The 72,089-nt window shown below is 39.0% G+C and overlaps 2 protein-coding genes across 2 annotated transcripts in view; both read left to right on the top strand.

Annotated features, from left to right (window-relative positions):
• The window catches only part of LOC146649618 (receptor-type tyrosine-protein phosphatase R-like), a 40,930-nt gene extending 19,072 nt beyond the window's left edge, over positions 1-21,858 (top strand). Inside the window, exons 3-16 of the mRNA XM_085387735.1 lie at positions 5,423-5,536; positions 5,611-5,760; positions 6,590-6,697; positions 8,319-8,441; positions 9,216-9,337; positions 9,553-9,693; positions 14,270-14,459; positions 14,785-14,869; positions 15,911-15,990; positions 17,399-17,536; positions 17,717-17,827; positions 17,911-18,068; positions 18,151-18,264; positions 19,153-21,858. Coding sequence (XP_085243861.1) covers positions 5,423-5,536; positions 5,611-5,760; positions 6,590-6,697; positions 8,319-8,441; positions 9,216-9,337; positions 9,553-9,693; positions 14,270-14,459; positions 14,785-14,869; positions 15,911-15,990; positions 17,399-17,536; positions 17,717-17,827; positions 17,911-18,068; positions 18,151-18,264; positions 19,153-19,246 — 1,728 coding nt within the window. The 3' untranslated portion in view covers positions 19,247-21,858. The remainder of the gene's footprint in view (positions 1-5,422; positions 5,537-5,610; positions 5,761-6,589; positions 6,698-8,318; positions 8,442-9,215; positions 9,338-9,552; positions 9,694-14,269; positions 14,460-14,784; positions 14,870-15,910; positions 15,991-17,398; positions 17,537-17,716; positions 17,828-17,910; positions 18,069-18,150; positions 18,265-19,152) is intronic.
• A 7,859-nt stretch (positions 21,859-29,717) lies between these two features.
• On the top strand, positions 29,718-68,812 carry ptprb (protein tyrosine phosphatase receptor type b). The gene is made up of 40 exons (XM_085387713.1): positions 29,718-30,165; positions 35,818-36,196; positions 39,370-39,507; positions 39,786-39,926; positions 40,302-40,562; positions 40,656-40,922; positions 41,105-41,221; positions 41,359-41,505; positions 42,061-42,178; positions 42,446-42,591; positions 44,661-44,930; positions 45,056-45,114; positions 46,029-46,233; positions 46,338-46,435; positions 46,783-46,948; positions 47,029-47,159; positions 48,875-49,022; positions 49,106-49,375; positions 49,648-49,823; positions 49,929-50,079; positions 50,331-50,431; positions 50,657-50,822; positions 50,906-51,187; positions 53,081-53,359; positions 55,371-55,520; positions 55,619-55,758; positions 56,111-56,247; positions 56,344-56,450; positions 56,755-56,860; positions 58,268-58,348; positions 59,569-59,586; positions 59,711-59,792; positions 60,610-60,700; positions 62,990-63,066; positions 63,150-63,284; positions 63,456-63,578; positions 64,088-64,251; positions 64,421-64,556; positions 66,441-66,561; positions 66,757-68,812. The coding sequence occupies exons 1-40, from the start codon at positions 30,091-30,093 to the stop codon at positions 66,777-66,779; spliced, it is 5,982 nt and encodes a 1,993-aa protein (XP_085243839.1). The 5' UTR covers positions 29,718-30,090; the 3' UTR covers positions 66,780-68,812.
• The last annotated feature ends 3,277 nt before the right edge of the window (positions 68,813-72,089 follow it).

Genomic DNA, 72,089 nt, shown 5'->3' with positions numbered 1-72,089 from the left:
CGTTGCACCACTAGTAAAGACCCTACCATAATGCAGAGGAAAGCCCCCAAAATCAACCCCCCATAAACAAGCACTTGGCAACAGTGAGAAGCAAAAACTCCCTGTGATGAACCTCCGGAAAGGCTCAGATAAACGTAGACACTGTGACCAAGACTACACCTTGTTACTGGAACCAGAAGTACCACATTTGGAGGAGTAGTTGGCTCATGCTAGGTTGGCTATACTGTGTCGATGGTCTGTTACTACGATTTGCTGCCCAGCAGCCATATTATTGATCAGATAATCGCAAATAAAAGGGCTCCAACAGTACAAATGCAATCCACAGGTCTAGTACAGGGATTCCAGTTAGCTGAGCTGAAGCCTAGCATACAGCTAGCAGCTACATCCACTCAGGTATGTATCAGCTCACTCCCGGTAGCTACTTGGCAGGGCCTGGCGCCTGTTGCTCGGTCAGGCCTCTTCCGGGGCGTAGGGGGCCCTCGGGCCTCCGGCCTCTGGGCCTGCAGCTCGGTTCACTCTGGCACAGCTGGCTGCCGGCAGAGCCGACGGGCACGCCAGTGCAGTCCCCTCTAGCTTCTGCTCCGTGGCTGCTGGGTGACCCCTCGTCTGGGGCTCTCCTCAGCTCTTCCCAGGAGGGTGGCACAGATGCCCCTCCGGTGGTCCTCCTTGGGCTCTCGCACTCTGGGGCCTCTGGATGTCTGGGGCCTGAATCTCCTCCATGCCTGCTTCATGCCCTGGGGGACGGGGCTATGGCTCCCTACACCCTCTAGCAGACCTTTACATGGGGAAACCTTTTGAATACAAGCGCGCTGATCCACACAGGTTTGCGCACGGGTGTTCACTGTCCATAGACATAAACTACACCTTTCTTGGCTGCTACCTCAAAGCACATTGTGCGCTGTCAGTCCTGCGTGCTGCACCACAGCATTCAATATTTAGTATTTACTGCTGTTTACACTTAGCTAGATTAATGCGATGATGTTGTGTTTATTATGTTGCTCTCTTTTTTTTTGCTAGTTTTCTCGTCTTTTTCTCTCAACAAGTGATCCAGGAGATTTTGTTTCTTTTTTTTTTCTCTCGCTTTCTCTTTTTAAGTGCCCTTTCTCACTGTCCCTCTTCCCCTCTGTTTTTCTTTTCCTTCATCTTTCTTTCTGCCTTTCCTATCCCCCAGTCATGTCTGTCCCATCTGTAAATAAAATAAAATAAATAATAACAACAAAGGTCAATCAAATGGACCAATACGGTAAGAAAACAAATGCTACAGCTAAGCTACCAGTATTACAGCCAGTCATGAATGCACAAGTTGCTGATTATTTTCAGCGTGGCTTCACAAATGATGAAATCCTTGTGTAGCTGAATCACATAGCAGCAAACGTACTCTCGAAAGCGCCAATTTTGTTGTGAACCGGTTTTGAGTGGACATTCCATGTAGGTTACTGATTGGCAGAGCTAACTCGAACTTTTGAGTTTATTGTTCTCAAAATTTCGAGTTAATAAAACAAAATTGTGAGTTAATCAATCGAAATTTCAAGAAGGATAACTCAAAATTTCAGTGTGTGTGTGTGTGTGTGTGTGTGTGTGTATTTATATGATTTTTTTTTTTTTTTTTTTTTTAAGTGGCGGAAACAGGCTTCCATATATTTCACTGCTCAAGCCTCTGGTGGACATTGGGGGAACTGCAGTTTTTCGATAATTTCGTAATTCTACGTGCATTGAGGTTGCCACTTAATGATAAACCATTTGTTTAATGAAATGGTAACCTACTTATTTATAGGGCAGCAACCAATCATTCTCTTTATTGATTCACATCATGATTATTTTATATAATTAATAATAATTGATTCTTTATGTATCACATCAGATCCACTAATAAGATGTACAGTATATGATTCTGCAAAGTGTGTAATTTTACTTTACTCCAACTCTTAAATATTTTTATGTTTTTATTATTTATCTGCACTACTTTAGCCTCCCCCTCTTTCCGATTTTTCTCATTGAACCAAATTGGATTCCCTTCCCACCTGACCGGAGGATATTAGCTGTTATTAACGTGTGTGTGTGTGTGTGTGTGTGTGTGTGTGTGTGTGTGTGTGTGTGTGTGGGTGGTGGGGGGACAGAAATAGCACCTGATCTCGACAGGAAGCACAGCGGGATAATGGCATTACTGGGACAACGGCCAATCAGGTAGCAGGTTGAGCTCTCTCTTCCTCTAAGCCAATGAGAGATCAGGGAATGACAAGATCAGGAATTGGAGCAAAAAGTCCCTGAGCCCTGACTGCTAGGCGCATCGCCTGCCTCTGTGTATGTGTCTGTTCATTCAGTGAAAAGCTTCCTGTGGCAGTCGGCGAGGATCAACAATGTTTGCATGTTTGCTCGGTAAGGTTGTGTAGGTGTTGTTGGTGGTTTGCTTGTTTGTTTGTTTGTTTTTTCCTCTTTCACTGACATCCATTTAAGACTGCAGCTGCTTCTGAGGATGAACTTCGGTGAGCTTCTTTCTGTATTTGACAGTTTCTCTGTTTAACTTTCACTCAGCTGATGAGTCATTCTTCACATTGAAACAGTTTGTTAATAATCTGAAGGTATTTAGTTCACTGGGTGACCATTCCAGGCATTTTAAAGCACTGAGGAAAATGAAGTGGTTCTTATTGAGAACTTTTTAATTTGTTAATATCAAAACTTACAATTTTGAAGATTCATCTTTATCTTCTTTTTCTTTTTCTGGTTATTTGAGCCAGTAAGAGTTTTGAGATTTTCAGCCTGTGAAGCTAAGTCTCAGCAAACTGTTCAGAGAAACATTTTATTTTGATTACTGAAGAAGTTTAAACATCTTAAATCTGAGACTTTTCATTTTGTGTAGCTGTTCACGTCAGAAAACTGAGTACTTTGGTTTGTCAGCAGGTGAAGCTGATTTCTGAGGCATAAACATGATGGTTTCTTTGACATTTTTTAAACAAAGAGGTTTGTTTTGTATCGTTGATTCTCTGTTTTGTGGTGACTCGAGCTTCGTAGGTTTCTCATTTTCTTTATCATCTATGACTAAACATCTGGTTTGGTTTGTCAGTTGGTGAAAGTTAAATGAGTTTCTCAACAAACTGCTTTAATTTGAGCATTTTTTTTGGTATTTTTCAGTTTGCTCACCTTTATAGAGCAGACATCGGTTGGTTAGTGGCGTCCAGTTCTGCAGTAGTGGGTTACGCGTTTGTGTTTTTGTGTCTCTCGAGATGTTTGTTTAACAGAACGAGCTGCAACCAGACGCAGTTGGATAATAATATCAGCTGTGTGCCTCTGCTTTTTGTTCCTCATATTGAATTAAGTGGCAGCAGAACAGGTTGTTTTAGCCATTAGTAAACAACCTCCCACATGCGCGCACACACAAGCATGCACACGGGCGCACACACACAAGCATGCACACGGGCGCACACACACAAGCATGCACACGGGCGCGCACACACAAGCATGCGCACACACACGCGCACACACACACGCACGCACACACACGTGCACACATACACACGCACGCACACACACGTGCACACATACGCACGCACACACACGCGCACACATACACACGCACACACACACGCGCACGCACACACACGTACACGCACACACACACGCGCACGCACACACACGTGCACACATACACACAAGCATGCACACACACGCATGCACATACAAGCAAGCACATGCACACACATACACAAGCACGCACAGTGTGATGTTAGGGCAGCGGCAGCACTTATGAGTGTGTTCAGCTTGTCACTCTCTGTAGTGTCTCAGCACAGGTGTGAGATGACAAGGACAGCAGTATTTCTTTTGCCCGCATAGTCAAATTGATCCACAGCACACAAAGCCCCCGCTGGCCCCACCGTCCCTACTGAAGTAGCTCAGGTCTATAAACTGCTGTTAACTGAGCCAACTGCATCTATCTGTAATGTTTGCAAATGATTACAACTGGAGATGATCATTGAGGGATCTGGGAGGATTTGGATTTGATAAGTGGATTTAAAGTCAATACATCTGAACCTTCACTTCCCTTAAATATAAAGTTTACTTTGAAATGAGAGACTTAAACCAAACAGCTCTTTGTCTGTGTACTCGTCAGTCTTCATCCAAAGAAGCACTTCCTGTTGGCTCTCTCTGCACACAGATTGCAGTAAACTTCAGTGACTCATTAGCGTCTGTCATATCACTTTTTCTGGAAGCTGAGCAGCTTTTGGGAAAACCAGAAGAGCCAAACCGGAGGAGGAGGGTGAGAGCACAGAGAGATAAAATAACAGGATGGGCGATGGAGGGATGATTTGATCTGTTTGGTGATGAAGCCAAAGAACAAAAGTCTCTCCTCCTAAGGAGAGGCAGGAGATCCAGCATGGTGATTATTTAGGTTTTCTTTTCCAGTTTTATTTGTCGGAGTCGGGACTGATCTTCAGTTCAGAGCTGTCATTCATTTTTTTGCTTTTTTTTTGCTTTTTATTATTATTTTTGTTATTTTGGCCAGACCAAGGATAAAAAGAGAGTACAGTAAAGCACGACTGGCTGAATACTCTGTTTCTCCCCTTTAAACACACATTCACGATGCAATAATTTCAAATCTGAAAACATCACGAAAACGGTGCGCTGTATAATCAGGTGATGTCTGCAGGTGTTTTTCAGCTCGTGTCGGTGACCGCCTTCAGCTAATAATGTCCTGTTCTCGCATTCATAGTCCCGTCCATCATACTGCATCAAAGTTCAGATCAGCATAACTTTCCCATCTGCTTCACGGTGTCCTCCCATCAGTGCAAAACTGTCATGACATGTTTTTGGTCTCTTTGTATTAGACGGCTGCACCAGTGTTCTCAGAACCTGGGGTTACAGTATGTAATCGACAGGCTTCAGGCCTTGGACTGGTCGTGGACTCGCTGTAAAGCTCCAGTGTTGGCATTTTTGTTTTTTGCATGACTTTTTTGATATTTGCTGTTTGATATTTTTGGCTAGATTTAATATCCTAGCACGGCTGCATCAGTAGAGTTTTTTTTTGGCTGCTATGACTTTTGGGGTTATCGGGCAAATGCGTCCATAAAATATAGTTTTACAGTTTCTAGAATTTTACTCACCAAAACTAGATTCTTCAGATGGTTTGTTGGTACAATAATTATGCATCTAAGCGCAGGGCAGCTATGTTTGTTGTTGTTGTTGTTGTTGTGTTTTTTGTTTTTTTGGGGGGTTTTATTTGTTTTTTTTTGGGTGAGATGATTGCATTAAACGACACAAATGGGTCCGGTTTAGGCGGTCTGTGATTGCTGAGGTCTCTCTCTCTCTCTCTCTCTCTCTCTCTCTCTCTCTCTCTCTCTCTCTCTCTCTCTCTCTCTCTCTCTCTCTCTCTCTCTCTCTCTCTCTCTCTCTCTCTCTCTCTCTCTCTCTCTCTCTCTCTCTCTCTCAGTACCTGGCTGTGGATGTGAGAAGGCTGAACGTCAGTCTTCTTCGGTGGTTTCGGGAGGGTGTAGCGGCAGCGCTGGGCGTTCCTGTGGGGCACGTCCACATCAACCAGCTGAATGTAAGATGCCAGTCGATCACCCGCTGCTCACCCGCTGTTCACTTGACTGCCTGACTGACAGACATCTCTTACAGGAGAAGAAGAATGGCATCGAGCTGTTTGTGTCCTCCGATAGGCTGGGGATCTCCGAGCCCCGCCCCGCCGAGGAGGTCATCCAATCACTGAACGTCAGGGTGCTTCATCGCCACCTGGGACACTTTGGCATCACCGAGGTCTCCACTGAGGTGTGTGTTTCTTGTTAAGCATCCCCATTAGTTGCCATGGAGACAGGCAGGGAGGATGGATTGAGATTATTAGAGGGCAGAGCGCCGCTCTTGAAAGTTTAATAGAACTATTAAAGCGCCATCGATCAGCCAGATGAGGAGCGGAGCAGCTTTATACGTTAAGTTAATATTATCACTCACAGTCGCAGCTGTGACTAACACAGTTCTTCTTCTGTGGCGATATTACAGCAACAAATCAGAAACTTCCCACAGGTGTCAGTGAGAAGCAGATGCCCACAATCAGGCTGCGTTAAAGGAGTAATCCACCAAAAATCTGTTTTTGAATATTGAATGCTCTCAGACTTCTGACTGCAGTGACAACATTCAGTCAGAGGTTATTAATCTCTGACTGAATGGCAGCTCCTATAATATCTTCTTTATGGTGATCTTTAAAGTACTGTGCAAAAAATTTGGAGCCACTGTTTTGGAAAACGTGCTACCAAAAATAAACAAAACAAAACCAGAGTCTGTAAATCTAATAAACTTTAAAGTAAAGGTCAAGTATAAATGCAGCTTAAGGCTGTAAAATCACTGTGAAGAACAAAAACTGTGTTCACATATTCTGGACGAATAGCTTCAATAATTTTGTGGAAATTTTTTGAAATCAGATATTCTCAGGAAGTACGAGCTGACAGATGCAGGCCTGTTGGGAAATATTAGATCATGATGGACTGAACGTCTTCAGATCTGCCTCCCACCTTCACAGCCTAACACAGACCGTGAGGAGGTCATAAAGCAAATCCTGAACAGATGATCACAAACTGGATTTTAAATTTCGTTTCCTCTGTAGAAAAACGTCCTTCAGGGCGAGCAGAGGGACCACGTGTGGAGCAGAGAAAGCTTTTATGCTGTCGTCCTCTTCTTCACTGTATTCGTCATCGTCATCACCTGCTTGATGGTAAATGTGTGTTTTTTGTTTTTGTTTTTTGTTTGTTTGTTTGTTTTTTGTAAATATGCAAGACTGGACACTCACTCACTAATGTGTATAAAGTTAGCATAAAAACCTGTCCTATATCCCACAGTGAAAGAAGATAGAAGATTTGCTAATCTAATTAGTCGATGTTGGGTTCAAATCTGGGTTCACAATCCTCAGCTGCCACATCAGTAAATCCAATCAACCAGTTAACAAGAACTCCTTCAAGCACTTTGACTTACATGTAATTAGGTCAGAGAGTTACTGAAGAACATATGAAGCCTTCAAAGTAAATAAATGAATTCTCCAAGAAGAAAGAAAGAAAACAAATTCATGAATAATTCATTCTTAGAAATAATAAAAATCTGAAAAAATTACAAACAAAAGAGACAAACAAACCTTAATAAAAACATTAAATAAGATTACAAAGTCACTCCCCAAAATACAAAAAGAAAATAAAAAGTTATAAAAAACAAATGTAAATAAATAAATCTTTTTAGAATGACAAAAAAATATTAATGAACCCCAAATAGAAAGAAGAAACAAATAAAATCACATAATCATATGCATATGAACAACAAATAATTTTTAAAGCAAACACAAAATAGTCACTAATATTTAAAAGTTGCACGTCACATCTTGTCCACATGAAGGAGCACCTGCACACACAAACCTCTGCATGCCTCGGCCTTATATTCCCTTTTTTCTCCTCTTCCTTTTCTACAATGTTCCAATATTCACAGGTTTAGCAGATTTATGTCAGATCCAACAAACAGACCAAAAACAGAACAAAAACGGAATGAAAACCTGTTAAAATATTATATTTAAAAACAAAAAAGAAAGAAGTAAATTGTTTTTCCTCTGGACAAATTTTGTTGCTCTTCAAGCAGAAACTCACCAGTGAACCCTCAAAAGAAACAAAGCAATAAATACATTAAAATAAGAATAACATAAAAGGATGATAAAATAGAATAAAACTGTAATATATTAAAAATCTAAGAATACAAATGTCACTTTCCAGTATTTGAAAAAGAAATAGAGTGGGGGAAATAAAACAGCATTTGAATACAATAAATAGAAAATAAAAAATAATGAGAAGGAAATACACAAGTCAACCCAAATATATATTTAAAAAAATAATATTAATATAATAAAGAATATAAAAAAAATATATAGATGTAAGAAACTATATAAAATAAATTAAACACAGTAAACAGAGAATATATAAGAAAATCAGTCAACCAGCACAAAGCAAGAAGTTATTAAATACAGCTGATAGAAGACATAGAAAAAAGTCAGTGGAAAACTTGATAAAATAATTATGGCCCACAGGAAGGTAAAACAAAAAAAATTACTCCTAAAAACAAAATAGAAGAGACTAAAAATGCAATGTTAAAAAAAAAACAATAAATGACATCATCATTTATCCTTAAGTGTATTTTTTTTTCTAGAAGGTTCCTGTTGTTTTTTTTTGTTTTTTTCCAGCATGCAAATCCTGGATGTTCACATCTGGGATCAGAACATTTTCAGGTTCCTGATCTGAACGAGCTCCATCCTTCACGCTCTGCAGCAACGACCTCGATCTTTCTTTCTTTTTTCCCTCCAGGTTTTGTACCGAATGAAAGAGAAGGTGCAGGTTTCTGACAGACAGCTGAAAGCTCCACCCCCTGACCTCCATCTAACCCCGACAGTACCTCCAGACCCCACCCAGAGGTCAAAGGGCACCAAGGTCACCACCACACTCCCACTGCTTGTCTAATGCTGGGCATACACTGTGCGATTTTTGGTCCATTTTGAGTGGATTTTTCAGTCGTGCGACCGTTTTGGGGATCGGCCCGAGTTTCGCCTTTATCGTGTGTCGTACATCGTGTAGTATACATGGGGTGATGAGAAGTGATTAACACCTCACGACCAACTCCCGATCAACAATTGCAGGGTCGCAAGAAAATCAAACCTGGTTGAAATCCTGTCGGCACTCGTGAGGATGTCAATGCAGCCTCTCACAATGCGCACTCGCAAACAGAAATGGAAGCAGGAAGACAGAGCAGCACGGCAGTGCAGCGTGTGATCTGGACACAAGCGATGAAAGCACAACTTGTAGATCTTTGGCAAGCTCATCCGAGCCTTTTCGGTCTGGCCTCACAAATTTATCACGACTGCACCAACCGTGAAAAGAGTTGGATGGACATTACTGCTGAGTTGCAGCTGCCTGATCAATGTTTTTCTTTAGCAATTTAGCAAAGTGTGTGTGTGTGTGTGTGTGTGTGTGTGTGAGACAGAGGGAGACCAAGAGACAGATTTTGTGTTATAAGCTTCATGTTATGGACGCATAGTGTGAGCACTCCGGTCGCATCAGAGCATTGTGCTGTATAGTGTGAGACCACGCATCGTGACTGACGAACCCGAGCTGAATAACATGACTGAAAAAATTGCAGTGTATGCCCAGCTTATAACAGCCAGGTTAGCTCAGGAATGCAACTTAACGAGTGTGTGTGTGTTTCAGGTGATCGTTTCAGGAAGCATGGTCCAAGCTGAGCTCCTGCCTGCTGTAGCCACACCCATTCCCCAGCGACAGCCAATCACAGCCTGCCATCGCCTCGGTCCACCTGTCGTCCCCCTGCCAAGGTTATTTTATTTAGCCACAGACTTTTTCCCATGATGCTTTGGTAGTTTCTGTTTGAGTTTTAATAAAGTGATAATCTGATTAAAAGTCGGGACTTCTCAGCTGCATAACATCTGCAGATGTTCATAATGGGAATGATCTTATGAAGCTCCACAGCTTGCTGCTTTGATAGTTTTTAATCAGTCTAGGCTTAATTTGCTCTATTTTTTCCTCATAGCCCCGCCCCCACACCTGTACCAATTATTGGTAGCAACAACCACACACCCCCACCCAGCGTGACCCCAGTTACATCCAATAACGAGCTGAAGCCCTGCCCCTCCCCCTTCAGGATGAAACCAGCTGCAGGACTTCAAGAAAGGTAAGAATTTCTTCTGGATTGTCATGTTGAAAAAACACCGGTACCAAACATGAACATCACACTTTAAGACCTGAACTCTTCTGTTGTGCTGAATGTGGTTTGGACTGAAAAAAGAGAGCCTGTCCCTGAAAAAGACATCACCTTAAATAAAACCAGACTAGTAACTGTAGGACCCGGTCACACTGACGTGCGCCCAGTAGAGGTTCAGTACAGTTTCAGCTGTGTGGTAGCACACATATCTACAGTCTTATGTAAAAGCATCAAGAATCTGGATGAATTAAAATGGGAATTTTTTAATTATAAAATATTGTAAGATCAAAAAGCTACTGAATTTCAAATGGCAATGAAGCCTGTATGTTATTTATTTATTTATTTTTAATATTCAGATGGAAATGTATCTAATGAGCACTCAGTGTTTGTGAGAGGAAGAACGCGCTCCGTGTGTGTGTGTGTGTGTGGGTGGGTGGGTGGGTGTGTGGAGTAGCGTAACCTCTAACCTGTGATTGTTGGAGCAGGCAGGTGTTGAGCTGTGTACGTGCGCAATGAGCCTTTGAACAGATGTGCTTACACAAGGTGGAAAGTGTGGTGGAAACATTAAATCCATGATTAGTTTATTTTTTTCAGTCTCATTTCATGGAGTCTTAACATTTACTCTCGCTGTTACTAAAGACTTGGAAGCACGAGAAATGTGTTTGGCAAGTTCGACACAAACAGTGCAAAAAGAAGAAAAACCTCTTTGAAGCTGGGTACCGTCTATTTCCTGATTATAAAATGCAAACACTTTTGTAAGCTGTTGCTTTTGATGGTGTTAGCTGCTCTATAGCTGTGATGTTAAATTTGGGATTGAATTGGATTAAGATCTGTTGACTTTAAAGGCCATAGTGTTTGATTCGCATCATGTCCAGCCTCCTCAAACCACTCAGTGAGCCCTTGTAGCCTTTGGAGAGAAGCGTTATCATTCTGGAAGAGACCGCTCCCATCAGGATAGAAATGTTGTCGTAGGATAAAAGTGATTTGCAGCAACCCTTCCTTCTAAGGGTACAAGTGGCTTTGCAGGGCACCGCAGAGCGGAGCCAGGAGATCCCCCTCACTATAGGGGTGAAGGGTTCAGCTTTCCCTTTTAATATATTGTCTGCCTGTTTATCAGTACCGAAGGCTTGCATTTAGACAGTCACGTAAGTTTCCTCTGTAATCAGTCTGCAGAGTGTGTGTTCATATCTATCAGAGAGGACTCAGCAGGTCCTTAGGCTGGTGTTTATATGAATAGAGGGGTCCCGTCGGACACACTTCCACACTTGTCTCAGGCTTGGAGCTGTGAGGTGTGTATTGTTAGTTCAGGTTTCCACAGTCATAAACTGATTCTTATGAACGCATTTTTATTCTTGGTCTCGAGTTGAAAGTTTAAAACGACCCCTCTTTGTCCCCTCAGTCCATCCTGTGTGTGCGCTGAGACCTCGCTCCAGGAGCTGTCTGCGTCTGATGGAGTTGATAAAGGGCTAGTTCCTGATTATACAGGGCGTCTTTAACCCAAACTCTGATGTTTTCTTTCCTTAGACCTAATAAAGTCATTTTCAGCTTGCAGTGGAGATTCTTCTGGCTGACAAAGCTGTGATTAATGACCTCCAGCTTCATAATGCAGACTTCTCTCCCGAGTGGAGTGCAATATATTTGGCAAGGCAGAAGTAGGCTCTGGAGTTTTACTGGTTTCTTCTCCACTAAATCAGATTCTTTGGCCTGTCTGATGGGAAGTATCTGAAACTCTGAGCCTTGTAAACAAACTAATTGCTGTGGAGGTGAAGTTGGTGGATCCCGAATTACAGAATTTATCAACTCTGAGTGGGATCAAAGAGTCCTGCTGATTACCTCCTCAGCAGGAGCGTGGCATCCCTGCTAGCGGATAACCAACAGCTCGAAGCGTTCTCCAACAACTAAATCACTTTCTGTGTGGACAGGCGTTTAACATGAATCGCCTCGAGTGGAAAGAATTTGCCACCTTACCTTTGAATTATCAGATTACTAATAAATTTAAAGTGGTAGGATTGTGAATCCGTAGTCCTGGTGAAGTTTTGGTCTTCTTGTGTTCCCAACCTGTGCCATATAACGTGTACACTTACTTAAACTGACTCACTCTTTTCAACAATTTGTCCCTTTGTTAGATATCATAAATATCTTAATACAAACCTTAAAAGAGTAAAAGCTTGGCAAACATTGGCAGGTGTGCCTAAAGTTTATCTCACATCTTTGTAGGTTTTTATCATCATATCGTTTCAGTAATATGATGATGTTTTTGGCTTAAAAAGTCACCCTTCGGCACATTAGTGACATAAGACGCATTTAGTTGTGAGATGCTTGGATTTGGTTGAGTAAATTAGTTTGACCTCATTTTTCTAAGTCAGACGTGTTGAGAGAACGCCGACTTACATTTTCATACAGTTGCTGTCGCCTTCAAACTTGGCTGAGGCTCATTTCCCCCCTTAAGTAGTTTCATAACTGAAAAGAAAACATCTTTGTGCGCCTCGGCTTGACGTTGAGCACTTAGGGCTTTATCTGCTGCTCCTAAGTCTTCCGCTAAATCACACTCAGACCTCGGAGGCCATTTTGTTCTGGTTACATCAGAGCGAGGTAATTAAACGTACAGTGTTCCTTAAGGTAAGAAAAGGAAGGAAGATTTCGGGCTCTGAGTGAGAACAGGATGTTTTTCTCGGTGTCTGTGTCTCACTTGTGTGTCTGTGTGTGCGTTGTCCACTCTGGATGGCAGCCAATCGCCAATCAGACAAACTGGAAGTAGCAGCATCCTGGAGAGGAAACTGGCTGACACGTAGTCAGACGAAGAGAGTCCACCCACATGAACCCCATCAAAGCACACCTTGTCTTCTGTACCTCTCGGCCTTTTGTTCCGACACTTTTGTGACACAGAAAATGTCCGAGTTCAGCTCAGCAGTTCTGGTCTTTCAACATGAAGTTTGTGTTGGTTATTAATCTGCTGTCAATAAAGAATTTCCTTTGTTTATTTAGGGATTATCACGAGATTCTTGAATAATGTAAAATGCATTGGTTATTTAGCCAGATATGTCTGCACTGGACGGGATGGCAGCACCCCATGTTTTAGACAGAAGAATGCATGCAGCATGTAATTAATATCAAGGAGGCAACAACCAGAGATGTGCAAGTAAAACCAAAGTACACAAAGTATGAAAAGTTCCAGTTTGAATTGAAAATATTCATAAAATTATCATGAATTATTGAAAAATCATGTTTTAATGAGTCTTATAAAACCAGACTTTCATGTCAATAGGTGGATGTTTGTCTGTTCATCTGGATGCTGCATATTCATCCAGGAAGAAATATTTCATCACTCATCAAAGTAACTTTTTCAGTCAGCTGACTGCAGGTTTCCCTACATTATAAACCATAAAGCCGCATAACAACTGAAACCAGCTCCAGTGCCTAACCATGAGCCACAAGTGCCATTTCATAAGCAATTACCATGCAAACTGTGAGGGAGATGGCTGCACCCCAGCTTTTTTGGCTGCTGTGACCATTAGGTCCCCTCATTGGTTCAGAGATGTCCCCTTTTCATAAAAATGGGCGTCCTTGTCAGCCCAGTCAACCCAGTGCTCCTTCCAGTCCACCATGTGCACATCCTCATCTTGTAATAATTGACTTCTGAATCCTGTTGTGCCATCTGCTTAAGCAGAAGTTGTTTGGTTTCCCCAATGTATAATTCAGAGCTCTCTTGGCACTTGACTTGAATGTTAGCGAATAAGATAACATTTGTTAGCTAGCTGTTGATTAGCAAGACTGCAGGAATCTGTCATTGCATTACTTTGTAATTGGCAAATGGTCAGTCACCAGACAGATCAGATTCCCTGAACGTAAAATAATTGACTATATTTTTGTTATAATTTGAAGGTAACAATTCATCAAACAGACTGTCTGTGACCGGGTTTGAGCCCCAGAAGGGAATGAATCCTTCTTTGAACCATATACCCTGCTGAGGTTGGCGGTGGTTTCCCCTACATACGTAAAACCAGATTGTGTGGAGTCATGATGACGGTGAACAGCAGTTAATTATTTTAAAACAGAATTTTTGGTTTGAAGATGTACAGGAGGAATGAGACTGAGCTTTTAAAGTGAGTGATTTGTCAGATGGAGCAAACCATTTTGAACACGACAACTTCTTTGATGTTGGGTTCGGTGGTTTGTTATCAGCTGGAAGAGCGTTGTCTCCTTATGAAAGCAAGAGTTTGTCAGACCAAACAGAGTTTTTAGTAAGAGCCGAGGTTAAATCACTGCTGTTGTAAAATAAAGTAAACAAAAATTATTTTCAACCAGTTTTGGTTTTTCTTTGTGTTAAATTATTGTCTGAAGCATTAAGGGGGATTTTTGTTTATCAAATTGCAAACTCTGAGTCAGGAAAAACCTTAAAATTGACCAAGCCAAACTGAAACTCAACCAGCAAACCAGAGAAGTGCAATAAAAATGTAGGAAGGAAGGGAACTCGTTCGCGTGATCAGCCCTTCCATTTTTTAACAAAAGCTGTCTTTGCCTCTTCCCTCCCATCCTTCCTCTGCAGACGTGGCTCTAATGTCTCCCTGGTTTTGGACATGTCTGCTCTCGGCACTGTGGAGCCCCTTAACGTCGCCGTGGTAACCCCCAGGGAGGCAGTGGCCAGGGAGTACCTGCTGTCGGCTGGCCGGCCGCTCACCCGACAGCAGCTGCGCGACATCATTAACAACATCCACAGGCTGCACGCAGAGTTCGCTGTGAGCCCGAATTTCATGCTTTGGTTGGGTTTTTGATGGGACACACTGAAATGTTGAAGGGCTGATTTACATGCAGTGATGCAGTCTTTCATAATGCCCTCAAGTTCATAGCTGGAACAGCTTTATAATGGATTTTAGAGCTCTATGTGAGAAAATCAGCAGCAGTTTCTTGCAATGAGAAGAGAAAGGCATTGCATTTTCTTCATTTACAAAGATCATTAACTAACCAAGTCAAGTTGAAATAATACTCATGTAAAGTGCATTGTGTTTTAATCTGGGTAAGAAATGTGCCATAAAATTGAAACTTGTCTTCCTAAAATCTCAGGAAATCCCAATGAACTTCATAGATCCCAAGGAGCTGGATATTCCGAATCATGGGACCAAGAACAGATATAAGACCATATTGCCCAGTGAGTATTCTCAGTGTTGCTATGGAGTTAGAAATACTTCCAAAACAATCCCAGTCTCTGATTTCCTGATGAACCAGGAAGTTGTTTTATTATGTAGGCGGGACTTAGTGTCAAAGGCCAACAACCGCAAGGACAGCTATTATCGCACCTCCCTCTTCCCCATGAGCAGACGGAACAATACATTTTCCTCTGAGCACAGTTTGTTCTCACACTGTCGGCCAGGAACTTATCCTGATTAAGACATTATGTAACACACACACACACACACACACTTACTTTTTGGTTTGTGTAGCCGTGCTTTGGGAGGAGGGTGGGGTTATCAATACAGCACTGTTCCTTCCTTCCGACCAATCAAGAGAAAGGAATGCTCACCTAGAGCTGCTGTCAATCAGACTTTCCTCTGTTCCACATTCTGTGTTGTTCTTAAATGTGCTCCAAACGTTAAAACATAACCTGCAATAGGACTCTACCAACCCTAGATGTTATAGGTAGATATCCACTGTCATCATATATTGGCTTGTTTAGGACTACATTGAAGCCTCAGCTTTTACCTAAAAATAAGTTTTCAGCAGACATTTCAAACAAATAACAGAGTCAGATGACCTTATAGTCTGAAGAAGGCGGTTCCACAGTTTGGGAGCTACAGTTTAAAAGCACGGTCACCTCTGGTTTTAATATGATAGCGAGGGACTGTTAGATGACCCTGGTTAGGTGATTGGAGAGGTCAGCTGCATTGATAAGGTGTTAGAAGTGACACATATGAAAAGTGAATTGCAATAATCAAGATTAGAGAAAATTAAAGTGTGTACTAAAAGTTTAAGATGATTGACTGACAGTAAAAGTTTGATTTACACAATATTTCTCAGATAAAGAAAACAAGACTGGGTAAACTTTGAGACATGAGTTTCAAAATTCAGGTGCTGATTAAAAGTGATACTTTTCCTCAGAATGTTTTTGAGCTTAATTTAAACTATTCTCGTTAGTTTTCTCCTTTGTACCTTTCCTTGTGTCCTCATCTCCTGTCCTTGGTATGTTTCCTAGACCCTCATTCCAGAGTGATCCTAAAGTCAAAGAGCTCCAACGACCTGCTGAGCACCTACATCAATGCTAACTACATACGGGTGGGTAACGGCACAAACTGTCCTGCAGTCCAAGCAATCGATTTATGAACTAATACTTAACATACTTGTTGTTTTCATTTATTTTCCTTTTTCTATTCTGAAAAAAAAATTCTATTCATTATTTTCCAGACAATTAGCTTATTGTGTTTTCTTTGCTGTTTGTGTTGTTTTGATCGACTCATCTGTATTTTCATGTTCTGTCTGTAGATCAGTTGCATAACAACAAATTGTACTCTGAGTATTATTTATTTATTTTTGCCTGGCTTACTTGTATTTCCTGTTTTTTGTTCTAGCTCTCAGCTGCTGTGTTTAATCTGGGAGACATTTTCGTACTTACTCAGGTTTTGAAAAACTTTTCAGTCCAGTTAATGATGACATTTGTTTTGTTAAATCTTCTCTAAACCTTAGAAAAAACAGCAAGAAGGCTGTCATTATCACTCATCTGGAATGTAAACAGCCTTTTCTTTTTCTTCTGGCTCCTCGTCGACCTACACAGTGAAAGTATTTGCCTGTAGAAGTCTGTAATGTCGCTCTCAGACTTCCACACAATAGACTGTCTTCCTGTCAGGAAACACCACTGAAACAGTTTAAAGCGGCGGACCTCATGAGACAACCGAGGCTGTTTAATTTCTTTGTCCTACTACACGCACGCACACGCACACGCACCAAAAATCTTATTCATCCAGAATAAGTAAGCACTTCAATTACATGAAAATAACAGCGATTATGAAATGAAACACAGCACTTTTTTTTTTTTTTTTAATTTGAAGCTTAGAAATGAAATATGTTTTTGAAGTTCAGTTTGGCACGGTCTTACTGTTTGTTTTTGTTATGTCACCTGGAGTCATTAATGCACCGTTTTTTGCTCTCTGCACACATTTAGCTCAAGCTAGTTTGGAACTAGCCACATCCTGATCCAGTTATCAGTTATGTCGGTTAAAAACCGACAGCATGAGGAGCACCCTGAAATAAAACAAGTTTTTATTCACAAATGCCTTAAAGGCCATGCCAGCGAGAGAACACTGAATCACTGTTCAATTAAACTAGCTCATATACAGGCATGAAAGATTTAACCTGCTGTTTAACAGTGAATACGAGCGAATGGATCAGCTGAATAACCAAGTTAATGATGTTTTTCAGGTTCTTTAGACTAATCTACAGTTCTAACATTTTCTTGCCGTTTTTCTTTGTGTAAAAATGGTTTAAATGCAGACAAATGGGTTTTTCTACGTTTTTATTTTATTTATGTATTCCAAAATGTAACAGGTTCTTTCTTTGCACGTCTTCATGAAGTTTTGGGAAATCCCGGTATATTTTGTCTACTGCTGCTGATAGACCCTGGTGGAGGAATACATTCATCATTCTGTGAATGATGCTGACCCTGCTGTGTGATTGGTTCATTCTGCAGGGTTACTTGGGGGACGATAAGGCATACATCGCCACTCAGGGTCCTATGGTGAACACGGTGAATGACTTCTGGCAAATGGCCTGGCAAGAGGAGTCACCAGTTATTGTCATGATAACCAAACTGAAGGAGAAGAACGAGGTAAGAGTCTAAAAAGCAAAGACTGTGGAAGAAAGAGCGTCTTCTTAATGCCAGGGTAGATTTTAAGTGTTGTAGGCGCTGAGTGTATAGCAACAAAAATGGAGTGATCTGGAAAGTGCTCAGCAGGAGTGAAAGGTGAGCTGAAGTTAATGAATGCCGTCTTTGTGCTTGCCTCTGTAGAAGTGTGTTCTGTACTGGCCGGAGAAAAGAGGCATCTATGGGAAGGTTGAAGTGTTGGTGAACAGCATCAGAGAGTGCGAACACTACACCACTCGCAGCCTCACGCTCAAGGTACACGTTGCACAGCAGGGAACGTGTTCTCATCAGAGCTGAGAATCAGGACTAATATGTCATGTATGTTTTCATGTATGCAGTGTGGGAACCAAACCCGCTCTGTGCAGCATTACTGGTACACATCGTGGCCTGACCACAAAACCCCGGTCTCAGCACTGCCGCTGCTGCAGCTCATGACTGACGTAGAGACGGACAGACGGGCCGCCACCAACGTGGGACCAGTTATAGTCCACTGCAGGTACTGACAGACTGACCGACAGCGTGACAGTTCTGTTACTACTATATAATTATGAAATGACACCCTGCTCGTTTGATCGCAGTGCTGGGATTGGGCGAACGGGATGCTTCATCGCCACGACGATGGGCTGCCGGCAGCTACAGCTGGAAGGAGTGGTGGATGTACTGGGCATCACCTGCCAGCTCCGAGCCGACAGGTAACACACGTGTACTCCTGCAGGTTTTTACTGATGACCTGCAGGTCCTCACTTCCATGATTAAAACAATCTAAAGGGTGTTAAAAAGCTGACATTTAAACCTCTAACTGGCTCTTGTAAGAAAGTACCATTAGTCGCTGAGAAACATGGTTTTTGCATAAACTCTGAAGCTGCCTCGCTTGTCTTTGTGGTCATTTTAAGTCTCTGTGGTCTCTTGGTTTCCCTTTGAAGGCATTGAGTGTGTCCTTGCAGTTGTTTCAGACCTTTTGGTGATAGTCTTGTTTTAGTTTGTGGTCATTTTTTTTTTTTTTTTTATCTCTTTCTGGTTGTTTTTGTTTACAATTGTGTATATTATGTGTATCTGGACATTTATTTTTTTATTTTTTCCCCCCCTCATTTGTGGAAATTTAAGGTGTCCTGCAGTTGTTTTGTGTTGCATTGATTGTTTAAACTGGTTTTGGCAGTTTTCTTTCTGTGTGGTCGCTTTTTTCCTTGCCATTGATGATTATGTTCAGTGTTTAGTTGTTGTTGTTTTTTTGTCCTCTTTGTGGTTGCTAAAGCGCTCATTGAGGACCTTTTTTAAACATGTATCCAATACATATTAATTTAAATTAAATTATTAGTAATCATAACAAAGTTTGAATGATTGGACGAATATGACTTTGATTTGTTGAGTTCATCAGGAGTTGTTTTGGAGATTTGTAACATGTCGCCCAGCCTTGTTAAGTGACATAAGATACATAAATTGCAAATTTGACTTTGTCTGCACTTTAGAGTCAGATGGTGTGTTATGGTTTATTGCCAGCACTAAATTCATCCCTATTGCATGTTTTAAACAAATAGTTTTGCTTCTCATTCCTAACTCTGTCTCTCTCTTCCGTTATGTAGAGGAGGCATGATCCAGACAGGTGAACAGTATGAGTTTGTCCATCATGCCTTGAGCCTATATGAAGCCCGTCTATGTGCAGAAACTGGCCAGTGAGGTTTATCCACCTGACGAAGGTACAAGTTTAACCTGGAAGTGTGCTAAAACAGTCCTCTGCGGGTGTGAACTGTGGTTTGGGAAGTCTGGGAAATTCTGGAGGAGGCCTTGGAATTTGATGGACAGCATGGACAACCAAGCAGGACTGTTCTGGGAAGAATCTGCTCAAGGAAAAGGGAAAGGCAAATTATTAAGAATGGAATGTATCTTTTCATCTTTTCTTTTTCATCAAACTCTGTGGACCCGCCCATTTCACTTAACCAACCGATTGTTGGATCGAGTTTTAACTAACCAGACTCTCCCATAATGTCTCTTTTGTCATGGAGACTTAACAACTTCAATTTACTGAAACTGATGGTACATTGTTCAATAACACTGTTGTGTTTATGTCTTCTAGCATTTTCATTATTTTGTAATGTGGTGTTTTTATAAAAATGGCTACTGAAAAATGACTGTTAGCTGCACCATTGGTTAAACTATTCTAGTACTGTTGAACCAACACTTACCTGTTTGTGACCTCAGCATGCTATTCATTACTCTCTGATTTAGTCACAGTGCACTTCCTACACTTAGGCTAAGACAAGGTTCAAATGCTCCTTTTTTTTTTTAACCTGTTATTTATTGGTGGGTTTTCTTTTTTCATATTTTTTCACAATCTCATTGACTTATTAAACTATTGCACATCAAACTTCTCAGAGATGCCAAACACACAAACTAGATTGACATCAATAGGGCTAATGCTAGGTTCAGATACATTAACAACTGACATTGGTAGTTATGTAAGCTTGTAAGCTAATGGATAAACAGCTAACAAATAAATTATTTTATCAACGGTTGCCCATGGGGTAACAGCAACTTTTACATTCTTGTTTCTGTAAGTTTCCCAGCTTTTGCTGAGGTCCCAAATGGGGCTACCTTTAACAACATGCTAAAAGCTAACAAAGCAGATTGATGCTAATCTTCTGCTAAGCTATAGTTCTTGTAGTACAGCAAAGCAATTAGTGGCTAATTATAGCTCCAGTAGTTTTATTGCTTTAATGTTGATAAATATATACTAACCACTTAACTCATGCTATAACTAGTAGTGCATTATCCTAATACAGTATTTTTGTTAAACCAATTAAATCTAATATTCTGCTGCTAAGCGAAGCTTGTATAGTGGTGTTAACAGTTGTTTATGTAATATTCATCAAGTACAGCTCCAGAGAGGTTCTGGCAGCAATGCTAAGTCTGGGTAATATGGTAGCTGTAACTTACAATGCAAAAGAAATAATTTTTTTTTCTTTATCACCTTTATGTTAACACTTAAAAAGACCAATGAATAATACATTAAATAAATAAATAAATAAACAAATGAAAATACATAGGGAAATGGAAAATGGTGGCTTGCAAGGTATCTCACAAGTAGTGTTTTTAATTGTTAAATTAAAAGTCAAAACTTTGATTAGGGCTGTGCGATATGACCAAAATCTCATATCCCGATATAAGACATCTATCGTCCCGATAACGATATAAATCACAAAAATTTAACATTTTCTATAAACTCTTCGAATCTCGGGCAGCTCGACTTGCGTGAAGTGTTTCCAGCTGGGCGTCGTGTAACTGGAGTAGAGTGTTTTAATGCTGAATGAAACTATACATTTTTAGACATAAGTTGTAACGGCCGCCGTTTTCTTTGTAAGTATTTATTACACGGCGTGCTGCGGGGAAAAGCCTGTTCTAATGTTTGAGTCTAAGGTTTATTTTTTAACACCTGACGGCTCTTTTTTTGCTTCTCATCCGTAAATACTCTGCATACTCTTTCACGCGATTCAGTTTATTTTGAAAAGTCTAAACAGGATCTTGAGCTTTATTATGAAAGGTTTATGTGGAAAATAAACAAGCGGACACGCAATGGTTTTGTTGCTAACGACAACGCATTAAACAGGCGCTTGTCCGTCCGTAGTGTGGTTATATTAAATATAAGAGAAAGAGAGAACTTTAAGAAATTAATATAGCCACTACAGTGACCATCAAAATGACGAAAAAATATTGCCTTAAACAGTTTATTTTGTGACACCACGAAACAAACGATAGTATAAAATGAAATGATAGATGTTTTTATATTGTCATCCAATATATATCGTTATATCGAACAGCCCTATATTTGATCTATAATTAAATCAGGTTGTGATTGCTGAAGAGCACAGGGAGTGTAAAGAAACAAAACAAAAAAAATCATATTTTAGCTTTTGCCTAGAAATCCCCCCCACTATCCCCCCAGCAGTTTGAACCCTGCCTAACTGAAGGGGATTTGATATAGCTACTTCAAGCTCTATATTTTTATTTAAGGTCTTTGGTAACTTCGCATGATTCATAGTTCAAATGAACAGACTGTAGCAAAGGACAACAGTGGTCTTCTCTAAAATGAGTGTTACCATTTTAGTTTGGCTTTCTAAAACAGGGTCAAAAAATACAAGCCATTCCTGATGCCACAAATACGAAATTAGTGCTGCTCGGTCTCAGAGTTTACACTCCATCTAGTTAACCTTGTCTAGCAGTGACATGTTCCCTGTTGTGTGATATATTGCTTTATACCAAAAATGTGAAATATGGTGCAGTCATCACATCGATGTGCTGTTGTAAATTATGTTATTTAGTGAGTATGTTATTTTGGTGTATCTAGTGAGTATGTTATTTTGGTGTATCAAAGTAATAATAACTTTATTTTTATACAGTTTTTACATGTTTTTGATGTCTTTAGCAGTCCTCTGTCAACTGTAGCCATTTGGGCTACATATCTCATTATCATTAAATGTTTGACATTAATTAAAAATTGGCTTTTGGTCTGTTGGAGACAGAAAATCCAAGCTTGACACAACCTCAAACCTTAGTTTTGTTTAAGCCTCTCTCTGTGTTGGAGCAGTAATTTCTAAATTTCCTTAAACTAAATTACAGCTAAAGAAAAAGTATCGACTCTTATATTTGTCAGTAAATTATTTTTTTAAAGAACCAATAGACTACTTTTTTTTTTTTTGAACAAAATGTGAAACAAAAATAACAATATTGAGACATCTATTTCAGTTTTCTGTTAGAGATCAGAGGTTTCAACACTAATGTCAGTAATGAAGAACACTGGCATTATCATCTAATATTCTCTCTGTGTGAATGGGAAAACCATGTACAGTACATGTTAAAGTGCTATTAAACCCAATGTGGGCAGTTATCTTTTCAAAGTACACATCACAAAAACACAAATCTCGCTGCTATAACTGGGAGCATTGGGATCAGACCGTTAAGGGAAAATAAACAAGAGGAACTTTAAAGACTTTTTCTATGTAACAATATATTTTTATTTACTTCTTTACTTATGATACAATCATGGGACTTCGGACCAGAGTCTCTTTGTCTGCACGTCCAACGTGCCTCATGGGACCATCATCAACCCGCTGTTCACTTCAGCAAATTCAGGAACTGGATGACGAATCCGGATATTTCAGTAGTGATACAATTTTCTCTGTTTGAACTGACTGAAGTGAAAGTGGGTTCAGCCCAGCCTCCATGCCCTCTACAGCAGCGGGCACAACAATACACACTGCCTCTGACGTAGTATTGTGTACAGTAGGATGTGGTTCATGTTCTGTACTTGTATTGTTGTTGACTGTTGATGGAGCTTAAAGGGACCCTAAATGTTTAAAGAATTATCATACTGTAATCACATTGTATTGAAAACAATTTGGAGTGCATTTCATTTTTTTGACATGAAATTTACAGCTTCCGGACTCTTAGTGTTTATTGTAAGAATTCAACTTTCTGCTGAAGATCTTTAAATTTACTACTTTTTTTTTTTTTTTTTTTTAACTCAGATGCTAATGTATAGCCATTTAGAGAATGTTCTTCTTTCACTTCATTAGAAACTACTGCAAGCTTACGTTTTAATTTCTTGACTCAGAATGAATACAGAAACTACAGAGTGAAATTTGCAAAAGTCATCGGCACTGGATGATTATTCTGGCTCATTCCAGGAAATCAACAATAGAAACTATGAGCATGTGGACCAAACAAAACTAAAACTTCCAATCATTTAAAAGTGCTAAGGTGTGTATTTACATTATTATACAGGAGTCTAGCATTGTCTTGTACTTTTGAAATTTTAAACTTAATATAAAGCTAAATCTTAAGCACCTGAAAAGCTGTTTACCATTTTCACATGCATAGTTAACTATGTTGGCACAGAGACTATTTTTAAACTTGTGCTAATATATGAACCACTTTCAGCACATTAAAAAAATTAAGGTGGATGCTTCTCATCCAGCATTGACAGCTGAGTTAAACAGCAGGCAAACAGATTACACAATAGGGAAACTCTCCAAGCTGGATCCAGTCCAGAGTCACTTTGTTATCAGAGTACACTCTCTGTAGATCAATAGTGGCAAGAGTTTTTGGGGGTCTTCTGGGGTAAAAATGAAAAATACTGCAAAATATTTAAGTGACCATATCCATTTGTATTTAATGTCTATTATTCAAATATTGAAATATAGTGTATCCAAAAAGTATTTTTACACAAACAGTTCTTGAAACATGCCAGCTGCCCGCAGGTATTATGGGTTACAGTCTAAATTTAATCTGTCTAAACTCTTTTGGCTGACTAAAACTTGTTTGCCCTTTAACAGTCACTGTAGCTAGGATTTTGCACTTGATTGGCAGAGGTAAGAAAGCAGAACTCAGTGAACTGATATCTGTAATCTAGTGGTGGAAATTGTACACACTATAACTTTAAAGTTTTAAATCTTTCACTAGCCTTAGCTAGCCAAAGTCGATCAGCTTGTCAGTTATGTACGGATCTGTTCTTTAGTTCAGACATAAACCGGTCCCCAACCTTTTTGCACCATGGACCGGTTTATGTCTGACAATATTTTGACAGACCGGCTTTTAAGGTGTCGCCGATAAATGCAACAAAATAAAACCAGTACCAAAAATAAAAAGATTTGTTCATAACACGTGTGAAAAGACCCAGGGAAACGGAGTTAATGATAAAAAATAACGAAAAAAAAAAGATTAAAAACGCTGAAAACCATAAATTACACGCTCGAGCCTCAACTCTCGCGGCCCAGTACCAAACGACTCATGGACCGCTCCCAGTCCATGGCCCGGGGGTTGGGGACTGGCTGGTGTAGATTATACCTAATTAAAAAAATCTACTCATTTGCAAACATTACCCTATTGAGGAATTTTAGCTAATGAAAAGTTTCTAGCCCAGTGGTTCAAAGGTGTTTTAATTTAAATCTTCGGTCTCTCTTGCACATTGATTCATGTGGTATTAACTTCTTTTCATGAATACATGCATTGGAATACTACTTTCTTAAGCTTTACCAATTCTGCTATGAGTTGTACATGTGCATTTACTCAAAGATCATTTTTAATTGTACAGTTTAAAAAAAAAAAAAAAAAATATATATATATATATATATATATATATATATATATATATATATATATATATATATATATATATATAACATAAATAACATTACGGTCCTTTTTAAACTTCTTTTGTGTGGGCATTACAGATCAGTCAGAGTACACTTGATACTAATTAGTGTATGTACGGTCTAACTATTATACCTATGAAACATGGCTTTTTAATGTATTACTAACCAGCTTGAATGTTGTAATGGTTCAGAACATTAGCCACTGAGTAGTGCTGTAACCTTGTTATCTACTCTCTCTCTCTCTCTCTCTCTCTCTCTCTCTCTCTCTCTCTCTATATATATATATCTATATATATATCTATATATATATCTATATATATATATATATATATATATATATATATATATATACACATTATATATATATACACATTATATATATATATATATATATATATATATATATATATATATATGTGTGTATATGTTACCTGTAACCTGAGGATTAAAAACACTGGACATGAAAAATATGGATTCCTGTTTGCTTATCTTCATTGACTCTTTCCATGTTTGTGTTTATAATCCATCTAAATCCATAATTGAATGTTGCCAGAACTGGGGTGGCAGCATATAGGCAAATAAAAATAGAGGACCTAAATTTATTTTGTCCAAATAATATCCAAGGTTTTTACATGTGTATTGTACACTAACTTGAATAGAGGAATCAAACGTGGGAGTATTGCAGCAGCAAGGACTTGTATAAAAGTTGACAGATTATATTGTTGTCTAAACGTTTCTGTAGATCCATAAATATTTGGACAGTGAGACAATTTTTAAAGTTTTACATCAAACATTAATAACATGTTGGACGTGCAGACTTTCAGCTTAAATTCAGGGGATTTAACAACAGTGTTCGATGAATGGTGTTAGTTTTTTTCCATCTGTAAATACAATACTTCAAAGTTTTGTATGAATTCTGATAAAAGTTTGTAGGAGTGTAGAGTGGGCTCATGTTAACAGTCTATTCAAATTTAACTTACACCCACCAAGGTCTTCGGGATGAAGTGATTTAGTGATTTTTATAGTTACAAATTGACAAAAACAGACTACTTTAAAAATCTCAGAGGAAATTATGAGGGTACGGTTGCTCGAAGATAGTACAAACATAACTCACTAGTTAAAGTACTAATAATAAATCATACAAAAAATTAAAAAAAATAGCTCTATTGAATACAAATAGGTCTGATGTATAAATATTCCAAAGTCTTACATAAAATTGAATGAGATAAATTTGAAAGTGCCTGTCTTATCATACTGACTGTAATTTTCTCTGTGGAGGATGTGACAGTGTGCAGCTACTGCAGTGTGTACTTGTGCTTTAGATGGAGGAACTGTACAGAGACAGAGCCACAGGCACGAATGACTTCCTGTGTCATTCAATGGTGCCTAACTTATCAATTTCCTTACGAGTATGGTATATATTGTGTAGCTGACCTCTGACTTCTCCTTCAGGGTTAGTAGATCTGAAGGTCAAAATGATAATAAAAGGCCATATAGAACTGTTTTTAAACATTTTATTACTGCCACTGTTTGTATTGACAACACATAGACATATAGGATGATATGAGGATTCTAAATATTTGACTATGGACCTTAGACCTTTTCAAGCTCAAATTTTCATAAAATGTCTTTTGTTTTTATAACTTTGTTTAAAGTTTTGCTGCCTATGTTTATATTGGTAACATTTAGGAAATGGCACTGCTATGTGGGCATTCAAACTATCACGTTATAGTTTGCGTCTAAATATCGTGTCCCATTCGACCTCTGGCCTTGACCCCATTTTCAGAAGTAACTGGAAAAAATGCAAAAATAGTTTCCCTGAACATCTCAAACATATAATTTCAGTCCGTGATTATAAGCAGACTATAATTACATAAGTAATAATATTTTTGATTTTCATTTCACAAATGTTCTGCAGCAAAAATACTGCTTTATATTTACGATGTATATTAGCGGGGGTTTTTTTTCATGTGATATACCACAAAATATCTAAACCATGAAAATAACTTCAGTTACTTCTCTGTAAAGTCTTACATGGTGTAAAGCTGTCTGGGGTGCAGGATTGGAGCCTCTGGTTGCCAAATGTTGACATTTAAATGCTGAAGTTATGCGATGACATTAAATATTTTTATCTTATTATTTATTTTTTTACTTTTTATGTACTTTAATAAATCAAGAAGCAGTGATGACAACAACAAAATAAAGATATGCTGATAAAAATATTCAGCATGTAAATATCAAGAAACACAGGAAATATGTTTGGTACTGAAGGCCATAAAAACATGTTCATATAATACCTAGTCTGGTATAGCGAATGGAAATTTATATAAACAACCTAATATGACAATAATATTATAATCCAACAGTCAAAAGAACTTCAATTTACAAAGTGTATCTGAAAAGACAGACATAAATGGGAAAAAAATATTTATACTATTATTTAATAGTATATGTAGGGATTCTGGAAACATTGAGAAGTTACGATATTACAGCTGAGATACATTAATTTACTGTGGTTAAATTTAAAGTTTTAATCCCAGCATTTAATCAGCATCTTCTCAATAAACAGCAGCTAAAAAAAATTAAATAGGGAATTTTTAAAGGGAGTTGTCTCAGTTTCTAAATTAAGCATCATGTATTTGTATGTGCAAATGTTTTTGAGGTATGTGAGCAATGTGGCGTTACAAAAACACCTAAAAGTCACATTTGAACAGAGACTGGGAGAAGCGGTCAACATGACATGAAAAAGTGACACACATTTATAGAGCTTACTTTGGGAGAGAAACTTTTAGTATACAGTAAAATAATAAGAGTAACCCCTGCACAAACTGTTGCATTGAAATTTACCAGATTCCATAAAATGAAATGTTTAATGGTCAGAGTTACACTAAAGACTAACTTGTGTAGAGCTGAAAACTTTTGTTCCTAGAAACTATGATTAAGAGAGAGAGAGAGAGGAGGGGAACAGGAAGGAAGGAAAAAGGTGGGGATGACTAAATGTGGCTCAAACTAACTGAAACAAAAGGAGTTTGGCCTTTAACTTGTAACACTGCTTCATAAAGAAGTCGACTTTGACCTTTTCTGGCTCAGATTTGATCTTTGGCAGCCCTGGCCAAAAATCTACTGATCATTGTCTTGTTATTGTGGATAATTAAGTGTATATATTTTGGGAGGAAAGGGGAAACAGTAGAGAAATTCATAACACAAAACTGAATTAGAATTATTACGTTTTTTACAAAGATAATATAAACAAAACTCCATCATGCTAGAAAGCTAACCAGAGGCCTGAAAGCACAATTATAGCTAATTAGGCATTACAGACAAGAACCAACAAATCTGAATTTTCCAACATAACTTTCATGGTATTTATTATTTTGACTTGTATTTGTTGAAACTACAAGATAAAAGTTGTACAGTGAAAAGTGGAAAAGCTGAAATTTGATTTCCAGTATTTAGCAGTTTGTCACACATGTAAGGATGTGTTAGGCTTCTATGTTAAAATTCTGCTATGGAAAAAAAAAAAAAAACTGTGGTTGTTGGAAAACCACTTTGTCCATTACTGTGTCTCAGACACTGGTTAGTGGGCCCCCTTGGGGTCCTCACTAGGGAATGCTGTGTATTCCCTGAGGGTGGTGGACTTTGTTAGGCGATATTAGAAGATGATGCACCAAAATCTCCTTGTGAATGCTTTTATTGCTCGCAGATTGACACGGTTGTCTGTAGTTTGCATGGATGATGGAAACTCGCCTGTGAGCACTCGGCAGCTGATCGCTGGTAGTCGTAAAACTTCGAAAGAAGAAATGGAGCCCCCTTGCTGTCACGTTGCTCCTTTTGAGAAGTGTTGGTTGCATATATTTAATGCATATCCATTAAATAAACCATGGCTCTGTCTCGTTATACTGACCTATTAAACCATCAATCCATTTTCTGATGCTTATTTTGGTCCATGTCATGGTGACCACAGTGTAACCAGAAATGCCCAGACCTCCCCCTCCCTAAATGAGGCCTCTAATTCCACTGCAGGGACACCGAGCCAGCCAAGAAGCATAATCCAGCATGTCCTGGGTTGGCCTGCTCCTGGTAGTAATGCATGGAGTATATTATCTAGCTGGTGTCCAGGAAATGTCCATGGCCTCAGGCTTTGAGGTACTAACCCTTACTCCTTGATTTGCACTCAGCTGCAAACTGCTGCAGGGCAAGCCAGAGTTCATCACTCAGTGAAGCAATCCTTGGGCCACCTTAAATATACCACCTAACAGGAACCTTTTCACGAAAGGCTGCCGACAAATACCTAAAAAGAATTGTGGACAAAGGGCAGTGCTGGTGAAGTCCAGCACCTGTTGAGAATGACCTGTTGTTGTCAGTGCAAACAAAATTCTAGCCACTACATGGCTAGAAACGGAAATGTTTAATCAAGAAACTTTATGGATTATATCTTTTCTTAAGATAGAGTTTAGTCATACATATAAATTCTTATATGAATATAATCATCATTGATGTTGGCTCTATAAAAATAATTCCCCAGCTCTTTGATGCACTGGTTTTATGCTCTCTGAATATCCAGCAGGTCACTTGCCATTGAAGGGAGTAACAGTGGCTTGGCGTTTAGCTTGTAAACCTACTCAATAGAAGACTTGTTAGAGTTGAATATACAGCTGAGCCGAATATAGACCCACAGAAACAGCAAAGTTACTAATGGAGCGGCATCCAAAGACAAAGCTGTCACTAAAAAAGAGAGACGGAGCAAACTTTAAACTTCAGTCTCAGTGAGATTTAATCAAACACTCGTCTCTATTTTTAACATCTACCTCTGCTGTCAGTGCATCAAGGTGTGCTGCTATTGTAGTTGCAGGCCTATTTTTAGCCTCCATCCAGGCTGGGTTTGTAGTCGTGCCTTTGCAGTGACTCACAGGTCTGTTGGCCTGATTGAGGAAGTCCGCTACTGAGTCCCAACCTCAACACTATAGAGTGACAGACAGACAGGCAGGAAGAGAGACATACAGCTGGTGAGACAGGGAGCGCAAAGAGGGGAAAGGCTGTTTTACTTTGAGAGTTTTAAGGAGAGGATGAACACGAGGCAGAGCAGAGACGACGGATAAATAAAACCACATTTCCTGGGAAAATTTCAATTTTTTGTCTAAAAAAGGAATAATTTTTTAAAAGATATTAAAAAGGACATTTAACCACTTTTTCTCAACATTTTTCTTCGGTTTCCTATCAGGACTTGGATTCTTTGCTGAACACAAAAGAGACTAAAGAGAAGGATATTTTCTACCATCCACCTGAAACAGTGAATACAAACACACCTGTCCTACCTCAGGCTTAGGATTATGGTGGTGCATGGTCCACGTGGGGATCTGAGACAGGATCAAAATGCTGAAATGTAAAGTTTGCAGTTATTTCTGCTGTCTGCGGTTCACCTCGTTGCTGCTGCTGATGCTGCATCAGGTCAGTCTGACATTCATGATCTGTGTAGAAAAGGAGCACATACATAAGAAGCTTCAAATGTGATATCAACCTCGTGCGATCTGAGTTACTCTTTAGATTAACTTTGATCACTCTGCATGCTCCTGTAGTCCAGGGTCATCTCGGACACAATGCAAACTTTTTTTACTTTTCCAAATATGTAATTTTTTTTTTAGAAATTTAGTAATTATTATATATTTCATGGACTTTTACAAAAATGCAACAAGAAAAGAAACAAAGTGCTTTGTGAACAAGTCTCCACAACTCTGTTTTCAAAAGTGTGCCTAATACAAGATGAGCAAATATTAAATCATGGTTTCTTTCAGTTCTTTAAATTAAACTGCAAAATAAAACTGGCCCTTCTTTTTTTACATTTTAAATACCAAAGCAGTCAGGTGTGAATAAAATTACACGCAATGAGATAAATAAAATGAAATCCATGTGAGATGTTACATAGAGTAGATTCACTGTTTAGCCTAAAAAGATGAAACCAGGTTAATTTATGTTAATGTCAAGCTTTAAGGACCTTGTCATTCTTAGTTAGAAAACTTGAGATATAACAGCAAACTTTGTCTTAAACCAACCAAATATATATACATATACATATATATTTAGAACAATCTGTATTTTTCATCCTTTTAAGAAAGATTTGTCTTCATGACAAACAAATCTTGGTGTTAGCATCCATCAGGTCACCAGTGAACTATGCATAGTGTTTGATTTGATTAACATTCAACACTTTTCAAAGGCTTTTGACCTGTTCTAAACACCAAAACGGAAATGTTTAATCAAGAAAATTGCCAGAAATGTATGAGACTTTATTTGAAATGAACCCTTTAAAAATTATAATTTAGACTTTGAGTTCGATACAAACAAAAGTTTGTGCGATACAGTTTGTCTTCTTTGGTGACACCTGTTACTGCAAAGGGAAACCTCATAAAGTGCCATCTCTCTTTGTGTTGCTTTGAGCTCCAACATGTGATGGAGCATTTACACAATCTAAAACATTTTTCTATGTATAAAATGATTTCTTTTTGCACGGTTCACTTCATTAAATATACTTCCATCCACTTTAACCTCCTAAGACCTGAACTCTTCCATGTCATGCATTTTTAATTTCTCTTTGATATTTGGACATATTAGGACCTGATGAATGTAAAAACAAAGAATTACCAGATTTTTTTTTTACCCAATTTTTGTTTCTGAGAAAAATGAGATCCACAATTGAGAACATTTGTTTTAAATTTCGATAGAACAGTGGCGTATAATGTCCTTGTAAGTGGATATCAGGCCCTTGTAAAGCAAAATTTAGTATTTTGGTCTAGACAACCCAAAATGTGATGTCCACATATGTGGACCCGGCGGTTAAAACACTCAAACAAGCGAGTCACTTGTTTGGCGCTAAACCAGGGATGTGATTGCAGAAAAGCAGAGAAGAAACACATGCTCCTGATGAATGCATTTCTAGATTACAGTTCCAAATAATAAATATGTATTTTTTTTTCAGAAGTAAAAAAAATGGGATGTTCTTACTATCATTGCTTCAGTTTCATGTTTCTTTATGTTTGTTCAGTGAAAGAAACACTGAACAGAACATTTTACTTCTAGCCAGTGTCTTCAGGTTTACACTCTGATGATTGTTGGCTGAAACCAAAAACTGCACATCAGCAGGTTTACCCAAGTAGCAGTGAAGGTTTGGCTCCTGTACAGTTTTGCTTGGGCCATATTTGACTTTGACTGACTGCCTAAAATCTCCCAGAGGTTTAACGATGACGTGCCACATATGAGGTGTGCTATGACATGTGGGCCACATTTGGACATGTCATAGCACACATTTTCCAGTGCTTAACTTTTGCAAAATGAAGCCCAGACTAGTCTCACTGTCAGTTATCTGGGTAGGACAGGGTTAATGAGTCTGGCCTCACAGTAAGCCAAGGTTTAGCTCACATTAGTGTTTGGGGGCAGTTCAGGCGTTTCTTTATTAATAAAGAATTCCAACTATATCAAAGTATATCAAAGCCGATTGAAGGTTGATTTAACCATAACCTCATGCTGCTACTTCTGTGATTAGTAAGTTACACCAACATTTATACAGTCTCATTTTCCTCGGTCGCACTTCCTTCTCTTCCTGACTGTCGCCTCATTGCCGCATTGTTGTCTCTGAACTCCCTGAACTTCATTATCAGTGACAAATTGTTTTATTTTCTCTTGTGCTGGCCAAAATTTGAGGACAAAAAGCTCAGAAGCAACTATCTCCAACTTTATTATCATAGTACAGAGGAGGTCAGTTCAACAGTCAAACCCAAAACATGATAGAAACGCACAAACATGCAGTCGCAGCTCTTTAAATAGCACAGCTGAATAACTGTCCGTGCGGTGGATACTTCAGAAACTCTGCAGCTCTCAAAGCCTTAAAATCAGCCCTTTTACTAAAATAAACTCTTAATCTTTATACTTCGCAGCAGACGCTGACAGTAGTTGCTAAAAAGCTTGTTGGTTTGATCGGTCAGTTTCTGCCATTTCTGATTGGACCCTCATGAGGTGAACCAAATAAATTTGATTCTATTTTTGCTCATTTTGGGTGACACTTTGATAGCTTTGTGCACCTCAGTCTCATTAATTAATGCTGTTTTGTCAAAGCTGCACTGCTGGTATGACTAAGTCACACACAAAGTGTCCATTGGTGTGTAGCTTGACAGAGTGGGATATTACATTGGTGATAAAGGTGTGTGAATCTCAAAGGTTATTAATGTTGTTGGCCAAGTAGCAACATCTGGGGCCATTAGACAAAATCTGCTGTTCCACTGATGTCTACTTGAGGGTTCAAAAGCAAGTCAGTCCCTATAAACATTTTAAAATGCTCAACTTTAAAGCAGGAATTATGTATAAATACGTTCTCTGTAGCTAATTTAGTCTCTTCATAACAATTGTACAGAATATTTTTATAACTTACCTCTTTACATTGGCTTACAGTTGGCATTGTTGGGGGCCTGGTCTCTTTGACTGCTAAATGGACGGTGGCACAGGTGGCTGGAGCTGCTAGCTGTGTGCTAGGCTTCACCTCAGTTAACTGGAGTCACTGAACTGGACCTCTGGACTGTGTTTGTGCTGTTGGAGCGTTGTGGAGCATTTTTAATGACATTATCTGACCACTAATATGGCTGCTGTGAGGTTATTGTACTAACAGACCGTCCAAGATGTCTGAGCTGCAGTTTTGAGGAGTTATATTCTAGGATTTTATTTGGATGTTACAGAGCACTGATTAGCAGGAGTTTGTGTGATGCTCTGATACAGTCTATGGATGCAGCGTGCTAACTAATTTAGCTGGCATTAGCTGATAACTTAGCACTCTTCAAAATGCAACTGGTGGCATCACTGTGTCCATCTGTGATCCTTTCCTAAACCCAGTTGAGCTGTTTTTAGGGTCTGAACCTCAGTGAGTTAAATTGAAAGCCAAAAACAAGTAGGAAAAAACAAACTACAGAACAAGGTATAGAAAGGACTCTAAAAATAGCCGCTCAACTTACACCACCCCCCTTACTTCCCAGCGCCTACTTTGCAGGTCAAACTGGGCTCTTACCTCTCAGTGGTTGGAGCATCAACAACAAAATATGCCCCTATTCATGTGTGAGTCAAAATCAGAAAAATATTTGGAAAGCAGAAAATATTAAAGAAAAATGAAAAAAAAGTTTTTGTTTGCTGATCAAAATTAAGAAGGGTGGGGAAAATTTGGACTCATGATCTGAGTACTACTTACGTTTTGGCTCCTCTGTAGCCAGAACTTCAGAAATTTATCAGAACAATGGGATCAAAGTACAGCAACGCCCAACGTCTTCATTTTGGGAATGAACCTCCTGTAGACTTGAAAGCAGACTATAAAAGTCTGTTGTTTCCTCCCTTATGGAAAACAGGCTGCAGATTCCTGAACGCTCCAGCATCAACATGTCTGTAGAAACTGTTAACCATATTTGGACGATAGGGTGGTATTGGCTAACAGATACAGAGACCTGCTCATTAGTGCTCAGCAACATCCAAAATCAGTTCTCAGAATTTCAGTACGGTGGACCTGAGAGGTCAAATGCACTGCAACTCAAGGCAGAAAAGACAGCATCAGCTCACAAAAGACATCCTCACGAAACACAATGGAGACAGAAGTGACGAGCTAATGGTAAACGGCTAGAAGCGAACATATAATTACAATATTAAACAACTCATCCCATTAAAACACACTTTACCTGCATCCTGTAGCATAGTTTTTTTGTGAGATTTTCTTTTCCTTTATATATATGTATATATATATATATATATATATATATATATATATATATATATATATATATATATGTATATATGTATATATATATATATATATGTATATATGTATATATGTATATATATATATATATATATATATATATATATATGTATATATATATATATATATATATGTATATATATATATATATATATATATATATATATATATACATATATACATATATACATATATATATATATATATATATATATATACATATATACATATATATATATATATATATATATATATATATATACATATATATATATATATATATATATATGTATATATATATATATATATATACATATATATATATATATATATATATATATACATATATACATATATACATATATACATATATACATATATATATATATATATATATATATATATATATATATATATATATGTACATATATATATATATATATATGTACATATATATATATATATATATATATATATATATATATATATGTACATATATATATATATATACACACACATATGTATATGTATATATATATGTATATATATGTATATATATGTATATATATATATATATATATGTACATATATATATATATATATATACATATATATATATATATATATATGTATATATACATATACATATGTGTGTGTATATATATATATATATGTACATATATATATATATATATATATATATATATATATATATGTACATATATATATATATATATATATATATATATATGTATATATATGTACATATATATATATATATATATACATATATATATATATATGTACATATATAAAATAGTTAAAATTACATTCTGATATTTTGAACAATATCATAATCTTTTCTGACACTGTACGTCATGTTCAGTTATCTGAGAAAAACGTTCCACATTTTTACATGCCAAAATAAAATCAGTTGAACTGGTGTTCTTTCCTACGGTACTTCGTGGGGACCTGCAGTTTTACTCTCAGGGCCACCATGGCTCAAACTTTATAGACTGTTTGATACAATTAACTGCACAGGAGCCATATTATTGGTCAGGTGATTAGAAATGCACCAAAAGGTATGACTCCTGTAAAGCTCTAACAATGAAGTCTTTGAGGACTGACTCACTTTTGAAGCCTCAAGTGGAGAAATGCAGCTTTTGGTTTCCTTGCTCAGGCATTGCATTTTTTTCCCCAGTATTAACTGGTGTACCTTTTGGTCACAAACACCTGGAAAAAAAACTTATGTTATGCTTTTATTTCTAAAGTTTTCCTCTCAATGTTTCTTCTCACTGATGTCTGATCTCTTCTGTCAGAATGGAAGCAGCGCAGCTCCCGCAGAGGAAAATGTAGCTTCTTCACCATGTAGCATCTCCTTATCTGAATTGGTATCCAGTCTGGACTCCATATCACTGACTGTGAGCACACCTGGACAGAACTGCTCTTTCACTGTGACCTCTCCAGATACAGATGGCATCGAGTGTAGGCAAAAAACAAGAGAAGAGGAGGCGTTGGAGGGTTCAAGCAGAGCACATCATGTAGGAACCGACCAGCTAGGAGTTGAAGCAGGAGGAAACAAGAGCATGAGAGAAGTTTTCACCTGTGTTCTGGATCACCTGGAGCCTGGGACCACCTACCAGCTGCAGGTGCAGTCGAAGACCGATCAGGAGTCTGCAAACATCACCGCGCACACCAGTAAGTCCTGATCCCATCTAGATGTGTCAAAAATGTAAAATATTCAAAAAAGATACATACTGTTGACGGAAATATCAATATTAATGTGCATACTCATTACTTACTTAGAATACTCAGTAATTTTGATTACAAATGCACAATGAATTTATGTTGAACGTGTGACATTTCTGCTACTTCTTGTAGTTTTATTAGGGCAAGACAAATTTTTATTTTATTTGACACGGTGCTAAACACACCATACCTGCACCAGTTCACAGACTTAAACCCCATTCACTATAGTGGAGCTAATACTCTATTGTTTTCTGTTTCATTGCATTGTTTCCATCTCCTCTGCCCTCTCGCGTTTGAAGTGAACCAACAGGACTCGACCTCCATGTCTTTGTGTACCTCAGAGTTAATGTCATGCAGCTTCCCCTCTCTGCAGCTCTGTGATTAGCTACAGGAACCCCTGCCCTGCTGAGAGAGAGTGATAGAGCTGTTAAAGTAAATGCATGTGTGTGTGTTGTGTCTCTACGCTGGCGGGAGTCCAGAACAGAAGTTGGACCCTCAGTGTGTATTTCCATCGTGGGCAGAGCTCAGGGTTCAGCCATTTCCTGCCTCCATTGTTTCTTTGTTCTGTGGGAAGCACTGGGAAAGGGTGTGAAGGTGTGTATAAGTGTGTGTTTGTGTTCATGTGTGTGTTGAGTTTGGGGAAAACTGGGTGTTGCTGCACCCAATCGAGTCCCGACAGTAACCTTCTCAGAAATGCAAAACACTTCTACTGTGGCGTTTGTGATTTCTTATCTTCTGTGGCATGCCGACTGTTACATCCACTGACCTTTAGTGGACTGGTCAAATATTTTTACATCACATGTATTTATTTGGTTGCCAGCTTGGTTGGTTGGTTAGTTTGTTGAAAAATCTAACTATGAACCAGGCAACTGTCTCACGTCTCAAAGAATAATAGAAACTTAGTTTTGAAGATATTTGAAGATATCTTTAGATACAGAACCATCCACCTGTAGCTTACTAGATTATTCAAGCTTTCTTAATCCCGACTTTAGTTTTATATTTAACTAAGTTGTTGCGTGAAGGATCATGTCAGACACCGTGGTCTGAAGTTTGGTCTGTTTTTGGGATCTTCTTCCTGTCACATGAAGACGTTTGTCTGTTTGTCCTCAACATTAACTATTATTGAGAACAGTTTAACGCCCATCCTCCATATTCCTTGTGCAAGTGTTTTTATATTAGTCTTAGATCTGTAGCTAGTCACGAGGTAGGCTAAAACATATCAAATCATTATATAAACTAGCACAACTATACTGACCTTCCAAACATCACTATTTAGTTTTCATCTTTATTTTTGTCCAAATTTATGGCAAAGTTATAGCAGTACTCTACATTTAAGACTTTTTAGAAAGAAAGTCAGAACATGGTATATCCTCTCCAGATAAAAACTAAGTAGCTAATTTCTAACTTGGTTCAGTTAAGTTTTATTTATATACCACCAAGTCATAACAGCGGTTTTGCCAAGGTGCTTTATATTGTAAGATTCTACAATAAAACAGGGAAAACCCCGACCATCAAACTATGCTCAAGCACTTGGTGATAGTGGGAAGGAAAAACTCCCTTTCAATAGGAAGAAACCTCCAGCAGAACCAGGCTCAGGGAGGGGTGGCCATCTGCTGCGGCTGGCTGGGTGTAAGGGGAGGAAGACAGAAGAAAAGTACTAAGAGGTCTTTAAGATAAGACCTCATAGGATATTTCTAAAACTAAAACCTCATCAGTCCTGCTTGTCATAGAAGTTTGAACATCACACCTTATTATAGCTGCTGGAGAGAAGACACACTGATGATTTTATTGGAGCTGAAACAATTTTAACTCTGTGTTTATTTGATTTGAGAATGTGAACCTGAAAACGATTGACTTCAGACTTAAGCAGCAGATGTATGAATGCTAACAGTTTCTATAAAAAAAGCAACAGTTATCATTTTCTGACATTGATTTTTATCCCATATAGTAACAGAAAATGGTCAAATTTCATAAATCATGTTCAGGCTATTGGAAACAAATACAAGCTCTCTGCTCTGAACTATGGGTGGTGTCGAGGTTTCCTGCGCTTATTTCAGAGAGTTGGTTGGCAACAGAGGAAAAACTTAAATATTTAATGTTGGGTTCAGGTTATGAGAGAGTTCTTAAAGTGTTCATGTATGTCTGCCAGTTACAGAGTAAAGATACTTCTAATCATTTCACAGTGAAGGTCTATGTTGATGCCATGTCTTTACTTCTTTGTAGCCTTTAACCATTAGCATGGTGGCATTTCTTCACAGCAGTTTTAGGAAGAGGGCTGCAACTGGCTGCACGTACAGAACCAGTCCTAAATTCTTCAGACCAGTCGTAGCTTTGTGGGTCAGAAAAGCTTAAACAAAGAACAAAGAAATAACTGTGGATCCTAAACGGCCTCGAGCTGCACCATGTTCACATGTGCTGCGTTACAGCATTGTGTTTGTGTCCACTGATGTTGTGGTTGTCATCTAACCAAAGGATGTGTTGAGCTCGAACATGGTAGAGCTCCATGTTGTCTGAAACAGTGGGACTGTTCCTTTAAGGTAAATTATATATTTTGAACATGAAGGTCAGTCGGACTGCAGGGAGGTTTCAGCAGGAAAAGGATCCATCGCATCCATCTGTGGCCTTGTCATCAAAGTCTGAACATCGTGGGAGGCCTGCTGACACACACACACACACACACACACACACACACACACACACACACACACACACACACACACACACACACACACACACACACACATGCCTGTTTGAATTTCTCCCACATCGCCTCTCTGCAGCCTCACAGGGTTGTTAAAAAAGTACTCTTGTGTCACCAGCCACTCCAGTCTGAGGTCAAATACAGTCATCACAATCTCCACAAATAAACAGTTAAAGTTTCCGCAATTAGCTTTTCTTTAAAAACAAAAAAACAAAAACGACAGGGGTTGGTGGGAGTAAACAACAAAAATCAGAACAGCCAGCCTAAATGGGCATTTAAACGCTTGCAAGTCTTTGCACTTAATCTTACAAAAGCTGGAACAGGTACAAATGATTAAATGAAATAAGCATGCAAGGCAAAAGGTTAAAGCGGGCTGTAAATTGAATTATTTAGTTTAATGTTTAATTTGCTCTTGTCTCAGAGCCCTCGGCAGTGATTGGCCTGGCGGTGACATCCAGGACCTGCAGCAGTCTAAGCCTTTCCTGGCAGGCCGGAAACGGCAGGACGCAGCGCTTCAGGCTTCAGTTGTGGGAACAGTCTGAGAGTCCAGATCAGTCCGGTACGTCTGTGATGTTTCTAACTGCTTATGATCATCCATGTCCTCAAAAGAAACAGCCCTGATGCAATCATCCACTCTCAGCGTTTCCATACTTTTAATCCTGGACTCTACCAGAGTAGCTCTGCATGATTCACAGTTTAAATTAAGGCACCATGAGTGAGTTTACATTTCAGGTTCTTTCAGATTGAAGAACAGAAAAAAAAAAGTTTTTAGCTGATTGTTTCAAGCAGTCTGAAGCTTTCAGCCTCTCAACTTCTTCTCCACTGTCATGTCTGCAGGTCTGCTGAAGAACGAGACTTTAGGGAGCACAACAACACGACACACACTAAACGGCCTGGTGCCAGGTCGACTGTACAACATTACTGTGGTGACAGAGGGCGGCAAGCTGCAAAACAGCCGGACCATCGAGGCTCAGACAGGTGAGGGAGGAGAGCAAGAGGGGGAAAAGTAATGACAGGAGGAAAGAGGTAAATGAGTGAATGAATGAAGGGATAAAAAAGATGGAAAGGCAAAAAGGAAAGGAAAGCAAGAATAAAACAAGGAAACAAGACAGAAAGGAGTGAAAGCAGAAAAAGCGAAACAACAAAAAGCAAGAGAGAAAAAGAAATAAAATGAAGGAATTAAACAAAATTTAGGCAGTAGAAAGAAAAGAAGGAAAAAAAAAACAAGGACAGTCAGAAAAACAGAAACAAGGAAAGGTGAGAGAGTGAAACAGTAAAGGAAACAAATCAGGAAGACAGCAAAGTAAAATGGAAAAAAAGTAAATGTTACATTTGAGTCTCTTTTCTCTTTAGTGCCTTCTGCTGTTTTCAACCTCACCACTAACTACGAGAATAGCACCACCTTGCTGTTGTCGTGGCAAAAGCCTAAAGGTGACCTGGACGCTCTCATCGTCACGCTCACATACAATGGCACGAGGCTCTGGGAGACCACCCTGCCTGGGAACGTCACAGAAGTCACCATCCATCAGCTGACTCCTGGCTCAGCCTATCAGCTTACAGTGACTTCTAGGAGTGGCAGACTGACAAACCAATCAGAAATCACTGTCAGGACAGGTGAGATGATGAAATGAAGCTGCCCTTTATTTTATTTTATTTTATTTTTTGTTTCTCCCCTTTCCCCTCACCCTGGCATCTTCTTGTCTCCAGCTCCAGCTCCAGCATCCCTCCTCACCTTGTCTCCCTCTGCCTCTGGTGGCCTCTTCCTGGCTTGGTCGCCTCCAGCTGGTCACTGGGAGAACTACAGGCTGTTCCTATTTGATGGCTCTCAACAGGTAGTCAGCACATCTCTGGACCAGGAGGCAGTGAACTTCAGCATCCCCAGTGCAGGACTAACACCAGGGAGGGTGTACAGAGTTGTGTTGAGAGTGGAGAGTGGAGGACTGACAGCTGAGAGTAGCTGTGAGGGATCAACAGGTCAGAAATATATCAGCACAAATACATATGATAGTACATATCATACTTGTGAAGTTCAGCTTTGACCTGTCGTACTGACTAATCTGACCACTTCAAAGTAAGGGTTGAACTGGGCTCCTGTACTGGTGTGCCAGAATAACAACTTGCAGTAAAACTTGCTGCTTTTCCATCTGTCTCTGCAGCTCCTGCTCCGGTATTGGATCTCCACATTCGGCACTCTGATCAGACCTCACTCAGTGCTATGTGGAGCCACTCCCCCTTGGGGTTACGTGACAGCTACTTCCTCACCCTTTACCATGGTAATAACAGTACAGCCTACCAGTCTTTTTCTTTTTTTGTAAACTCTCTGAAATCAGCATTGCTATTTTCAAAAGTTTGACTCTTAAATGTTAGAAAAAGGTGATTTTTCTTCATTATACTTCCTGCTCTCACCTAGGTAACAACACAGAGGCTACCAGGACAGTGGAGCCAAATATGAGGGAGTGCACCTTCAATGTCCTCACACCTGGTAGACTGTACACCATTACCGTGACAACCAGAAGTGGAAAACTGAACACCTCTGTTTCTGTGGAGGGGAGAACAGGTGTGTGTTTTTATACTGCCCGTGTGTTGGTGGTAGTAAAACTGCAGGTCCCCACGAAGTACCGTAGGAAAGAACACCAGTTCAACTGATTTTATTTTGGCATGTAAAAATGTGGAACGTTTTTCTCAGATAACTGAACATGACGTACAGTGTCAGAAAAGATTATGATATTGTTCAAAATATCAGAATGTAATTTTAAATATTATATATATATATATATATATATATATATATATATATATATATATATATATATATATATATATATATATGTGTGTGTATGTGTGTATATATATGTATACATATATGTATATGTGTGTGTGTATGTGTGTATATATATGTATACATATATGTATATGTGTGTGTGTATGTGTGTATATATATGTATATATGTATATATATATATATATATATATATATATATATATATATATATATATATATATATATGTGTATGTATATGTGTATGTATATGAATGGCTTAAGGAATGTTTAAGTATTTTGGGAAGATTTTCATTTACTTTAAGTTTCTCATGTGTTTTTCTTTGTCTTCAGTTCCCATGGAATTGCATGCCTTCACTCTGAGAAACATGGGCGTCAACAATCTTGAGGCCTCATGGACAAAACCACCAGGAGATGTAGACTTGTACATGTTGACATTGCTACAGGATAGGTGTGTCTATAAGGAAACTATTACAGTAACTTCTGTTTGATCAGGGTATTTAAAACACTTGTAAAATCTACAGCATTACACGAGGTCTGAGATCATTCATCTTTCAGCCCACGTCTTAAAACAGATAGAAGTCAAACTGCAATCATGCAGTATGTGTAGCCAGCAACATCTACAGCTGCTTTTAAAGTCCCTCGTTATACATTTATCCACTCTGCTTTAACTTTTATTCATGTCAGTGTGAATATTAACATGTATTTTCCTTTTTAGTGTTGTGGTTCAGAACTACAGCGTTTCAGTTAGCTCTTCTTCTCTGCTGCTGGCTGGTTTGACACCTGGCACCCTCTACAGGCTGCAGGCTGTCACTGTCAGTGGGAGGCTACAGTCTAAACCCATCAGTCTGGAGGCACGCACAGGTGACATTTTATTAAACCTTTATATCTCTGCAGTCTATGATGAAAATGTATTTCTTGTTAATGGGTTATGTTAAGAGGTCTCTCCTTTCTAATAATTTCACATCATAAAAAAAAAAATACATATAGAAACTAAAAATAAAAATCATGTGAAAAATAAGGTCAAAACTCCCTACTTCCACAGAAATTAACTGGGTAAGTAGCAGCTAATCAATTTTACTTGATTGATTAATCATCAGTAAGTGCAAGCACCTCTATAAAGGATAATGTTTTGCCCATCTGGAATAGTCCATCATTCTTCTTCATCTTCCAGCTGCTCACTTTAGGGGTCACCACAGCAGATCATCTGCCTAACCCCAACCCTAACCCTCATCTCAATAAATCCCTGATATCCTCCTCTGTCACACCAACCCTCCACATGTCCTATTTTGAACATTAATTTTCTAAAATCAAATGCTAGATGACCTTTTCTAAAGCTAAAGCTTGGGTCGTGAAATAGGATAACAAGCCAATACAAAGAAGCAAATCGCCAACAGAGTGGCTGAAAAAGAAAAAAAAATCAGTGCTTGTATTTAAATAATGAACCTGAGGGCACAGCTGTGTTTGTACTCCCTCTGCACACGTGAATGTGACATTGTTTGGAATTCAATATTTATTTACACTCATTTTTTATTCTGTTTTCAGAGGGGGAAAAATCATGTTAACAAAAAAGCTCCAGTTTACAGTAACTGTTACTGTTCAGGAAGCCAGAGAAACTGTGAAATGTTTACAACACACAAACATGCAAACGCACGACAGCTTATGTAACACCGTTTGATTGCTGGGATCTTATTGTGTAGAGACAATATTGCTGTGTGTTCCCTTGTGGTGAACAGATTCGGCGTCTGTGAACAGGAAAAACTCAGTGACCCTCTCAACCAAACAGTCTGAACAGGAATGTCAGCAGACAGTTTACAGTAACTAAAAAATCTCCTGAGTCGACTTTGTGGACCGCTGTAAAATCAGGCTCGCTGGAAATATTAGAGTTTAGTCAAAAGAAAGAGTATGATTTCAACACAACAATTTTTTTCCTTACTTCTCTTCAGATGAATAATGTTGTAAAATAACTGCTTAAAAACCCAAAACAAAACATGTAAATGTTTTGGGTTTTTTCTTGTTTGTTTATTGAAAGCATGACATGTTGATGACTTGTCAGACATTATTTTTTTGAGAAGTTGGTTACCACCTGGTGTGGTTTCAGGTTGTGGTGGTTAAAGTTAGGTAAAGTGGTAAGTAAAAATATGTTATGTGACAACATCAGGTGGTTTCTAGAACAATGGCTGAAACACTAAAAAGAACGTTTGGAATGTTCCACACAAACCAAAATGCTCCTAATGGTCAAAGGCTTCCTGTACACACACACACACACACACACACATACACACACACACACACACACACTTGTTTACCTGTCTTCATGGGCACTATAGCAATAGACTTGTCGCTTTCTTGGGACCATTACCTTCTACCAAAACCTAAAATTCAATCTGAGCCATAACTAAGTCTGGACTCAGCAGTGACCCTTTAAAGGTCTGTTTAAATGTGAAGACAAAATTTGGCATTATTTGGTCTTTTAAATGTCCTCAGAAAGTCTAAGACTCATATTACATCTCACATAAACACTTATACAAGCAAACACACACTTCCTGTTCAGAGCACTTACTGTACTGTGTTCCCATAGAATGTTCCAGATACTTTCAGAATCCTCTGGATGTGAATGTCTGTATTGTTCTCCTGCTAACGAATCAGTATTTAGACTGTAGAGAAACAAAACCTGACTCCACCCTCAATCCCCTCAAATAACCTTCTATTGGTCAGTAAGTGGCATCATTGCTGTATCTGCAATGGCATACGCAATTTTCATTGTTTGTTTTTAAGAAAAGTTTGAGAAACAAAGGGGATAAAGGTTATTTATGTTTTTTTGAATTTACAATTTATGCACTTTTTTTTAAAGAGATACATTCATTTCATTCTCTATATTACAAATATTTAACACTGTAGTAAAAACGATACAATTATATTTTTATTTTCAGCCCCGGAGCCTGTCTCTGAGATAACTGTTTCAAATGGCGGCAAGTCTGATGCTCTGCAGGTGTCGTGGCGTCCTGTGTCAGGAGTCGTGGACAGCTACCTGGTCTGCCTTGAGGAGAGGAAGGGAATTTCTAAACATAAATTTGTTGTGTCCCACTCCTCACCACCTGAGTGCTCATTCAGGTCGCTGGAGGCTGGCCGGCTTTACTCGGTGGTCATAAAAACAAGGAGTGGCGACCTGGAGACTTCCGCCACCGTCCTAGCTCGAACACGTAAGAATCCAGTCCTTTTAAAGTCTTATATTTGTCTGAGTTTATGTTTATTTTACCATCTACCAGTTTTGTTTGTACTTAAGTTAAAACATCTCTGTTGCTTTGTCTTTTGTTCCATTTTGCAGAACCAGCCACTGTGCAAAATCCAATAGCTGTTCACTCTGGAAGAGACAACTTCCTCAAGGTATATCTGTGTAACAAGAATAACATTTAATTTAATGTGGTGTTACTGTTGCAGTTTTTTACTTGTTTTATTTGTTTTTTTAAAGCTCTCTTAGTGAAATGATCACCTAAGTGGTCTACATCTCAGAAAAAGACAACTTTCGGGGATATTTGAATGTTTGGGGGTTTTTTTTTTTGATAGTCCAAAAACGATTTTACTTCTGAACCTGTGTTGCGACTTCAGGCTCTGAGAGACTAAATTATGGATTTGTTAAGAGGAATTAAGTCGCAAAAGTGTCATTTTTTTGACAAGACACAAAAGTAGATTAAAAGGAAATTTCTCACTACTTTAAATTACCCTCAAATAATGTGTTGGGATTTCTGTATAAACTATATATTTTTAATTAAATGTTTCATGTTTTTAAGACACTTTAATCTTACACATAACAAAAGAGTCACAGCCAAAATTAATGTGGGGCTTATCTGTTTTAAGGCTGAATAATCATCAAAACAAATATTTCTAGGTGGCTTAATTGAGAACAAATTAGCACCCATTACACAAACCGTTACAGCTAAAACAGGAGTGGCTGTTGTCTGCAAAACAGGTGGCACACTTTATTCGTGTCGGGATTACAGCTGTAATAGATGTGGGTGTCATCTACATAACATTGATGATGTGCACTACTCTAACATGCCTGAGCACATATGTATTAAAAATAAAAATGAGCTAAGTACCAAGCCCTGAGGAACCCCACCATCAGCTTTGAACTAGAGCACCTGGTCTAGCCATAACTAGGTTTAGTTAACTTGGGTGAAGGAGTTATCAAACGTACAAATAAGAGTAAAGCTAGAACCAACAGAGAGTCATAAAGCTGATTGATTGATTCTTTAAATTTTTAAATATTACTATGTGATCATATTGTGTCATACTTTCAGGTGTACTGGCGCCAAGCGGCTGGGGTTCTCGACCGCTACGTGGTTCTGATCCGTTACAATCACACCGTGCTGCAGAATAAGAGTGTCTCAGCAGGACACAACGAGTGCGTCTTCTCATCTCTGACATCGGGTAGACTCTACACTGTCACTGTGGAAACCTGGAGTGGAGACTATGTCAGCAGCATCTCCACTGATGGACGCACCTGTGAGTGAGAGATAACATGAAAAATGACCTAACATGGTAATATTACAGAAAAGTTCTTTTTGTGTGTGTTATTTCTCCTGATTGGGATGAATTTTGTATTTTAGTTCCTGCAGCTGTTCAGAATCTGTTACTCAGCAATGCAGGAACCGACAAGTTGAACATCACCTGGAGCCCTGCCCCTGGAGACGTGGATTACTATGAGGTGTGCTTCACAAAACTTTGTTTAAAAAATATTTAGTAATTCATAGACAAACACCTGAACACCGGTCTAAATAATCAGTATCAGCTATAATGTGTTGTAATTCAGATATTACTGAGGGAATTTAAAAATATGATCGAGTAAGCAGGTACTTTAAGTATGTTTAATAGGGTTATGGTTAAAATAACTATACTATAATTACTTAAAAATTGCGGAGTAAGTGAAGTATTCTAAGTGCATTTTCCCACTGATATGATTTAACAATGTTAAAATGTATCATCAAACATGAATTGAACCCCTGTTTCCCAGAGGATGAACTCATCTCACTGCACCACTTCCTGTACCCCCAGGTCACTCTGCTCTTCAACGATTCTCGAGTATTCCCTCCGGTCACGCTGGGTGGTGAGGTGCGACAACACCGGCTGACCTCTTTGACGCCTGGGCGGCTTTATAAGATTGTGGTGGCGACATTCAGTGGATCATATCAGAGAGCAGAGTTCATTGAGGGGCGAACAGGTTAGAAATGCAGAGTATATGTTCACAGCTTCACTGCAAGCATCTTGGGTTGAAGTTTAGTAAATCCATCTCGTCTTCAGTTCCCAGAGCTGTAGGAAACCTCCACCTGGTTCCACAACCTGGTCTGACTGACTCTGTTGCTGGACTTTTGGCTTCCTGGATGCCTGGCGAAGGAGATCTGGACATGTACATTGTGTCCCTGTTGACCGTGGTAAGTTACTACCAAAGACACCTCACCACATGATTTGTTTAACCCCTTTTTTGATTCCAACTTCAACTGCAATTCATAAAAATGCATCTGATATGAAACACTGCAAGTTTCACACTTATCATAAACATATTAGTTTGAAATGTATACAGTTGGATGGAATAATAGGTTCAGTGTGATTTTGTACCTGTTCTGTATAAGTATAATATAATGGAAATGTTTTTATTTGTATAAAAAAACACAACAAAGCACGAGATGACAGTTCAGGGTGTGGTATATAACTCAGACAGGAAATCAACATTCTGCTGTAAAAATTGCTTTAATAACAAACATGGGCCTGGGTGTAGGGATAATTGTGCTAAAGGACAGTACGAGGCAAACATTCCCAGCATGAGTACACCCTAGTTTGAGCTCAAAACATTCAGCAGTCATATGAACTCATAATTTAAATTAAATGTATTAAAAATTAAAGACATCTAAAAATGTGTGTACTTTCAGTTCCACACCAACACGAGCAGCTCATGTACGCATTGGGTCAACTGATGAATGGGCAGTGTTGGGAAGGTTACTTTTAAAATGTATTCCATTACAGAATACAGAATACATGCCCCAAAATGTATTCTGTAACGTATTCCGTTACGTTACTCAATGACAGTAACGTATTCTGAATACTTTGGATTACAGTGTGTGAATGTGTGGATGACTGGATATGTAAAGCGCTTTGGGGTCCTTAGGGACTAGTAAAGCGCTATATAAATACAGGCCATTTACCATTTAATCTATTATCATGCTTTTTACAACAACATGAATGTACTATTGCTGTATGATTTATTACTATTACTGAAGGTCCGCGACTCCGAACTGTAGTAAAGGGACCTCTGACTAATACGGTGGGGTCCCTGTCGGCTCATAGCCGAAAAATAGCTTTACTTTGTTGTGTGGGTCAACTTTTCTTGCGAGAGACAAGAGAGAGGCGTTGAAAGACTGCTCCAATGGAACTTATTGTTTTCGGAGGAAAACACGAACACGGTGTACAGTCGAGTCCTAATAGCTTACTTACAACTGGGCTCGTCAGGCACTCTTCTTGGCTGAAGTGGTTATTATTATATTTACATGCTTCCAGCTCCCGTTTTTCCTCGATGATAACTCGTACCTTTCCACTCCCCTTTTTCTCCCTCCTCGTGCTCACAGACACATAACGTGTATGGCAGTCCATTCTCCCTGCAACACGGACTACACTGCCCATGATGCTACATTCTTTAGAGCTATGCTTGTAGCATTCTGCCTGTTAGCTTAGCACAACAACAACAACAACGAAAAGGCGCTCTCTCACCCAGGAAACACACAGTCGCAGAGAGAGAGAGAGCGTCGCACTGTAACCATGGCAACCGTAACGCTGCCGCCTGGAACAACAGAACGTAGCTGTCAAACAAAACCCAAACAGTCCTGACCCGTGACAAAAAGAAACAGGAAAGTACCGCAGTGTAATCCATTTATTTCAACAAAGTAACTGTATTCTGAATACCACCTTTTTAAACGCTAACTTTAACGGAATACAGTTACTCGTATTTTGTATTTTAAATACGTAACGGCGGTACATGTATTCCGTTACTCCCCAACACTGTGAATAGGTGATGTTCAGACCGTATAATGAAGGGATGCGGAGGTGGTGGAGTAACAGACGACTTAAGACTTCTCTCTCAACTTTCTGTCTTTAGGACAGAGTCATTATCGACACTCGTCTTGTTCCCAAACATGTCACCACCCTGGACTTTTTAGAGCTGACCCCAGGTCACCTTTACACCATCACTGTCCAATCGATGAGTGGGAAGCTAAGCAATAGCAACACAGCCACAGGCAGGACAGGTAAGGCACCTGACAGATTATTAGAGTTTTGTCATTTAGATCAGTGCAGACTGAACATAGGTAAATTCTCTCCTTCACCACAGCTCCAGCCAGAGTCACAGCCCTCCAGGCTGATAATGATCACACCACCCACAGCCTCACCGTCAGCTGGGAGCAACCAGTGGGCGCATATGACAGCTACAGCCTGCAGCTGCTGGACGAGGCCGGCATTGTGGTGATCAATAGAACGGTCGCAGCCGAGAGTCGAAGCAAGCTTCTGGAAGGTCTGACGTCAGGGAAGTGGTATCGCGTGAGGGTCGTAACGCTGAGTGGTGGCGTGCCGTCACTGGAGGCAAGCGCAGAGGGGCAAACACGTAAGTCGCAATTTAGAAGTTTTTACTAAGAGGACGGATCGTTAATGACATATAAAACTAGTTATGATACAACTATGACTCTTCTGCTACATGTTTTTTTTTTTTAAAAAGTGTTGAAACCCTGCAGTTTCTGTGACATCCACTAGAGGCTCCAGCAGTCATTCAGGCCCCATAGACTCCCATGTCAAAAGAAGTATTTTCACTAAAGAACCTCCTGAAAGAACCTCCTGTAAATGCACACTTTGACCCAAGGTGAATCCTTTCTTCTTCAGGTCCCGCTGCCGTCAGTAATCTATTGGTCATTTCAGCCAACACCTCCTCTCTCTCCTTCTCTTGGCGTCCATCCGATGGCCATGTTGACATCTATGACCTGACCCTGTACAGCATCTCTGAGGGGACCACCAATCACAGGCAGGGCTCTCCTGGGAGCAGGAGGGATCATCACACGGTGGGATCAACATTCACATGTTTCCTGATGTTCATGCTAAGCTAAGTTTCTAAGCTAAGTTCTTGCTAAGTTTCATCGTGTTAATGTGCGCTGTGTGTTCTTCAGAATGCAGATGAACAGGTGGACCTGCAGAAGGTGGGCTCGGCTGCAGACAGCTGTGTGTTCTCTGGGCTGAGAGCAGGCAGTCTGTACAAGCTGCAGGTGGTGAGCTGGAGCAGAGACATGAGCAGCGAATCATCTGTGCTGGCCAGAACCGGTCAGTCAGTGCTGTTGTATGGATACAAACATCACAGCCATCGCTTAGCCTTCATTTTATTCTGTCCTCATCTTTTCTCACCTTCAAGATATTTTTTCCACGTTCTCGGCATTTAGTCAGATAGTTTCTCCTCTTCCATCTTTCCTTGCTATTTTCTTAAATTTTTCTTCTTTCTGTTTCTTCTCATTTCACTTACCTCAGTCACATTGTTAAAATGTCTTCTTCCTTTTTGTCCCCCCTCTGCTCTGCAGTCCCATCTCCAGTCTCATCTCTACAGGTGGAGAGTTCAGGATGGACGGACAGACTGGGAGTCAGCTGGCACCATGGAGAGGGAAGCTTTAGCAGTTATGAGGTAAATGTATCTCTGTGATATCTGCAGTTAAACTGTTGCAAACATGACCTCCTCCTTCAGTCCACAAAAAAATAAATCCCACTAGCCATGTTTTGCAGAGTTCGGTCTTTATGGTTTAGAATTAAAATTCCTCCCCGTGACTCTCCGATTTTAAAACAGAAAAAATTTCAGTGGAGTTCTCAATTAGAATCTCATGCTGATTTGTTTGTTTCCCTGTTACGTAAGGTGGTGTTGTACGATGTTTCTGGATCCATCCTGGGAGCCCAGACTCTTGGTGCGGAGCACAAAAGTCACACCTTCACTGCGCTGGTCCCTGGTAGACTGTACCGTGCTGAGGTTATCACGCACAGTGGAGATTTGACCAATAATGTTTCAGCATTTGGGCGCACCTGTGAGTGAAATGAAAATACACACAAGCACATTTTTTGATGTAGTTTAAATGCCAAATTATTTTGATTACTTTTTTTTCCCCAGCTCCCCAACCGCCTGCCCACCTGTCCGTCAAACAAGGCCCAAGCAATGACACAATAGAGCTGTTGTGGGCTGTTCCCACCAAAGGAGACTACAGTAACTTCAGTCTGCAGTGGACTCCTCCTGATCAGCTGACGGTCACACAAACCCATCTGACCAGCTGCATTGTGGGCGGGATGTTTCCAGGGCGAGAGTACAACTTCACTCTGATGACTACTAGTGGGGGCGGAGCCAAAGGTGGACCAACAGTCAGGAGCCAGCCAATCCAGAGGAACATAAGAACAAGTAGGGGGAACCTAAAGGAAGAAAAATAAATCAATTACTACTGTGCGAGTATTTAATCAGACATATTTATACTGACCTTACTCTCTTAATATTTCCTGTTAGTGGAAAATTTTTCTGCATATTAATTTTGGCATGTTTCTTGCATTTTCTGTTAATCAGATCAGGATTAATCAACCTCTGACCGCACATTTGACAATCTTTATGGTTTTATTTATGTTTATAGATAATTTGAGCAAACATTAAAAAATACTATCAGCTTACAAGAAGAGGATCCAAAGCTTTAAAAGCATTTTACAAACCAGCTGCATTTATGATTTTATTCCACTTGATGGCAGCACAACAGAGGCTCTGAGTCTCTCTGTGGAGTTAAATCCATTTTTAATCCTATCCTGCTTGTCCAGAGGGTTTTTGGCTGCAGGGACTGAAACCATCAGGGAGAGGAATAAAAAATATCCAGGTCACATATATTTAAATAAATCTGACCCAGTTTCTCTTCACAGCTTCCTTTTTTAATTTCCAGCAGACGAAGTGATGACGTATTTAACACATTTATAAATACCCACAGAGAAGCCCTTATTTTGAGTTCACTCAGACAGGAAGTACAAAATTAAAAGCTAGATCTGTACATGGCCAAAAGTTCCCTGTGTATCATTAGAAGAGTAACGACGACTTAAAGGAAAAGGCTCAAAAAATCCCTCTGAAAAACAACTGAATGCAAGTAATGTCTGTTTATCAGAGGTATGTTGTATTCATTCTTCACTGAATACAGACCCAGGCGAGTGCACCCCAAAGCCCGAAAACTATTTTTACAACCAAAAAGCAGAGTATCAATCCATCTTTAAATGTTTAAAGATGATAACGGAACAGCTTGAAGCTTTTGTTATTACCTTTAATCGTTTGCCATTATTTTTAACATTTCAAAAAGGCTTGGAGGACATTGATAGACGCTGTCTCTACATGTAACCTGTGTACACTTTCACTGAATCATGGATTCATATTGATTTAAGTTATAATGACTATGTGGACAAGAGATATTTTATTTTGTATTCTTATGGTCACAGTTATAATCAGACCTATCATTGATTAATCATTTACCATTGTTGAATCAGTTGACAGAATAATCTATTGCAAGTTTTCTTCCCACACTGAAAGTGTGTAAAATAAAGATCACTATTTTTGACACCTACCCGGACTCAGCCTGCTTTCTTCTCTTACCCAAATCGAATGAATTTCAACAACTACTAACCGTTAAACTGCATGAAATAACCAATCAAAAACTGGTCAGCAGAAATGAGCACAAATGAAATAAGAATGAATTAATCTCAGCAAAATATTCACTTATTTGGTTTGGCTAATGTAAGAGGGGGCAGTCAGATTAGTGCTGATTTTATCTATTTATCTGTTGTACTCACAGGAGTTTTAATCCAAATAATTTTGTAGTACAATAATTATGTCATAATTAGCTTATGTTTACAGATCAAAGGCCCTTATTTTCACCTCTTGAATACAAAAGTTCCATCTTATTTTTCTATCTTCTGTCTGCTCCCAGCCCAAAAAATGACAAATGTGTTGTCCTTTGCCTCTGTCTTTGTCCTCAGGAACATTCATCATCTCTTAAAGAGTGATTTTATCATCTGATCAGGAAAAATAAATGGGGACTTTCGCAGCAGCAGACTTGTCGCTCTCTGTTTTGAAAAGATAAACACCACAGGGAATTTATTTTACTCATGAAGGTCAAACTTGAAAATAAGCAAAGTGAGAAACAGAAAGTTCATTGGACTTGTTCTTTTTGTCTCCTTTTGTCACTTTTCATTCATCATCTTTCTTCTCATCTTGTCTTCATTTTTTCTATACTTCTTTCCTCTCCTTGTGTCCTTATCTCCTCTTTTCTAGGTCCATCTTCTCTAAAGTCCATCCACTGCTTCCCTCTCTCCTCTTCCTCCCTCTCTTGCTCCTGGTCACCTCCACACGCTGACTTTGACTCTTACGAGGTTGAGTGTCGGCGCTACGATGACCGGGAGCTGATCTCAGCATTGAAGCTAGTGGGAGGCGTCACAGCGGTGACACTGGACCACTTGGAGCCATACAGGAAATACTCTGTGACGGTCAGAGTGTCATCAGCCGGACAGACGAGCCCGCCGGTGACACACACCACCGTCACTATGATCGACCGTGAGTTTAAGCACACACTTACAAGGATCTTCATTTACATAAGGCAGTCTCAGGCACCTAACCTGGACCTAATCCTTTTTGACCTGAGCCCTGAACTAAGACCCTTTAAGCATGTGAGGACTGACCCAGAACAGTCCTCACTTTTCATTAAATTTCATTGGTCCTCATATTGATAGATAGACAAGCATACATACACACACCAATATTCCCCTCAGGTAAAGTGTTGGATTTGGTTGTTTAAATAAAACCTCAGTTTAAGTAGGACTGCTCACCTGGGAAACAAAGAGGGAACTGAAGACTGACTTTACTCCAAGTTTGTGCATAGTCAGTTTTCTTTACCTGTTTCAGTGGCATTATACTATTCTATACTTTTCTGAACTAATTCCTTAAAAATGCCCAAATGTTTTTAACTTGTAGTTAAGCTTTATGTCCACTGCCATCTTGGGTTTCTGTAGCCAAACACAATCACATTTGGAGGAGCGGGTGGAATGCTAAGGCGGGATTCAGTGACTGATGTTTGACTTTACTGCTGTGATTGACACATCAACAATAACCAGTAATCACATGGCAAGCTAGAAATACTCAATTAGCAGTTACCATGAGTCAAACTAGCAGCCCATGACTAACTTAAAGCAACATAAAGCAGCTCTTGTGAACAGATTTCTCCTTACTTGAAAGTCCAAGAAAAGCGTCCAGCAGACATTTTTTTTTACATCACTGACTTTGGCACAGCTGCCCGTCAGCTGTCCACCCATAATTCACTCCCAGATTGTGGTTCACATTTTAGGGAACTCGCCATGAGTTTTTTCACTAATAACATTCAGGTTTAAGGTCACGTTTGTCATTTTACAAGCAAACTAAATTGTGATTGATTGTTCACTCACTCTAAAACCCAGCTCTTATTTGAATAAGCCAACTTCATGACTTCATGATCCTGTCATGGGTGCCAGAGAGAAACAGAAGGGATCTGACTCGACATCATCTGGTTTTCCGTGTTTGCTGTCAAACCCATTTGTTTCTGCTGTATATGTATGTAGCTATACCTTACACTGAATTGGAACTAAAAGGCGTTATCTTTAATTTATTACGGGTCTAAAACCTCTAAATAGCACACTTCCTCCTATGATTCTATCTAACTAGGCCGAGTTTGAACATCTGGTGCAGTCAACTCCTGCTACAATAAAAAATAAACAACAGAAGGGAACTTGTGTGTGTGTGTGTGTGTGTTCATAATGAAGGAAGGAGACACACACACAGGTTCTTAATCTTTGAAGTGTCACTTTATTTTTCTCTTTGCCCTTTTTGAAAAAGTCACCATGACCCCAAACACTCTGGAAACTTTTCTCCTCTGCTAAAACCTTTTCCTTTCTTCTCTTTGTCCCCCCTTAGTTCACGTCCATCTCTTCCTCCCTCTTTGTGCTTGTGTTGCATTATAAATCATCCTGACACAAGCGCACTGGAAACAGAAAGAGGCAGAAAATCCACAAGTTTTTTATAGGTGGCATTTCAGGAAGAGAGAAAGCTAAGGATGAAACTGGGAGAAAGAGCGAATGGAAACTGGAAAAGCCAGTTTCTTCAGAAACAACAAAACTATATTTTTATATACTTTTCACAGTGTTGTGGTATACTAGTAGTGATGATCACCATGTGATACTATTGTGCTGATTGTGGAAGCATAATATTGTTTTTCTCTTTTGAGAATTTTTGTTTTTATAAACTTTTGTACATTTCTTGTTTCAGAGTTTTCAGAAAAAACATTTCAATGTGCTGTTTATTTTGCAATTAATATTACAATATTTTTAAATGCCATGAATAATCATGTATGTCATATGATAATTTCACAGTTATAAAATAGTTTGAGCTTGATAAAATGTCCAAATCTTGATAAAATAAACAAAAATTCCAACTTAATTTTTACAATGATTACTGCAATTATTATGAGCTAAAAATATATTCAATAAAAAGTCAAAATGGCACTTATATTTGTTTAACCAGTCCTCTCTCCTTTCAGGCCCTCCTGTCCCACCTCAAAGTGTATGTGTCACCAAAAGGTCATCGAAGATCAAGTCATCCTCCATCCTGTTTCGCTTTAACTGCTCCTGGTTCAGCGACACCAACGGAGCCGTCCGATACTTCACCGTGATCGTGGCCGAGTCTGATGGTACAAACACACCAACACATGTTTACATTACTTTGACTTACATTCATTTCCAGACAGACAAACTGGAGGTAGACAAGTTTTTTTGTCTCTTCTGACAGCCAATGAAATGCTGCAGCCAGAACAGCGCCACCCACTGCCCTCATACCGCGACTACATCAGCAACTCATCCGTCAGAGCCTATCAGACTGCCTACTTCCCCAGCCGCTGTCCACAGGACACTGAGAGTTCTGCTGGGCAGGTAATCTGCAAATTACATGTTGAAATAGATCTTTTTCTAACTTTTCTAAAAATGCAAACAAAATATTTGTTTTCTGTAGACTTGACATAAACAACCAAACCTTTAGTCATTATAAAGGTGCTGATTAAACTCAAGATTCTGATCTTCACGAAGAACATTTTTATTTATTGTTTATTTGCATAATTAAAATTTAAGACATTAGAATTAAAATATTTAATTTTATTACATTTTTTAAGATAATTTTTAAAAAAGTGAAGAAGTTAAAAAAATGATCACAGTCACCCTCTGAATAAGAACTGTGCTGGTTGTATATCTGTCAATATATTAATGTGGTCAATCAATACCTGATCAGGTGGTGGAGGTGAACCTGGGCGCAGGAGGAGACCGGTTGGGGGGATCCTGTGATCATTACCATGACGGTGACCTCTATCTGAGTGACAGCTACGGTGCCTTCTGTGACGGGCCGCTGAAAGCCAAAACATCATACAGGTAATGAGAAACTGATGCTGCTGAAGTGCCACTGAGCACAGAAACACCTCCCCTCATCTACTGACCGTGTATGTGTGTGTGTGTCTGCTCGCGCAGGCTAAGCGTGCGAGCCTTCACCCGACTGTTTGACGAGAACCACAGAGAGTTTTCTCAGCCACTCTTCACTGACACTTACCTGTCAGAGCCACTCCGGACGCACGCAGGTGAGACGGCCGACCATTTTCACTGATGATTAAAGATTTTATTCTTTTTCTTTTAAAAATTTTACCTGAGTTTAACCAAACCTAACTTTTCCGTAAACTAAGGATAGCAATGAGTAGAATTAATGAATTTTTGGGACCATCTCATCTAAATTTTTAAAAATTTGTCTTTGAGTTTTGACTCATTAATATGACACAGATGTTTTATCTACACCTTCCACTCAAGGGCACATGAAGTAAAAGCTGAAACATCACAGCTGGTCTGTCTAACCTCAGCTATCTCCCAATATGTGTTGTTCTTTGTCAGAGCCTCTAGGTGGTGTGGTGGAGGGTCTGAGTGCTGGCATGTTCCTCATTGGTATGATGGTGGCAGTCGTCTCTCTGCTGGCCTACAGACAGAGGCTACGCAAAGTGTGAGTACACTAGGTGTTCTGCTTGTAGTTACCTCAAGGACGCTTGGAAGTGTAAGATCAGCCAAAACATGTGCTGCTCATTTCCTGCTCTTTAATCTGAAACTCCACTACGGGAGCTTTGAATGAGTCAGTGTTTGGGAGTTTAAAACACAGCTGTGTATTTGAATGATTTTCAAATTAAATCATCTAGGTTTTTTTCTCTTAGAGACTTATGAAGGTGTTGAACTCCAGTTGGTCATGTTAGCGCATCCTTTCCCTGCTCACAGTTTCACGTTGAGTGCACTTCCTCACACACGGAGTGGAGCAGAGATAGACACAGAGGGGAAATATTAATATAACAACAGATTACATAATCTTCAAAACAAATGTTAAACCGATCAGAACAAAGCGGGAAAGCCAGAGTTTGTAGTCAAGTTAAAAACAAAGTGAAATATAGGAAAAGTTGTTGATGAAGCCGGATTAGGCTGAGATCCAAACACTGGATTGCTGGCTTCTACCGTTTTCAAACACTTACTTCATTATTTGAACCTGTGGTCATGTGGGGCGATCGTGGCTCAAGAGTTGGGAGTTCGCCTTGTAATCGGAAGGTTGCCGGTTCGAGCCCCGGCTTGGACAGTCTTGGTCGTTGTGTCCTTGGGCAAGACACTTCACCCGTTGCCTACTGGTGGTGGTCAGAGGGCCCGGTGGCGCCAGTGTCCGGCAGCCTCGCCTCTGTCAGTGCGCCCCAGGGTGGCTGTGGCTACAATGTAGCTTGCCATCACCAGTGTGTGAATGGGTGGATGACTGGATATGTAAAGCGCTTTGGGGTCCTTAGGGACTAGTAAAGCGCTATATAAATACAGACCATTTACCATCATGTTTGTTTGGACCATATGACAGCAAAGAAAAAGGAGAATATAATTTGGCTAAGTTTAAAAGTTTTTCTATTTCAGACTAAGAACAGAATAGTAAACTTTTTTTTAACTACAGCTTAGAGTTTTTTACCTTTAAGTTGAATCTGTTCTTCTGTTTGCAGATTTCCTCTTGTATAAGTCAAAATGATGGACACTTTAACAGCTTTTTAAAGCATATCTGAGATAACACACATTTCTTTTTTAATACTACACCATCAATGCCACTAACTCTGGATGGGGCGTTGTCTCTGTGGCATCAGTGTGAAATTTCCGACTGGCTTCATGACTTTATGTAACATTTATGGCCCCACAACAGAGCCCTGAACAGAAAATTAGCTCCAAAATGTCACATCAGTTTTCTCACAGTCATTTAGCTGTTAAGCTAATTTACAGAGTTAATTAGTTGTGATTTGGTGAACATGTTTATTAGCGTAGAGGGCACGGCTCAAATGTTTTCATTGGTTTAACTCTTTGATCTTAATGTTCCTAATCAGTGCTGATATTTTCTGTGTAGGGCTGTGCAGGAGAACCCGGTGGTGAGGATGAGCATGTGGAAAGAAGTTCCAACTTCAGGGATGTATATGGGCGTCCGGAGGTAAGTTTGTGTGCGTGGCACATCTATAATTATTCTTCTTCAGTACGTGAGAGAGGGAGAGATTAGTTTCCAACACCTCCCACGTCCAATATGTGAGTGTGTGAAGAAGAATTAGTTTCCAATAAAGTGCTCGCTCCCTCTCTCAGATTACCTCATCATTCACCCACCACAGGCCGCAGCATCTGTTAATTAGTGTGTGTGTGTGTGTCTGCATACATTTGTATATTGGCCACAGCTCATCAACCACAAATGTAACAGAGAGTAGAAACAAAGCTTCTCTGTGCTTCATAAATGACCCCAGCTTACAGTTACAGCGTGTTTTTTAACTGGACATAAAGACGATGCTCTTCTGCGTTTGCTGGTAGCAGTGATTATCAGATCTCAAATTCACTTGGAAACAAATCGCAGATGAAAAATTCCTGCATTATTTAGGCCAGAACCGACCAGAGGGTCGATTCAGCTTACGGGACAGCTTTGCAAGGCGTGTAAATTGCAGTAATGTGATTAGACGCAAGTGTTTTAAACCCACCGAATGTGTAAAAATAGGCTGTTGTTGTGGTATCTTTCATATTACACGTCTGTCAGACATCTCAGCCTGTCCATCATTCTGTCACAGGATAGGCCAGCCCACCTCAGCTTGTGGGCCATGAATTAAAATGACTTTAAGGTCACAAATGTAAGGTTTTCTTTGACTGAGTATATGAGATGTTTTAAGTGTTGATTGAACCAGCTAAATTATAGATGATTAAATTAAACCCCACTTTTGCATAAAATCACAGTCAATGACATTTTAGAACAAGGGTGTCAAATGTAAGGCCCAGGGGCCAGAATTAGCACAACAAGGACTCCAATCCAGCTCGCTGGACTGTTTTAGAAAAAGAAAGCTCTAGGAGAGCATACATTTTGGACTGTTACATGCAGCTTTTTCTTTGATAAAGACTTCACCAACACAATTAAGTAATAGATAAAGAATTAAATAATAGAGATGTTTTGACTGTCTACTAGACTGGAAATATTGCTATAACAGAACCATATTGTATTCTTCTTACTGCATAATGTTACAAGAGGCGATAAAACTATACATAATGTATCATTTTCACTCCTGTATTATGTTTGTGTTACTGTCTAGTTGATTACCCACCTTTATAAACCAACCTATGTTTCACCACCTTATTGTACTGTCACATGAATTAATTCATTTTTTTAATCTTCTGTTGCAGTAACCGTCGGATCACCAGGTGAGAGTTTAGGCTTTATTTCTGAAACTTTGTATGTAATTAATTTGTTGAAATGGCTAAAAATCACCACTCTACCTCCAGTATATACCTTTTGCTGAGTATTTGTCTATCTTTCTCTGTTCAGTCCTATCAAAGCGGGCCATTTCGAGTCGCATCTGACCAAGCTGCAGGCCGACTCCAACTACTTGCTTTCTGAAGAGTTTGAGGTAAGTGTATGAAAATTATTACAAAAGTGTGTTCAAGAACCTGATCAATCATACTATTTGTTTGTTGGGCATGTCTTCAGTTTTCATTTGGAGTGTTAAATCTCAGGAAGACAGAAAGACACACTGTTTCTTTTACCAGAGGTTTTGCATATTAATAATATTAAATCACTGTTGTAGCAGCCCCTGGCATTAAGAATGACAGAAGAGTCTCTAACGGGTGCAGCCATTTATTTCCTCACCAAACACGGCTCACTCTCTTGACATCATTGAGCACCTTTAAAACTATAAAATAAGGAAAAATTAATACCCACACAGTCCCTTTGACTGTGTGGGTATTAATAACAACAAATGAACTTAAATTAAATCAGGTAAATTAAAAAAAACAAGTACTTCTGTGATATACAGTCACTGATAAAATAAAACAAAATAGGTCTTTTAAACTGCATCAAAGTGCTTCGCAGTTCAGTTGAATAACATCAGATCACTCTGTTGGAATAACTCTGGGTTTTGGACACCCATCTTACACTCAAAAACCTTGAAAGTCTTCCAATTGTGTACCAACTTCACAGCAAATCAAACTGCTTGTTCTGGGCTCATGCTTATGCCAGTTGGCTGTTGGTTTGACTTGCCCGCCTTTTCAGAACCATTTTGCTTTTCAATCATTGCTTCTCTGAAACTTAAAGGTCAAGTAATGTACCATGACTCTGATGAGGAATGGCACTGCTTTTCTTCAAAAGCAGATTTTGGCTGGTCTTGTTAGTCACAAAGTCCTGATGTTTATAACTGTACAAATGTAATTATTCTCATCTCTGTTCAGGATCTGAAGGATGTCGGCCGTAACCAGACGATGGATGTCGCCCGAGTGCCGGAAAACCGAGGAAAGAACCGCTACAACAACATCCTGCCATGTAAGTGCAGTTTTTAGCTTTAAAGCTTTTTTGCTTCTCAAAAAGTTAAAAAGAAAAAAGAAAAAAAAAACAGTCACTCCACATAACAGTTAGCTGACAACCCTTCAAGTCCCTCAGTGAGAAAGAAAAATAAATCAAAGTGGAAATCATGGCAATTATCACATCGTCAAGAGCTTTAATGAGGCAGCACCTGTTCCCTTGGTGACAAGGATGAACTCTGAGGCTTGAGGTGATAAAAGCCTTCATAATTACACAATACTACTGAAAATACAGCATCTATGTGGAATATTTACTCATTTAATTAGCTTTTTGTTTCCATTTCTTAGCCACCCAAGCAGATTGTCCTCTATATTATTTATTATCCACACGTCACAAAATAGTTTCGCATAGCATCTTTTTTCCAACCAGCAGATTAAAAACTATAAAATGGTATGTCCTCCAACCAGTTGATCAGCTGATACCAACAACTGGCCAAATTTAATTGATCTTAAAGTTTCAGCCCTCGTATCCGAGTCCAGTTTAATGAATTTGCATAACTGAATTTTTGCTCATTCAAAGGTAGTGTGATGATGGGCTGAAAAACAGCTAAATTATATTAAGGATGGATTGATTAAAAAAAAAGAAAGAAAGAAAAAGAAAGGAGCGGTTTTAAATAATGACACGGAATCTGAATTTCCTTGAATGACGCAATCTTTACTCAGGTAACAATAACATTTGCTTGAAATAGCACAAAAGAGTTGATTTTTTAATTGTTATTACTCAATTAATGAATCATCTGTGAAATGTAATGTTTAAAATTATGATACATCTGTGAAAATGTTTTCTGTCTGCGTCGTTGGGGATGATGCCAAATTAGTTTTAAATGTCTGAAATGTTAGTTCATTGATTTTTTGCTATGGGAGTGATATACAGACAGATTTCTAATCACATGAAGATTGTTTGGTACATCTGTTTTACGCAATTATAAATGTAATTTCCACATCCACAATTTGTCATTTTCAAAGTTTTTCCTTCTGAAGTATCCTCAGTTTAAAATAAAGTAATTAAGCATCCGTTATTTTTAACTGCAAAAAAATCAGATTTATGACTTGAGGTGCCACATTTACAACATCACCTCTATAATTAACTGTCAGAGAAGTAAACACACTTACACCACACACACACACACTCTCTCTCTCTCTCTCTCTCAGTGAAATGAGTCATTACTGAGTCTGTTTCGCATTCACACATCTTTCACATTCAATAATAAGAACCTCAGGAAAGCTGTGAGAGACGCTGTTTTCATTACTTATTCTGGAGTGGATGTGTTAGAATTTCACCATCAGACATAAACTGCATCCTTTACCCTATGGTGAAACATTAATGTGACCATATTGATTAAACTATAAGGAATCTGCGCTTATTGCTTTTACAAATATGCCCTCAGTAGCTCAAAATGATGGTTGCTTCTTCACTAAGTAGACTGATAGAAATTTAATTGGGCAATTTTCATAATTGTTCGTTTTTGGCTGGGTTAAGGTTAAATGTGCGAATCTGATGTTTAGTATTATTGCAAAGCTGCAATAAGATGATATAAATTTTCTTAAAATTGCAAGAAAAAAATAAGAATAACTGAATGACTGAGAGCATCAGTTAAACCTGTTTTAATCCAAAATGTTTAATGTTATCCAAAAACTGGCAAACAATTTTTAATAAATATTAATAAATATTAATTTATCCCTGATTTTTCCTCTCAAGACTACCACACTACCACTACCAAACTGATTGGCCTTTTTTCTATATACTGACAGTTTAATAAAGGTTAACTGATAAAAAAAATTTGAAAAAAGACATTTTAGTGAAACTTCTACAATGATGAAACACAGAAAACAAGAAACAAGAAAACTTTAGCAATACTTCAGAGTCAGAGTCTGGCTGTCGCCCTGTGGTGCTTTTATAGCCTTCACACTTTTAGTTCTGGGTGTTCAAACTGATTTTAGGTAAATGACTACTTAATAAATAACCTCTAAAAGTGCCCAGCTCAGCAGCAAACAGCAGACAGTTACAGCTTTTGAAGTAAGAGAAACCTTAAGAAGCTAAAAACCCAGAAATTATTTATAAGAACAGGTGGAGACCAAAAATGGAGCTAAAACGCCTTATGGTTACGTTGCTCTGTGGATGCTGGATGTAGTGGGAGGAATTCAGTCAACATTTATTAAACCAGTTCAGTACTCATTGCATTAGAGTTAGTTTAAACTACACGTTAAAGATAATGAAAGCCGCTGGTGACTTATTTCTTCATTTTTCTAGATGATTCTACCCGAGTGAAGCTGTCGTACCTGGAGGACGACCCCTGCTCCGATTACATCAACGCCAGCTACATACCTGTATGAGCACATGCTAAAAAGCACAAACTGAGCGCACTCACTGACAATGACACTAATACCGCCTCTCTTGCCTACATGTGCAGGGTAATAACTACCGCAGGGAGTACATTGCCACCCAGGGGCCGCTCCCGGGCACAAAAGATGATTTCTGGCGGATGGTGTGGGAGCACGGCGTCTACAACATCATCATGGTGACCCAGTGTGTGGAGAAAGGACGGGTGAGGCGTCCGCTTGATCAAAATGTCCACTTGAGTGGAACGATTATGAAACTGAAATTATGAGCTTTGATTGCAAGCTGAAAAGAGCTCCAGATTCTTCTCACAGGTTAGCAAAGGAAGATAAACTCAACCCTGAGAAGTAATTAAACTATATGAATGCTGTGTTTCCAGGTGAAGTGTGACCAGTACTGGCCTGCAGACAGAGAGCCTCTGTACTACGGTGATCTGGTCATTCAGATGCTGTCAGAGTCTGTCCTGCCTGAGTGGACCATCCGAGAGTTCAAGATCACCTCGGTATGTTTCTTTTTACTCTCGTTTTTTATTCCAGCGTAAAAATGTAGAAAAGCAGTAATATCTAAAGAATGAAGAAGGGATATACTTATTGTGAAGCTTTCATTTTCATAACTTCTCCAAATAAAGCTCATGTGATAAACATGGCCAACCAATGTCTGTAAAGTTGCAGAGATTTGAGGTTTTAAGGGGATATCCTTATACAGTATGTTTATCTCTGTGACAGAGAGTCCACCCACCTGCTGTACAAATATCTGTTAAAAGGGGAGGAGCTAACCTCCATGAAACCACCCTTGTTTCATGGAGAGGGTGAATCGAGAGGCTACAGAAGGATTATTCTGATTATTTCTGCATGTTTTTGGTGTGGCCATGAAAAAGTTGATTTCCACTATGTTATGTTGAAACGAACGTTATGTCGTTATGTTACATTATATCTAAAGCCTCAAAATCCAGACCTTGAATGTCGCTATGGGTGATAACAATCCTAATAAATCCATTATCGACCTGGACAGGAGAGCAGCTGCAGTTATCCTCGGGTACTGCGTCACTTCCACTACACGGTGTGGCCTGATCACGGCGTCCCTGAGAGCACCCAGTCCCTGATCCAGTTTGTCAGGACAGCCCGGGACTATGTGGACCGATCGCCCAGCACCGGAGCCACTGTCGTTCACTGCAGGTAGATGCTTGAGGCTGTCCTCAGGGAGAAATCTGATTGGCTGTGAGTTAACAGAATCCCGCCATTAGAAACCCCCCCCCCCCCAAAAAAAAAGTGAACTATTGAGTCCTTGAACCTTCTTTGATTCTCTGTTTAAGATCTTTGATAACTGGATGTTTTTGCTTGTTAGTGCTGGAGTCGGGCGCACAGGGACCTTCATCGCTTTGGATCGGGTTCTGCAGCAGCTGGACTCCAAAGGAACCATCGACCTTTACGGCTGCGTGTTCGACCTCCGCCTGCACCGCCAGCACATGGTCCAGACTGAGGTAAGAGCTACATTCAAATATTTAAGTATTTAGCTTTGAATTCTAGGACATTCGTTTGATTATTTGATTTCAACTTGTACACCAGACATTTCTCCCACTTAGACCAGTGATTGTAGCACTTCAGTTCATCTCATTATGTTTAGCAGGTATTTTAGTCATTATTTCAATTTTACTTATTAGAATATGATTAAGGATAGTCCCACATGGAAGCAAAGGCAAACAACAATAGACTTTGAAATAAACCAGTCGCAAAAAAACAAATAATTGGAAGAAAAGAAACCAGATTTTATTGGCTATTGATAAATCTGCATGGTTTATGGTAATACATCATTAAAACTGAAACTATTAGACAAGAAACATCAGGAAATATTGACCTAATCTAGAATTTAACTACCAATAAAGATTTAGAAATAGGATGTTATCCTCCTTTTTAGTAAATATTGAATGCAAATTGGTTTTGAAAAAACAGTTTATGATGACGTTACCACACCCAAACCAGTTTGTAGCAAATCAAAAAAAAATACTATTGTACTGTGGCGGAGGCGTGGCCCCGGGCGCAGCTGCAGGGGAGGAGTGGAGCGGAAGGCTCATCAGGGCGGCGCTGCGAGGCCGGTAAGAACAGCTGATGTTGTTTATGGACTGATGATGGTCTCCCTCCGCTGTGTTTATAGTGAGACGAGGAAGAGCGGCCAGCAGAGAGATCAGCTGGGCTCGTGAGCTGTCAGACTGTGTGACTGAGTCAGCTGTCAAAACAACAAACACTTGAATAAATGTGGAAGTTGGCTGTACCTACCTGTGTGTGCGTGTGTCTGTGCCTGGTGTATTCCACATGTACATAAAAAACAAGTTCAACTATTAATATTACAATGAGAATTTTAGACTAAACTGGAGCTACATCATTAAAACGTGAGAAAAAAATTAATAATGGAAGCTATCAAATATGGTAGTCTGAAAATTCTACCAATTACTGTCGTTATAATACTAAATTGTCAATCTTGATCAAACCTGGATCAAACAAATAAAGGCAAGGCAAGTTTATTTATATAGCACAATTCAACAACAAGGTGATTCAAAGTGCTTTACAGAGACATTAAAAACAAAAACAAATAAAAAGCATGATTTAAAATGTGTGTTGGCCCTGCGACAGACTGGCGACCTGTCCAGGGTGTACCCCGCCTCTCGCCCCATGACAGCTGGGATAGGCTCCAGCGCCCCCCCGCGACCCTGGAAAGGATAAGCGGAAGCGAATGGATGGATGGATGGATTTAAAATTAATTAAAAAAAACAAAAAAAAAGCAAAACAGTAGATAAAATCAGAACAGTAGATATCAGCAGTTAAAATTTAAGTTTTGAAATTTAAGCTTAAAAGTGTGGATTTGGTGTTTTATTCAAATGCAGTTGAGAACAGGTGAGTCTTCAACCTGGATTTAAATAAACTGAGTGTTTCAACTGATCTGAGGCTTTCTGGGAGTTTGTTCCAGATATAAGGAGCATAAAAGCTGAACGCAGCTTCTCCGTGTCTGGTTCTGACTGGGAACTGATAAAAAAAAACGGATCCAGATGACCTGAGGGAAAGGAAAGAAAAAAGAAAAAACAAAGCTGATTTAGTTTTAGATTTAGTCTTAATCATGTGTTTTTGTCAATTCAATTTTATTTGCTGACGAAAGGATCAATAGTATTTTGTCCTTTTGCATTAGTTTTTATTTTGTTATCGTCGTGTTTTTGTCAGAAATAAAAAAGGTTATTGATGGAAACTGACAAATTATTGGTTAGTGAAATTAATGTCTGTGTTTTCCATGGGACATGAATGAATTCTGCAGTGAATGCTCTAAAAGCACCGGAAGGTGTTTATTACAACATTATAACGGTCTTGTTGCATTGCAGTGCCAGTATGCCTTCCTGTATCAGTGTATTCGGGATGTCCTAAGAGCCAGAAAGCATCGCAGCGAACAGGAGAACCCTCTCTACCCCATCTATGAAAATTTCAACCCTGAGTACTGCAGAGGTGAGACTGTTTCTAACATTTGTCATCGGAGCCCAGAAATGAAACAGTCCACCTGTGGACGTGAACCGTCCCATTTCTGTGTTTGACAGTTGAACTGAAACTGCATTTATATATTTCAGTAGAAACTGTGTATTTGTCTGCAGCACACATAAATCATAGTCATTTTTTCCCTTTTTTGTCCCTTTGTTTTCTCAGATTTCATTTACACTGGACGCTAAAGAGATGACGATGTTCATGCGATCAAAACGAGGAAACATTCCAACACAAGAAACGGACAAAACAGGGAATATAAATAAATAAGTCCAAGATTGTAAAAACCTTTTTTCAGGGCTGTAGGTCTTGCACTCTGAATCACTGGTTTTACAGCAACAAATTCATTGAGGAAAAGTAGAAATTAAAGTGCAGATTTGGGATTAAATAAAAACAAAGCATAAGACAAGTCGGAGGTTCTGGGTTTGTTGGCGCTGCAGGGAAGACTTTCGTAGCTAGAGCTGGTGATCAGCTGGTGATCAGCACAATCTGAGAAAAGTTTTTAAAATTTAGCAAATAACACCTCACAGACTTTCCACTAAATCTACAGTCTGATTTTATTCAACACAAGAATCCAAAACCATTAAAACATCTGACACTTATTATTTTTAACCATACGTTTATATATTTTAAAAAAGGATTGAATGATAATTGTGCAGCATATTATTATAATTATATAGTCATTTCTGTAATTTTGAATAAATCATCTTCCGTAAAGCTGTTTAAGAACTGTGAGTACCTGTTAAATAATCTGCATCTGAGCTCAGATTGGCATGCAAATTGGATTTCTTTCTTTTTTTTTTTCTAAATCCACCTGACAGTCCAGCAAAGTCCACCAGCTAAACATACTGGAACAGCTCAATTTACAGGACTGCTTTGACTCAAACCTACAGAGAGAAGGCACAAATGATCGATCAAATTCAGCCCTATCTGAATCCTAAATGTTAAAAAAATATATAGTTTATTGTCAACAAAAACAACAAACTTTGAAAAATTAAATTGTTAAAAATGGATTTAAACTCATTGAAAAACATAGTGGAGTCCCTTTAATGTAGGCACTGGTTGATCTCAGGTTGTTGTGATCCAAATAATAACTGAGTGACAGCAGGGAAGGAAAGAGCCATCTATTTTTTATACCCTCCAGTATGTTCTCACTTACTGCTCCATATAAGCTGTTTATTTAAAAATTCTAAACACACATATTGCTGTATGTAAATATAGATGTAATACTCTTTTTTTTTTCTTTTTTACAATATGATGAATATATATGTCTGTCAACAACTGCCTGGTTGTGTAATACTTCTGTTTCTCTTTTATACCTGTTGAGTAGCTGCAAGCAAACATAACCTGCTGTATTCAGACTTTAAAGAGGCTTTATTCTCTGTCATATATTTTATAATACAGCATTAGACATTCATGTTAAACGTGGCCAAAGTTTTAAATACTGAGGTATGCAAATGTAATCCCTGTAAAGAAAAGTACTTTTAGTACAGATCACAAGCTCCAAGTGCCGCCCCTCAACTGGCTTCTGAAAGCTGGCTAATCATAAGATAAGTTTTAAGAGAGGGGAGGGGCCTTAAAGTGACAGTAGCCTGTTTCTCAGAGGATTAAAAAATAATAATAGTAAAAAATACTCGATATCACATTAAGCTACTTTACTAGCCTGAGAAGAAAGCTCTGGAGTTGGAAATGAGCGCACTGATCTCCTCTTTAATGTAATTAATGCTTGTAAACCATTTAAACTTTAAACATAAAAGACTGAAGTATGAATACAATGCAGAAACCTCATGTTTTCTTAATAAAACCATCATTATAAATATTGTGAAAGAATTTGACTTTTGTGATTGTATACGTTTCTAGAAAAAGCAGAGATTTTTTTTGCTGGAGGATTTTCATTTTAAATTACCTCTGCCCATGCAACATATTTTATTTTATAGTATTATGATATGGCATTTTACATTTACATTACATTTAAAATACTATGGCTAAATTAATTATTATGAAAGCTGGTCTGCACTTTTTCTTTTTTTTAAAGATTTTCTCTGATACATTCGACCTGCTGGATTGTTTTATGTAAACTTTATTATGTTTGTCATATCGTGATGGATTCATGAAAGTGAGTTGGATTTAAATAACCATGCCCTAAGAAAATGTGTAATTGAGTTTTAGAATTTGCTGTCCTGTTGTTGTAAACTTGATCATAAAGTGCTGAATAAAAATATCTGCCTCACTGTTTGTGGCCTTTTTTCTTTGGGTGAAAGGTTACAGTAGCTCATAAATATTATGCACACATTTTCAAATGCTGCTTAAATCATTCTCCATGTTTAACATTTTTAAGATAATGATATTTCAAATATATAGATATTTGAAATTTAAAATAAAAAAAACTTCATTAGAATTTCGAAATTCCTCTGAAGGGTGGCTGGCGTCTCCCTTAGAGATAGGGTGAGAAGTTCGGCCATTCGGGAGGGGCTCAGAGTAGAGCAGCTGCTGCTCCACATCGAAAGGAGCCTGTTGAGGTGGTTCGGGCATCTGAGAAGGATGCCCCCTGGGCGCCTCCTGGGTGAGGTTTTCCAGGCATGTCCCACCGGGAGGAGGCCCCAGGGCAGACCCAGGACACGCTGGAGAGATTATATCTCTCGGCTGGCCTGGAAACGCCTTGGTGTCCCCCCGCATAGGCTGGAGGAGGTGGCTGGGGAGAGGGAGGTCTGGGCTTCTCTGCTTGGGCTGCTGCCTCCACGACCCGGCCCCGAATAAGTGGAAAAATATGGTTGGATGGATAGAATTTTAGTTTTGCTTAAATTCAGTGATAATTTGTTTTTAGTAAATTCTTATGTGAATTTACTAAAAGCTGCTGTGAATTTTCTCCATGATAAAGATTATTTGTATCATTTGCAAATAAAATGAACCGCAATATATCTGATGATCTAGAGGTTTAGACCCCATATAACTCCACAAGCAAGGTTTAAAAGTTTGATTAATGTTCTCCCACCTTCATAAACTGTTGCCTGTTGTTTATGTAACTTTTCATCCAGTCCAACGCCACCCATCTAATACCATACATTTCCAATTTATCAATTAATATGTGATTGGCAAGTGTGTCAACAGCTTTCTTCAAGTCAATAAAGACTCCATGTGCATACGTTCTTTGACTGATACAATTTGTGATTTCTTCATTTAGTTCAATTAATGCATTAAACATTAATCAGTTTGACATAAATCCATGTCAACTCTCTATTAATAGTTTGTGTTCATTTAAATATTTATCCAGTCTATCAATAAAGTATTTCACTAGTGTTTGGGTGAATCGTGAGTGTAGAGAAACAGGCCTATTCATTTTGTTCGGAATTGTACCGCCTTATAATGACAGATTGCAGATGAAGGTTGGAGGTTTTTAAAATCATTCAATTACATTTTTAACAGTTTTCATATCAATACCATTTCAGTTAGTTGAGATTTTGTCCTGACATCTCTCTACAACATCAATTATTGTATTTTCCTCTTGTGCTGTTAGAAACATTTAATTAGGATTTTTCTTCTATTTGTTCCTCTGCTCTTTCTCAAAGCAGTAATTTTATCAGCTAGGTCTCATCTGAAACTTACAAAGAATTTATTAAAATCATCATTCACATTTCTTTAGGTCTGCACTTTATAAATTCTCTGTACAGGATATATTTCTTTTTACTGGCGTTTTGCAATATCTTTGGGATCCATGGACTATCTATATAATCCATTTTTTTGTTTTTGTTTTTGTTTGATGATGTAGAAGAATTTGTTCAAAACAGGTACCAGAAAAAACCAATAAAAAAAATAGCAGGAATCCAAAATTGTCTGAACACAATTACTAAGAAACATAAATGTAAGCAAACAGACAAAGGCCTGACTGGGGCCCAGGCTTAAATACACACAGCAGGGTGACTGGGGCACAATGGAGATGCGTGAGATACACAATTGAAACTAATCAGGGAAAAGAAGATAGTGGAAGTGAAACTAAACACAACACAAACGAGATAAGAAACCATCAAAATAAAACCAGAAATAACTAAATCATAAGAACAACTTGCACAGACTTAGACTTTATGAGATATGGGAGAAACAGGATAAGCGGAAATATAACTCACAAAATCAAAAGTGCCAGGATCATGATATTTCTCTAGGGCTGGAACACATACTGTGTCATTTTGCATGCCACCATTCTCACCTGTTTGTAGATTGTTTTGTTGTCCTGCTTTTCCTTCCTGTAATTACTGTAATTACCTCAAGGTGGTGTCGGACAGGCGGATGCTGTCCAAGATAAAGACAATGTTGGATAACACCTCCCACCCACTCCATGACATGCTGGTCAGTCACAGGAGCACGTTCAGTGAGAGACTGAGATTACCGAAAAGCACCACTGAACGACACAGGAAACCTTTCCTGTCTGTGGCCATCTCCCTGTACAACACATCCACTTAACACACTGGTTACCAGTGTTGGGACTAACGCGATATTAAGTAACGCATTACAGTAACTACGTTATTATTGTGGTAACGAGCACGGTAACTAGTTATTATGCCAAAACCGGGAACGCGTTACTCGTTACTGGGATTTAGATAGGCTCGTTATTCGTTACTTCGTGTGGTGGCTATCACGGAGCTTCCACAGATTCAATAACATTAGCAAGTGGTGGAAGCCAGCAGGTGGATGAAGGAAAAGGGAGGCAAGAGGAGAGACCCGAAGCGGCCGCTGGTCTGAGAGTGTCAGGTGAACTGAACTTCAGGTAAGAAGTTATAACCTGCAGTCCATCTGGGTCAGATATGAACCAAGTTTAGGTGGAGTTTATTTTCGTTATGCTAACTTTTTCGTACTGCGTGCTAGCTAGCATGACGGAGTTTCTATACAGCTGGGTGGTGCTATGATGTTACTGATGTTGAACTTTATTTTGTTCATAAGGTTAATTATTAGAGTTGCCAAGCGTCCCGCAAAAAACGGAATTGTCTCGTATTCAGAGAAAATATTACGCGTTTCGTATTGTGGTGAAAAGGAACACAGTTTGTCCCGGACTTCAGCTACAATGAAAAAGACTTTTGTTTTTTCAATAGGAAGAGGGCCATGTGACACATCACACTTATTGGTAATGTCACAAGAAAAACAATAGTGTGCTTGGTTTCACGTGTTAACGTGTTAACCTCTTCGACATGTCAATGGCTGTGAACAAAGAGAAACTTGTAAATAACTCATGAAAGAATAAAGTTACGTTGAAACCAAGCACACCATTGTTTTTCTTGTGACATTACCAATAAGTTTGATGTGTCACATGGCCCTCTTCCTATTGAAAAAACAAAAGTCGTATCCAAGATGGCCGACTTCTAAATGGCCACCATGGTCACCACCCATCTTGAGGAGTTTGCCCCCTCACATATACTAATGTGCCACAAACAGGACTTTAATATCACCAACCGTTCACATTTATTACGGTGTATCCATATAAATGGCCCACCCTGTACTTGACTCAGAGT

This window comes from Rhamphochromis longiceps, linkage group LG17 (assembly GCF_057381845.1).
Source record: "Rhamphochromis longiceps isolate RC_006_pf linkage group LG17, R_longiceps_female_GT1.1, whole genome shotgun sequence".
Taxonomy (NCBI): Eukaryota; Metazoa; Chordata; class Actinopteri; order Cichliformes; family Cichlidae; genus Rhamphochromis; species Rhamphochromis longiceps.
The sequence above is the reverse complement of the archived record's forward strand: the minus strand, read 5'-3'. Positions and strand labels throughout refer to the sequence as shown.

Bases quoted from the DNA above. Each gene is read 5' to 3' on its own strand.
- ptprb (XM_085387713.1), top strand. From the start codon at position 30,091: ATGCTGAAATGTAAAGTTTGCAGTTATTTCTGCTGTCTGCGGTTCACC. The intron at 39,508-39,785 runs GTACGTCTGTGA...TCATGTCTGCAG, and splicing joins TGAGAGTCCAGATCAGTCCG to GTCTGCTGAAGAACGAGACT. The intron at 39,927-40,301 runs GTGAGGGAGGAG...TTTTCTCTTTAG, and splicing joins GACCATCGAGGCTCAGACAG to TGCCTTCTGCTGTTTTCAAC.